Source organism: Microtus pennsylvanicus, chromosome 7, assembly GCF_037038515.1.
Source record: "Microtus pennsylvanicus isolate mMicPen1 chromosome 7, mMicPen1.hap1, whole genome shotgun sequence".
Taxonomy (NCBI): Eukaryota; Metazoa; Chordata; class Mammalia; order Rodentia; family Cricetidae; genus Microtus; species Microtus pennsylvanicus.
In genome coordinates, this window is record NC_134585.1 from 8,772,878 (window position 1) to 8,827,226 (window position 54,349).

Sequence of the window (54,349 nt, forward strand, 5' to 3'; positions counted from 1 at the left end):
GCTCCCTGGGATGACAGAGATAAAGGAGGTTCCCAGAGTCCTTACTGATGACCAGCATGCATTCTCAGAGCCACCTCCAACTCTCACGAAACACTGACACTTAGCTGCAATACAGAACTTGGATGAGGCCAGTGGCCAGGGCCTGCTGTGAGTAACACTACACCCATTGAGAAAACATGCTGTCAGATGATTTGGGCACAGAGAGGGGTGGAGGTCTTAGATTGTGGCATTCCCTGCGACTCTGTTGGCCTGACAGAAGGTTCCAGACAAGTCGAGTGGTCAGGACGAATGGAGACCTCACCCATTCTGGTGTGGTGGGAAGCATGCTGTGGTGTTGCACAAACTTGCTCCTGCCTCCAGGCCCCAGGAGACTCTTCATCTCCAGCCTCACCTCCATGCTGAGTTTGCAAAGTCAGGCAAGAGGCTATACCACAGCCCCATGCCAGAAGAGCACAGATGTGACTCCCCAGGTTACAGGTGTCATGTGACCGAACTGAGGTGGTCCAGAAAGTGCAGCCTCCTGTGGAGTTTCTATCTAGGCCTCTGTCAGCACTGGTCTCCCATCAAGGGACAGTCAGGGACAAACTGTAGCCTTGGCTGCTTCCTGTCCTGACCCTAGATAACTCCCAGAGTGCATACCAACTATGAACCCCCCACCCCGCTGCCGCCACTCCCACCCCAGGGCTCAGGCAGGAGACTGTCTTCTTTGATGTAGGTGGAGTGGGTCAGATCCAGGACCAGTGGACACAGGGAGAGGTCAGCCCTCCCGCACTTCTCTGTGGCAGCCAGATGTACATGTGTTCCTGCAAGGGGTTCCCAGACCAGTAATGGAGTTTCCCTGGGTGGGGAGAAAGTCAGCATGGAATCGCCAAGAGGAAACGGCAGTGGAGGAGAGGCATACCACTTTCTCTGAGGAGGAGGAAGAGGGGGAGGAGGAGGAGTCTCTGCTCCTAAGGCCCCTCCCACCTGCTCCTCTTTCAGGAGAACCCCCCTCCACCTAGCCCACCCCCACCATCCAGATCACGGATGTCCTAGTCCAGCCTCTGGGCAGTGGAGAGGGCCCTCGGCAGTAGCAGTCTGGATCATAGTGTTGGTGGGACCTGGGGGCTCTCCTTTCTTCTCCCTTTTTTTCTACCCCACAGATAATAGTATTCCCCGAATTCCTCCAGTTCCCTGAACCTTGTAGATGGCCAGCCATTTTTCTTATGCTCTGAGCCTCTTGATCTTGTAGAGACTAAGTGTGGGCATGGGGATCCCAGCTTCTCAGGGGATGAAGAGGAGGGGGACTTCATGGTAACTCTTAGCCGATCCCAATGAAAGCCCTCTTTCCAAACAGTCACCTTCCCAGCTCTGAGGACTGTCCAGGAGCACCTCCCAGCCTGCTGCAGGGGCACAGGGGCAGAGCCCAGGTGATGCTGCACCCTCCTGCTGGCTTCTTCCACACCTGTGAGTTCAAGCAGCATGTCTGCCACCTGGAGCCAATGGAGCCTGGAGTCTGAGCTCCTCAGGTAAGGGGATCCTCTCGCTGCCTGCCTCCCCAGGTCCATAGCCAGCTCTCAGGCTCCTGTAAACTTTCATGCTTCAAACAGCCCTGGCTCCCCTCCCTCACATTCCTATGGGGATGCACAGTGGTACCGGTGAGGTCTTCCAGAGCAAAGTAGGCGCCATTCTTACCAGATCGCCTGCGGCTGCCTGCAAGCTCCCTTCTCTGTAGGACTCATGATTGGTGCTGTTGCCTCATAGGAGGGGCTTAGGAGAGGCTTTTGACACTCCCCTGAGATTCCAGCTATTCAGCCCCAGCCAATTGTACATAAATCCTTGGCAGGTATAGACTTTCTGGTGTTCCTGCTTTGGGGTCACCTATGTTTTATAAGTAAGCTCCCCCCCCCCCAATCATTGATTCCTCATGGTGACTTTGATGGAATTGTACTTTATTTGGTGTTAGGAGCCTTATAAGGAAGGGGTAACTATTGTTTTGTTTTGTTTTGTTTTGTTTTGTTTTGTTTTGTTTTGTTTTGTTTTGTTTGAGACAGGGTGACTCTATGTAGCCCTGGCTATCCTAAAATTCACATTGTAGACTGGGCTGGGTTGGATTTCTTTGCCAGTTTCTTAACCAGACCACAATGGAAACCACTCAAGGGTTGGTGGTCTGGAAACCCCAGAGCCAGAACCGGGAGGAAAGCCCCAGAGCAGGTGGCCAGGAGAGGGAGCTGGGGAAGGAAGGACACAGAGGGACACAGCCAAGCATGTGGGGGAAGAGCTTCTTAGACAGCAAGGTTGGGGGCGAAGGAGGTGGCTGTGGGGGGCAGGAGGGCTCCTGGCAGTCCTACAGATGTTAAGCTGATTATTTGGTCATGGAACCATTTTCCTTTGAAAAGAATTCCTTCTTTCCTCTTCCCTCCCTCCCTCCCTCCTTCCTTCCCTCCCTCCTTTTCCTTGCCACATTCCAATGTACTAGTTTAAATTTGTATGTACGGCTGGGCGATGGTGGCGCACGCCTTTAATCCCAGCACTCGGGAGGCAGAGGCAGGCGGATCTCTGTGAGTTTGAGACCAGCCTGGTCTACAGAGCTAGTTTCAGGACAGGCTCCAAAAGCCACAGAGAAACCCTGTCTCGAAAAACCAAATAAATAAATAAATTTGTACGTATGTAAGTACACCTAGATGCACACACATCTACGCACATATGTGTGGAGGCAGGACAAACTCATGTGCCCTTCTTTTGATGACATCCACTTTTTTTTTATGAGACAGAGTCATGGGTCTGTAACTTGCCAGGGAGGTTAAGCTGGCTGGCTGGCTTTTGAGCCCCAGAGAGCTGCACGACTCTACTCGTCCCCACTGGTCCAGCACTGAGCCTGTACCTTCATGCCTGGGTCGAGGTCCTCATACTTGCCAGCTGCTATTCCTGCACACCCCTCCCAGGTCCCAGTGTACTTACTAACTGTAAATGAATAGCAGAACCCTAACCCTGTGCCCAGCATGGCCTTGGTGTGAGAGCCCACGGAACACCGTGGCCAGCAAGACAGAGAACACCCTAGCTCTGCTGACCATCCCTCTGCCAAGTTAGACTGTGTGCTCCCCAGTCCCAGCAGACCCACCCACCCTTCCTGCCCCGGTCCTTACTCTGAGTCACCTCCAGCCTGAAATAATCAATTCCGAGTTATCCTCCCAAGGAAGGAAGGTTCATAGTACAAAGTCTGAGAGGTCACAAAGCTGAGTGTGTTTTTTTTTTCTGTTGCCTAGACGACCGTAACACATTGGCCTTCCAGAACCATAAGTTTGGCTTTTGTGGGACTTCTGACCATCCTTGTGGCAGCTGCCACAGTTCATCCCCAGACACGGAGACTCATTGTGTTAGCTGCTTTTCTCACAGCTCTAACAATTACCTAACAAAAACAGGTTCCGGAGGGAGTTTACCTTTCAAGTATTGGTGCCTTTTGAGGGTGTAGTCTCTCTCGTTGAGAAGGTTTGGTAGCAGGAGAGGGAGGTGGCTGGTCATGTTTCCTTGAGTCATGAAGCGGAAAGGGAAATGCTGGTCTTTCACTCGCTTTTTCCTTTTTATTCAGACGGGAACTCCACTCTGTGGAATGGGGCACTTGTATTCAGAGTGGGTCTTCCCGCCTCTTTAGATGTTTCTAGAAAAGCCTTCACTGAGACACACACAGGTGTGCTTCCATGGTCAGCCTAAATCTTATTACGTCGACAATGAGATTGGTCCTCGTGACTCCACCTCTTGTCAATCAGACACCAAAACACATCACTTTAATTTTTATTTATTTTTTATAAATATGGGTGTTCTGACTGTGTACCTCATGTGTGCTGTGCCTGTGAAAGCCATGGGATTGGATTCCTTGCAACTGGAGTTAAAGACGGTTGTGAGCCCCATGTGGGTGGTGGGACCTGAACATTGGTCCTCTGTAAGAACAGCCAGTGGGCTTAGCCACTGAGCCATCTCACAAGCCCACTGTAGTCTTTAACAATTCCAACAGTGATCAAAAGTCCAAAGTCTCTTCTGTGAGGGCCTATTCAAAATATGCTTTAAAAGTTACAGACTTCCATATTCAATGGCACAAAAGAAATATTCCCATTGCAAAAGACAAGACTGGAGGCTGTGGTATGAAACGCTAGAACCAGATAAGGCCAGTGCCTGACAGGGGAGCTCCTCGTCTCCACAGCTGACTCTGCTCCTGATAGTATCGTGTGTGTGTGTGTGTGTGTGTGCGCGTGTGTGTGCGTATGTGTGTGTGTTATGCACATATGCACGAGCGCACGCTCGTGTGTTCAAAAGATGTTCTGAAGAGGCACCGCGCCCCTCCCTTTACTTCAGAGACAAAGACCCCAAGAAATGGAATTTCCCCAGGAATTTCACACTGGGGAAAGAAAACGCCAAAGCCCGGTGCCAGCCAGAAGGGAGTTTGTCTGCCAGGAAGAGGTTTCCCACCGTGCTGACAGTTTTTCAGATGGCCTTGCAGGAAGGGCTGGAGCCCAGACGATGCAGACGTCTACTGTGGGTAGGGCCGCACCTTGACCGAGACTGCTTAGCTGACTCTCCTTCTATTTGAACCTAAGGCTTATGCCAGGATCCTAAAGGTGGACTGGGGGGATAGGGTCAGTCACTGGACCTCTTTGTCCCCCTTCTCAATGTGGCCATACTGATCGCATCTCTTTTTATCTACTTTCCACTGTGAATTGTCTCTTTAATTGGCCTGTTGAGGTTGATTGCCCAGTGCTGGCTTATGAGGGACTGATGACCAATTTGGCAAGTTGTGGCTGGGAGAGAAGACTCATTCTGTCGGCAGGTTGACCCCAGGTAGACAGGAAAGATCGAAGAGTACCACACGGGAGTCACTTTATCGCGAGGGTGTTCCCCATCTCCCCACACTCTGCTTTGAGAAGGAGATGAGAATTTGGATTATGTTTTGGACTCTTGAGGAAGCTCTTGGTGAGCTCACAGCCAGCACACCTCCCAGTTTGCCTCCCGTCGGTCTGGGGCTTTTCATGATTAATTCAATGTTTTGAATTATCCATGATTGTGGCGGAGCATGGCTTGTAGGGGTTGCCCAAGCCCAGTACTTCCATATTCAATGGCACAAAAGAAATATTCCAGTAACACTTTGTGCTCTTTTTTGAGCCACTGTTAGTGATTGCCTTTGCTTCCTGACTTTGTCTTTCATAGTCTTGCTCAGCCATTTCTGGGCCTGTTGAGCCATTTGGGTTAATTCCACCATGGTATGATAGCCCTTGTCAATTTGGATGACTTTGCAGGCCTTTGAGCCCTTGGGGTACCGCTGAGCAATGAGTGTAGTTTATTTTCAATGTCTGCTGTGATTTATGGAACCCTGAGGAGTACTGTGTAGACTCTCTGGGTGCCTTTGATGCCCCACAGGACAATTCTAATTGAGCAGACCTTTTGTAAGGGGTTATGGCTGCTTCCCTAGGACATGACTCTGCCTAAGACAACCCCACCAGTGGGAAGTCAAGGCTCCATAGAATTTGACTTATTCAGGCCTCAGGTGGTTTTATAACTAGAATTTGATCTCCTTGATGAAGGACTCCGTGGACGATTACCAGCTAACTTACCTTAGCTTCTGTACAACTGCTTGCTTGTATAAACTTCCCCTGTGACTGCAGATAGTCCAAGATGTGGGTTTTGCCTTTAAAAAGTCCCTTGACGCCGGGCGGTGGTGGCGCACGCCTTTAATCCCAGCACTTGGGAGGCAGAGGCAGGAGGATCTCTGTGAGTTCGAGACCAGCCTGGTCTACAAAGGGAGTTCCAGGACAGGCTCCAAAGCTACAGAGAAACCCTGTCTCGAAAAACCAAAAAAAAAATTAAAAAAAAAAAAAAAAAAAGTCCCTTGAAGCCGGGCGGTGGTGGTGCACGCCTTTAATCCCAGCACTCGGGAGGCAGAGCCAGGCGGATCTCTGTGAGTTCGAGGCCAGCCTGGTCTAGAATAGCTAGTTCCTGGACAAGCACCAAAGCTACAGAGAAACCCTGTCTCGAAAAACCAAAAAAAAAAAAAAGTCCCTTGATCTAAATACTCAGGGCTACACTTGGATTCCCAACATCTTACTGTAGGCCCAGCTGGCTGTAATAAAGACTTTCAATTGGCTATAAACTGTATCCAAGTGGTCATCTCTGGTGGGCACCCAAAAATAGTTTGTAACAAAATATTGTATGACCCACGAGTAACCATCAGATTTAGCACAATGATGACACCATTAGGGGTGTCACTTCCTTTCATTTTCAATAAAGTGAGTATACAATGATTATATCTATAAGTGCCCTCCATGATGTAAGCAAGGATGCAGAGAAGCCACTGAACTGGCCAATCCCTGGGTGGGAAGAAGGTTTTTATTATAGATAAGCCTCTTGGGTTAAAGAAAAACCAGTAGCTTCAGTAGCTTCAGGGGGAGGGGATCCTGTGAATTGGAACAGCAAGGAAGTTTAAGGTCCTGGGGAAATGGGCTTGGGGGTGGGGGCAGGAGGGGCAGGCTGTGGGCTTATATACCATAGGTATATGTATGTCCACAGGGACCAGAGGAGCCTGGAGCCACAGGTACAACTCAATAGTGGTTTTGCCTGACAGAACCCCATTTCACAGGTCCCTGGGGAATGAGTGTCACCAGCAGTCCCGTAGTCCAACCCGAGCAGAGCCAAGCCTGCCCTCTGTTAGATTGCTAGGGGTTTCCCCTTTGGACCTAACAAATGACCTGTCTGGACTGTAAGGTATAAATATGTAAGACTTATATAAATATATAAGTGGAAAATAGATCTCACAAGAAAAGATTTCATGCAATGCACCTGACCGAAACTAAAATACTCTCTCAAGGGTTTTTATGGTTTATCTTCAAAGTGATTAAGTTCTCTGAAGAATTAGACAGGGCCATGGCCAGGTAATAAAGGTGGCGAATTGCCAAGACAGCTGTCTTCCTCATTCTTCTGACTTGAGACAAAAGTCTGATAGCATTAACAAAGGCCTTGTAGGCTTCCAGCTCCCACTAGCAGATCCCTGTTGACAGGCAGGCTCAACAAGTCCAAGGCTCAAGCAATGCGTGACACACAACAGTTCCGGGCCAATTAAACACCGTAACTCTCTTCAAACGGACTAACCCTACATGAGGGAGGAAATCTCTCCAGAGGCTTCAAAACCCCAGTCCTTGGGAAGAAATTGGGTTTGATGGCTTCCGAGCTCCCCCACTGCTGAGGTGGAGTGTGACAACCAGCCCTAACTGCCAGCACCGTGTTTTCGCCAGCCCAGAAACGAACTCCTCTATCCCAGTCATTAGAGCGTCAGACCTGGGTAATAACTCACACAGGTCCCCTGTGATGACTAAAGAGACTTTACACGGAGCCAGGTGTCCCTTCAGGGCTGTTGACCCTTTGCTCCGGAATGCCTGGGAGGTTCTTGTGGCCTGCAGGTGAGATAAGAATAGAGCCATCAACAGCTGTCTTCCTTCTGTAAAATCCGCTTATTGCTGGGGGAAAGTGACGAAATGTCTTTTTTATTACTATCTAGTGGGAAAGTAAGAACCAACTGAGGGAGTAGAGGTTTGCCGGCCCACCTGTGGGTTTCATGGGGAGTTGTAATACACACCTTTCTGGTGTCCCCTTTAGGACCCCATCTTATGCCCCACTTCCTCCAGGCTTGCTGTCCGGCTCTAAGGCTGCAGGAAGAATAGATTCATTTAATCTAAATCTGAATTGAGGCTACGTCTCTGGTTTTTCCCAGTGGATTCAGATGCCACAACACGGGGGGGAGGGGGGTCCTCTGTGCTCTGCTGTGTGTGTGTGTGTGTTTCTTATGCCCAAGAAATACCTTTGTTCACCTGCTGGTTCAGTCTATGGTGCCTGAGGTTTCTCTGCTGCCATTCGTTGCCCTCCAGATTCCCCTGCCTTTCTTTGACTGGCAGAGAAAATGGATCCTATCAAGACCCCCAGACTGCATTAGATATGCTTTCCGTGAAATAGGAAAGGGTCAACTTTGAAACACTAGAATTTAGCACCAGGTTTCTTGTTCCTTTTGTTTTGCCTTTAACAGAATCCGCACCATTTGAATGTCTGTGCAGGCTGCAGTCTGTTGATGACAGCTCTGTTTAAGGAGGGCTGTCACGCGTGTGGGATGCGCCGTGAGAACACGTGTGGAGTAACAGTTTCCTCCAAGATTAAAAACATTCCATCCCGCAGGAAATCTCCTTAAGGGGGAAGGTAAACAACTCAAGCTAGCTTCAGGAAGTCCCTGAAACTGAGCAGATCCACTAGGCCCCTCCCTGCCAGAGTAAGCAATAAAAGGAGAGTCACCCCCCCCCCCTCAGACAGAAGGAAACTGAGCTGCGAAGACTCTCACACAAGCAAAGATGTGAAGAGGACTGGGAGACCAGCTGCCTGGAAGAAGCAGAAACCCTCTGAGTTGCCTGGAAGAGGTTAAGACCAGAATCACTTGGACAGGACACTCTCCAACCCATTGAGCAGCCTGCAGGCTGTGCGGTGTGCTCCAGGTTTCCCAGCTCTGCAAGCTGTCACGGTGCTGGGGTGGACTTTGATGATGCAGCTGCCTTTGAGTCATATCTGCTTCTGTAGGTAACCCCTCACTCGCCCTACTGTAAGTAACCCAAATAAAACTCACTGGTTCACCGAGCTGGACTTTGGCGGTATCCATACTTCGGTCTGTCCCCATCCATCCTGTCTGGGGTGAGTAGGTATGTGTGTGTGTGTTGCTGTTCCCCAGAAAAGTTTTGTCACACTTTTTGTGATGGCCAAAACGTTCTGCCATCAGGACTTTCACCCCAAAAAGTTCCATGGCAATGGAACCCTTGTGGCTTGCCATGGGGGCAGAAGCATTGAAACAGCTGAGATACTCTACTCTGAGGCCCCTTAGGCGCTGTGCTCCTGGTGACTCTCATCCCCTGGGTGGGATCTCCTCGCGGATCCTCAGGCCAGCCATATGTGTAAGGGGTTCTGTCTCCTGAACAGCATAGCCTGATCCTCTCTGTCTCATTCACAGGGTTCCCTTGGTGTTGGTATCTTGCTCCTGCATCCCTCAGCAGACCGTGACTGAGGGTGACTTTGTGACACCTTCGACACTAGGAGAATCATTCTAATATTTTACTGAGAACGTTCGCAGCCAGAGTGTGCACTGAAGGGCACCTTAGAAGCCCCGGCTGGATAGGAGCCGTGTGAGCTGCTAGGAGCGGTGTGTCTAGAGAGAACTGGAGTGCTGCAGACCAAGAAACCCAAGCTCTCTAGTTGCTCAGGGGTCTGAGGCAGAAGTTTGAGGCCAGCTGAGAGCACACAGTGTCTCAAGACAAATTCAAAAAAATTTTTTTTTAAAAGAGCCAAGCTGCCTTGGGGCTCTCCCCAGGTTTTACAATAACTTAACCCTCAACACCTACCATCCTTGTAGCTGCCAGATAACAGCTAGGACTCCCGGAATGTATGCCAAGGCCAACAGGCTCCGGCCCAAGCCAACCCTTCAGTTAAGAATGCAGTAACAAGCCGGGCGATGGTGGCGCACGCCTTTAATCCCAGCACTCGGAAGGCAGAGGCAGGCGGATCTCTGTGAGTTCGAGACCAGCCTGGTCTACAGAGCTAGTTCCAGGACAGGCTCCAAAGCCACAGAGAAACCCTGTCTCGAAAAACCAAAAAAAAAAAAAAAAAAAGAATGCAGTAACATCCAAATCCTGCAGTGCACTTCTGCCCCGCGAAAGATAACATCCATCTTCTCGAGAACATTCTGCCTACATAATGACCCTCCTTGGTGTCCAGAGAACTCTGGCTTCCTTTCAAATCATGAAGACCCTGGATTTATAAGAAGGAAGAGTTTGTTCTGACGCATGGTTTTGGAAGGCTCATTCCACGGGCAGTTGGCCTGTGTCAAGGCAACATATCAGGGTGGGACAGAGCGGTAGAGTAAAATGGCTTACCTCATAACCAGGAAAGCCAAGAAAAGGAAGAGGCTGGGACCCTTCTGTGAACTCTGACCTCCTGCCAGGCTCCGCTTCTTAGTTCTATCACCTTCCATAGTGCCAAGCCTTCAACACTGCAGCAGAGGGTGTAGCCTTTACATAGATTTTACTATCAGAATTCAAAAGGAAGCTTTTTAATTCCTAGAAGCTTTTTAATGCCTAGAAGATTTCAAACAAGATGGAAATATCAATTGCAAAGGCAAAGGTCAGGTTGATGGTATAGCGTCGTTGGTAGAGCCCTTTCTGACTATGCACCAGATTCTGGAGTTAGTCCCCAGCGTTGTGTGAAAGTGGAGGTGGTGACTCAGACCTGTAATCCCAGCACTTGGGAAGCAGGGACCAGAGGACCAAGGTCATTCATTCCTGGCTGCACAGTTAGTTGGAAGCTAACCTGGTCTGCATGAGATCTGTATCTAAATGCATACATACATGTATAAGGGCTGAAAGTCCAGGGGTACAGTCTTTGGTCTTTGACCACCCCTGTGGATACTAGACTGCTCTAATGTTCCTGTCTTCATGAGTGCTGGTCTATCACTTCTGTCTCCTTCACGTTTCTTTGGGGTGGTCTCAGCCATCACTGCCAAGGTCTCAAGAGTCTGATGCTCCAAGCCTGAGTTAGACTAGGGGCTGGGCTCACCAGCTTCCTGTTAGACCAGGTGAGTCCTTAGTTGTCCTTCTGGGAAGGGTGACCTCACAGAGGGAGGAGGATGTGGTGATGGCTGCGGGTTAAGGGATCAGGGTGGTGTCTCGTCAGTTAGCTCAGCTTCCACTCACCGTGTCTGTATTATTAGGTGTGAAATTCAGTCAGAAAGGCCATAGCTTGCATGGCTCAACAAAAAGCTTGGTTCAGTGACAGCTCAGCTCTCATAATGGTGAAGGAAGCCTGAGCTGACAGCAGCTGGTCACATGGTCTCCACAGTCCAGAAGCGGAGTGCAGTGAATCAAAGCCTTGGATGGATCCCTAACTTACTAGCCTATGGGGAGCTGGCAGGAGTTTCAGAAGGCAGGGCCTGGTAGTAGGTCCTTGGGATGTGCTCTTGAGCAGAATTTGACCTGGGCCCTCTCTCTCCTTTCCCATCGCTCCCTTCCCTTCCCTTTCTCCCTCCTTCCCTTACCTGAGTTCATCCCCAGCACCCATGTGTAAAGCGGGGTACAGCAGCAAGCACAAAGGGGGGCTGAGACAGGAGGGTCCTGGGCCTAACTGATGTTCAGTGAGAGCCTGTCACAGATAACACGGAAGAGAGCAATCCAGGAAGTCACTAAGCATCAACCTCTGACCTCAGTGTGCATGGCATATTTATATAGATATGCACACACACACATACACACACACACACACACACACAAGAATGGTTTAAAGAAAATAACCCCACATTGTCAGAAGCCCTGGAACAGTCTTTGAAGACGTAAACACCTATGATCCTATAACTTGGAAGGCTGAGGCAGGACGATTGCTGCGAGTTCCAAGTCAGCCTGAGCTGCAGAGTGAGACCCTGTCTCCCATGCAGAATTCGTCTGCAGCTATGAGCAGCAGAGAGAAGGAGCAACGGCTCCAGTTTCCCAGTCAGGAAAAAAGCTTCCGGGCTGCATGACCTTGGAAGCACAAGCCAAACGCCTGATTCCAGTTAGGGAAAAATGCAGGGTTTGGAGACAGAAACTCGTTACAATTAACAACAGATGAGCAACATTTAAACAATCAGATACAATATTGGGAGCATGAGAACTGAGGCCCTTAAGGTTACAAAGGTAAAGGCCCGGCCTTAACATTGGAGGTTTGCAGATGGGTTTACAGGGAATGACAAGTGGGCTCTGTGGGGCCGGTTCAGCATGAGACCTGACCTTCCACACCCCAAAACCACGATTTCTCATCGAAGGATTCTCTGCCTTGGGCTTGAACCAGTTTCCTCTCACCATGTCTACACTGGCTGCTCCCCTTCTGCTGTTTTAATAGAATTTTAAGCCTGCCATCTTACCTGTTTTTGTTTTTTTTTCTCCACTATCCCGTGTCACTGGCTCAGAGGTGCAAATGCTGGTGTTAGCTACTGTCTGCAGGACTCCCTCACTCAGGGACAGTCACAGAGCCCTTGTGGCAGATGGAACTGTCCCTGTGGTGCTGAAGTTGTGGGCTGCTCATCTGTTTGCTGCTAGGCTCCTCTGTGAAATGTCTATGCCATAACTTCTTAAACACCCTCAGTCACAATAATAGCTTTTTTCTTTCTTTTCTTTTTTATTTTGACAGAGTGTGTATAACCCAGGCTGGCCTGGAACTGCTCTGTAGTCAAGAATGACCTTGAGTGTCTGAGTCTCTTGGCTCCCGGGTGCTGAGATTACAGGCGTGTCCTAGCGGCTAAACGTGGTTTACGTGAACCTGGGAATGGAGCCCAAGGTCTGTGTGCTAGGCCAACACTCTACCAACTGAGTCATGTCTCCAGCTCTGGTTTGGTTTTGTCACACACATTTTTATGACCCATATGGTCATCAGAGAAGTTATACCGCCACACACACACATTCTGGAATGTTCTCCAATTTATTGTTTGAGCCTAGCTCAGCTGGCTAGGCAAGTTCAGGGCCGTTGTCTCATAAACTCTGGGCTCTAGCTCGTTGCCTTTTTGCCAACTTCTTGTCAGTAGGCTTTTAATGGAAACTAACTTCGCTGTAGTGTTTTAAATTCTTTTTAAAATCTCTCAAGAATTCCGAATAGCTAAGAGGAAACATGGACCAAACAAATCATTCTCTTTGGACTCTCTAAGTGATCCTATAAACTACTTCAAGTTCATGTTGACATCCTAATGCAGCCTTCCAAACTTGAATTAGTTAGCCTCTTCCGCTCAAAGCCACAACAATAATAGATATGATAAACGATTCCTCGGCTTTGATTTAAGATAATGCAGAATGTTGGCATGTGTTCACAGTGAAGTTGCCTGCTTGCTTTAGTTGGCTTGTGCCAACTTTGTATGCCTATGAGATTTTTCTGTTGTTGTTGAAACTTTATTTTAAGTTGGGCAGCGGTGGTGCACACTTTTAATCCCAGCACTCAGGAAGCAGAGGCAGGTGAATCTCTGTGAGTTCAAGGCCAGCCTGGTCTAAAGATTTTTATTTTTTTATTTCTGTGCATATATATCTGTGTGTGTACACCCCTTGTGTGCCTAGTGCCTGCAGGGGCCAGAAGAGGACACCGGATCCCCTGGAACTGAAGTTAAAGACAGTTGTGAGCTGCCATTTGGGTGCTAGGAATCTAACCTGCATCCTTAGGAAGGATAGCCAATGTTCTTAACTGCTGAGCCATTTCTCTAGCTCTGCCTGTGAGAATTTAATATTTTATAATGGAAACATTACAAAATTATGCTTAGGCTATTTTGTTTCTTTGTTTTTGTTTTTCGAGACAGGGTTTCTCTGTGTAGCCTTGGCTGTCCTGAAACTTGTTCCATAGACCAGGCTGGCCTCGGAATTCAGAGATCTGCTTGCCTCTGCTTCCCAAGTGCTTGGATTAAAGGTGTGTGCCACTGTCCTGATATATGTATCAGGACAGGAACTTTACCATCTTAAAGCACACAGTCCAGTGGTATCAAACACATTCCCTGCACCACGCCATCTACCTCCCAAACTCCTCTCCTCTTCTTCCCTGAGGCCTCTCCCTTCAAAGCAGAAGGTTGTATTCCACCCCCCAGTCCTGGAAGCTGCCCCTCTCTCCGAATGTCCTACTCTAGGGGCTTCATGTGAGTGGAGTCACAGAATATTTATCCTCTGGCACCTGGCTTAAGTCTGGTTCATCTATACAAGTGGTTCTCAACCTGCATAACCCCGAAAGACCATCTGAAAACACATATAGTTACATTATGATTCATAACAGTAGCAAAATTACAGTTATGAAGTAGCAACAAAAGTAATTTTATGGTTGGGGATCACCATTACACGAGGAACTGTATTAAATAGCGGCAGCATTGGGAAGGCTGAGAACCACTGATCTGTGCCGTGGCGTGTCGGAATTCCCTTCCATTACTGACTGGCTGGTATTCAGCCTTCGTTCCGCATCATGTCTGCTCATTCACCCGTCAGCGGCACGGGGCTGCTTGCCAGCCTTCAGCTCCTAGGAACAGCGTTGCCGCAAACAAGGGCTACACGAGTCCATCTGAGCCCCTGTTTTCAATTGTTCTGGGTATGTACATAGAAGTGGAAGTGCTGGGTCACATGGGTCTATTTTTATGTTTTGAGGAACTCTCTGCTTCTCCGTGTCTGTACCGCTCACACTTCCACGGGGAATGGAGCTTCCCCTTGGCCCTGCCGATGCCTACTCTTGTTTTCGGTTTACTAGCTTCCGTCTGCCCCTGCCAGCGCTTGCTCTTGTTCTCAGTTTACTAATTACCATCCTGATGGTGTGTAGCCACACTCACTCACTGTGGCTTTGATTTGCATTTCCCAGTGACTCCCGACATGGGGCAGATGATCGTTCTGTAGCTGGCTATGTGTCTGTCACCTCTGGAGCTATTTTTCCTCAATTCCTCCACCAGTTTTGAAAGTTACACGCTACACACTAACTCTTTATCACAGACGTGATCCGCGAGCTTTCCCTCCATCCTGGGAGATGCTGTTTGACTCCGCGTGAGTTCCCTAACGAACAGGCATCTAGCCTTCCTGGCATCCAGTTTATCTCCTGGACGGCTTGTGCTTTCTGTATCTTATCCAGGAATCACTGCCAAGTCCAACTGCTTGGAGTTTTCCCTACGCCTTTCCCAGCTTCCCTTTTCCTCTATTTAAATGGTTGTTGTTTTTGTTCTATTCTAAAGGTTGGGGATGTTTTGGTTTGGCTTTTCACCCATGCTCCCATGTATCCCAGGCTGGCCCCAGTGCTCTGTGTAGCTAAGGATGGCCTTAATCTGAGTCTCCTGCTTTTACCTCCCAAGTGGTGGCATTCTTAGTGCGTGTCACCATGTTTTATTTATGTATTGTTGGGGTTTGCACTCAGAGTCTGTGCTTGCCAGCAAAGCCCCTGAGCTGTGTTCAAAGCCCTCCATCTAAGAGTTATACACTTTTGGCCCATACACAGACAAGTTAGGTCCATTTGCCCTCATTTCCGTGCATGCTGTGGTGCGGGTTCTGTTCCTTGTCTCTGGATACACGGAAGGGCTTGCTAAGTGGCAGAGTTAACCACGCCCTCGACCCCAGCCTTCCCCCAGAGACCTTTCTGTGTTGTTGTTTTGTTCTATCCCTGGTTGTGAGCTTCTGGCAAACTCTGGAGACAGGATCCAATGAGGGTTTTGAGTCTGTTTGTCTGAGCATGGCTTGGGTCTGCGAGTTAACTCACTTGGAGATGGCCAGAGCACTGGATGAATGCGTGCCAGGAGCAGTAAGCATCCCCACCAGATGGTCCTTATCTATCTCTCCAGCTCAACAGAGATGAGAAAAACGAGGAAACGTCAGCGGTTTGAGCTTTGCGGCCTTTTGTAGATTCCATCCATTCTCAGAAGTCTTAAGCCAGCTGGCTTCTTCTGCCTGGCCTCCTTCATTCTTATCTGGGCGGCTGGCAGCGCTGTCCTGTGTGTCGGGTTCTGTCACCGTGGTGGTCTTGTCATGTCTCTATGTGTGTCTTCATGGTTCCTGTCCCGGAAAGGAGCCAGGCATTCATGAACCTTTCCACTCCTGACATCTTTTATTATGAGTATAAATCGCTGGTGCAGGGAGGGGACAGAGGTGCAAGATGGAACCCCACGCCTGGAAACCCACACACACGCTGCACGGGTGGAAAACTATGAGGATCTAGAGGTGGTGGAACCTAGAGCCCCAAAGGCTTCCTAGAGCGAACAAGGTGGGCTAGACTGGCTAACTAAGAGACAGACCACTGATGGGTTCCTTAGAGATATCCTGAGCAGGTCACTGTGATGGTGTCTGGTGTCCTGTGCTGGTCACTGTGATGGATGCTGGTGTCCTGTGCTGGTCACTGTGATGGTGGCTGGTGTCCTGTGCTGGTCACTGTGATGGTGTCTGGTGTCCTGTGCAGGTCACTGTGATGGTGTCTGGTGTCCTGTGCTGGTCACTGTGATGGATGCTGGTGTCCTGTGCTGGTCACTGTGATGGTGGCTGGTGTCCTGTGCTGGTCACTGTGATGGATGCTGGTGTCCTGTGCTGGTCACTGTGATGGATGCTGGTGTCCTGTGCTGGTCACTGTGATGGATGCTGGTGTCCTGTGCTGGTCACTGTGATGGTGTCTGGTGTCCTGTGCTGGTCACTGTGATGGTGTCTGGTGTCCTGTGCTGGTCACTGTGATGGTGGCTGGTGTCCTGTGCTGGTCACTGTGATGGTGGCTGGTGTCCTGTGCTGGTCACTGTGATGGATGCTGGTGTCCTGTGCTGGTCACTGTGACGGTGGCTGGTGTCCTGTGCAGGTCACTGTGATGGTGTCTGGTGTCCTGTGCTGGTCACTGTGATGGTGGCTGGTGTCCTGTGCTGGTCACTGTGATGGTGTCTGGTGTCCTGTGCTGGTCACTGTGATGGTGGCTGGTGTCCTGTGCTGGTCACTGTGATGGATGCTGGTGTCCTGTGCTGGTCACTGTGATGGTGTCTGGTGTCCTGTGCTGGTCACTGTGATGGTGTCTGGTGTCCTGTGCTGGTCACTGTGATGGTGGCTGGTGTCCTGTGCTGGTCACTGTGATGGTGGCTGGTGTCCTGTGCTGGTCACTGTGATGGTGTCTGGTGTCCTGTGCTGGTCACTGTGATGGTGTCTGGTGTCCTGAGCAGGTCACTGTGATGGATGCTGGTGTCCTGTGCTGGTCACTGTGATGGTGGCTGGTGTCCTGTGCTGGTCACTGTGATGGATGCTGGTGTCCTGTGCTGGTCACTGTGATGGTGTCTGGTGTCCTGAGCAGGTCACTGTGATGGTGTCTGGTGTCCTGAGCAGGTCACTGTGATGGTGTCTGGTGTCCTGTGCTGGTCACTGTGACGGTGGCTGGTGTCCTGTGCTGGTCACTGTGATGGTGGCTGGTGTCCTGTGCTGGTCACTGTGATGGTGGCTGGTGTCCTGTGCTGGTCACTGTGATGGTGGCTGGTGTCCTGTGCTGGTCACTGTGATGGTGGCTGGTGTCCTGTGCTGGTCACTGTGATGGATGCTGGTGTCCTGTGCTGGTCACTGTGATGGTGGCTGGTGTCCTGTGCTGGTCACTGTGATGGTGTCTGGTGTCCTGTGCTGGTCACTGTGATGGTGTCTGGTGTCCTGTGCTGGTCACTGTGATGGTGTCTGGTGTCCTGTGCTGGTCACTGTGATGGTGTCTGGTGTCCTGTGCTGGTCACTGTGATGGTGTCTGGTGTCCTGTGCTGGTCACTGTGATGGATGCTGGTGTCCTGTGCTGGTCACTGTGATGGATGCTGGTGTCTTGTGCTGATCACTGTGCTGATGGCTGTTGCTCTTGGAGGCCAGAAGAGGATACTGGATCCCCTAGAGCTGTAGTTGCAGGTGGTTTTGAGCCAACATGATTGTTGGAACCAAATCCCAGTCCTCTAGAGGAGCCGCAAGCACTCTGAACTGGACTGCTGCCTCTCACCTTCGTATCATAAATGGAAATGAGAAAAGCTTTGTAGAAACAAAAGAACCGAACAACTGGAAATACGAAGCCCCTGAGGTTTGGGCTATCTACAGAAGTCACGTGAGGCTGTGACCACCACTGGAAGCTCCTGGCTTACAGAGGATCTTCTCTGCAAATGCATGCAATGATGATGGCTGGCTTTGCCTCTGGGATGCCAACTGGAAGGCTCTTCTAAGCTGTCTATCAGGAATTCCCTGTAAAGATAAAGGGACAGATGCCCCTGCTCCCAGATGGAATTCCAGCCTGTGCTGTCTACTCCAGCATGCTTGCTTCTCTGCTCAGTGCTTAGTACAAGGCCATCATTTCTCTATGCACCTCAAAAATTAAATATATATATATATATATACACATATGTGTGTATACATATACACATACATATATATGTATACACACACTTGTATATATTCATAGACTACAGGAAGCTGAAGATTTTTTTTTTGTGCTTGATAAAGAGAGCTTCACCATGTTGTCCCACAGGTGAGGGGACGCCTCCCATGTCGCTATGTTCAACTCACATGTCGTGGCAGAGACACCACAGATCTGCTTGCCCATTTGTGTCTGTCTACATGTGAACCCGAGCTTCCAGAAACATCACACTTTGTCCAGGTCTTGTAAACAGCCCAGCAGCGTGCAGGGCAAGCATGGCCTCCTCCTGCTACACTGCACACACGCACGCATGTGCACCTACACACACGCACACACATCCACCTGGCTGTAGACCCAGCCGGGGCAGCAGCAGGGGTATCTCACTTCATTTCCTTGGCTTTTAGTAATAAGAGCAGAGAACTCGTGATACTTTCTTCTGGATGCCAAAGGTACCCATACTTACAAGCACATACGTACGTATATGTACATAATTTAAAATAATCTTTTATGAGTGTGTGCGTACACACACTTGAGTTAGAGTTCCTACAGAGTCCAGAAGAGAGCAATCCCCTGGAGCTGGAGTTATAGGCAGTTGTGAGATGCCAAACTCGGGTTCTAGGAACCAAACTTGAGTCCTCTGCAAGAGCAACTGGCATTCTTAGTCCCTAACCCGTCTCTCTGGCCTCTACACTTATTTCTTTGTTTTTTCTAAAGGAATCTAAAGCACTTAGAGAGACTGTGTGCTCTTTTCCCTAGCTCCTACCATCACCCTGAACCAACACTGTCTGAGTGTTTATACGGGTCACCTCCGATGCTCTCGTTCTCACTCTCAGATGTCACTAAGAATCATGACTTCCAGGTGGCATGGGATTTATTTGCACCGGGTGAACCCACGGTCCACACCTTCACCCCACAGTCTGGGATCCTGCAGAAAAGGACGTTGTGGATTGGACCCCCTGGAGATTTGGGGGATGGATGTTAGCTGGGCAATCCAGGTGGTTGATGGCCTCACAGGAGGATGGCAGGGAGGCTCAGTGCCTGAAAAAAATACAGGGAGAAAGGAGCAGAGGATACTGGGATGCTGTCCTCGGAGGAGACAGAAAGGTCAGAGCCGTGGCACACAGGGGATCCCCGCATGCAGGCTGTAGAAGGCACAGCAGTGGCTGCCAGGTTGACTTTGGGCATCTGCCCTGGGAGCTGTTGAATGGTGGCCATTCATTACAGCTGCAGCTAGAAACTAAACTGTTGTCAAAGTTTCCACTAAATGCTCTTGGGGAGCCTGAAAAGGGTCATGACTACGGCATCATTAGACACGATACATCTGGTGCTCGGCTGACGACTTAATGCTTATGAATCCTCTCGACAAAACAGTGGCCTCCAGCCCAAGCTTGCAATCACGTTTAGCTGGCCACTTGAAAGGCTAAGAGGTTATCGCCATTGGCTAGCTGTAGAGGACCTTTGTGCATTGCGCTATTGACGGCTACTATCGAAATGTCTCTGGGAGGGCAGGCCTGGGAAGGCGTTCCTTTTTTGTAGTATGTCCCCTTGGTTCGATCACTGCTAAAGGACCTGGGAACAGGGTCCCACAGAGTTACAGACATATGCCATCCCGGGGGGGAAGGACCCGAGGTACCTCTGGGACTAGCTGAGTAGGTGGGCATGGGGGTCACATCCGAGACTCCCTCTGTAATCCTGAGGGGAGGGCCAGTCCCCAGCTCTCTGCAGATGCGCTGGACCCACTTGGCTGAGCAAACCGAAGTCCCGTGTTCTCCTTTCCGTGTACAGATTTCCTTGAATGGGGCAAACAAAGTCCCATGTTCTCCTTTCCGTGTACAGATTTCCTTGAATGGGGCAAACAAAGTCCCATGTTCTCCTTTCCGTGTACAGATTTCCTTGAATCGGGGTGAGTTCCGATTCATTTGTTACTATTCCTGAGGCTTTTTACCAGAAAACAAAAGTGAGGGATGGCAGCTTATAAATCATAGAAAAAAAACCCTCACACATGCCCTTGATAAACAACATCCCAGCCTGGACTGGAACAGTCACCACCCGTGACACCCTGCAGCACCGATGTGCCCAGATGTTTGTTTCCCAGGCAACACTAAGGATCCAGAGACACCCCCCCCACCGCCACCAAACACATATATCTGTATCATCCACAGAGTCTTCCAGTTTGCTGTGGTCATGGGGCAATGTTTCTATATGTGTTCCTTCCTCTTCCTTATAGGACACCAGCTGAAGAGATTCAGGGCCACCTCACCTCAGCCACTCTACTTTAGTGGGCTCCTTCAGCCTCAGCACTGCGTGTGTCCGACCCTTCAAGGCCTCTTCCCAGAGCCTTTGGTCCCCTCTTTGGAGAAGATGCTGTCTAGCTTACCTGTCCTGCCTCCTGTGGGCTTCAGGGCTCATGGCATTTGTGGTCCCCCTGGCTCTGCAGAAGCATGTCTTCAAGGGTCATGTAGGAGGGACATTTTTTCCAGTTTGCTCCTGGCTGTTCCAGGCCCAAATGGGCTCACATAGGGAAGACAATATGGTTGAAGAGGAGCCTTTCTTGGGGCATGAGAACTGCTCCAGCAGCCCCTGTCTGGTGAAAGTACCTCCTCTCTCCCCAACCCAAGCCTATGAATTGTTTCTCAGAGTCTCTCAGCCTCTCTCTGCTCTCCCTCGCTGTTCTGAAGTTCACAGCTGTGTCTGGTGGATTTTCATGGTGTTCCTCATTTTGGACTGTCTACCTGCCCCTCACCTGGAAACCCGAGGCCCCTGAGCTTCTAAACCCTCCCTGAACGGCTTTGCCAAGCCCCATGTGCATATCCTAGGCAGGCTTTACGCTAATGAAACACTGGGTGCTTGTGGCTGGGTGGCTCAGGCAGAGCGATTTCTTGTGGCTCCATTAGCTGGTGGCTGCTTTCTTGCTGACAGAGGCCCAAGGTGATGCAGAACATTGTGTGGTGAGAGACGGTGAGTGTGTGTGCATGCGTGCGTGTGTGCACACGTGTATGTGTGATCTCTCTGTCTCTCTGTCTCTCTCTCTCTCTCTCTCACACACACACACACACACACACACGAGACCCAGGTCTTTGATCCCCCTGGCCGCTGGAATTGCAGGCGTATGCCGCTGCCCCCAGTTCATGCAGAGCTGAGGATCCAACCAGGGGCTTCCTGCCAGCTAAGCAGACACCAGGCTAATGGAGCTACAACCCAGCCCTCTCCCTCTTCTCTTATGAAACCACTGGGATCCGATCCTGGACCTACCCTGATGTCACCTCCTCAGGCCCTGCCTTCCAATGAAGATGAAATTTCAACACACAAAGCTTTGGGAACACTCAAACCATGTCACACAGTCTCCACTCTGAATCCTCCTGCTTCTCTAGTTGGGATGCTTACATGGAAGCATCGGCCTCCCAGATGTGCCATCTGTCTTCCTTCTCCGCTGTCAGAAGGACTTGCTTTCTCTCATCATCTGTCCAATAGGCTTTCACGGCAATTGCGTTTAAATCTCCCTAAGTTCTTGTCCAGGCTTCTTCTTGTCTGTCCAGTGGCATCCTTTCCTCTTTACCCTGGCTTCTGCCTCCTCTACAAATCAAGGTGGCCACTGGCCCCTGCCCTTTGATGACCCTGCAGTAAGGACTGTTGGGTTCTGGAACTTTCTGATGGGGCTGGAAGTGGGGGAGGGGGTGTCTACATCCCTGAACAATGAGCTGCAATCCTGCTCATTAAAAGTACCTGCTGTTAGCCAGGTGGTGGTGGCACACGCCTTTAATCCCAGGACTCGGGAGGCAGAGGCAGGTGGATCTCTGTGAGTTCGAGGCCACCCTGGTCTACAAGACCTAGTTCCAAGACAGGCTTCAAAGCTATAGAGAAACCCTGTCTCAAAACAAAACAAAAACAAACAACAACAACAAATGTACCTGCTGTTACAGCCCAAATTTCTGTGTCCCCAAAATTCATATGTTCATATTTTTACGCCTAATGGGATAGTATTAGGAGGTAGGAGCCTCTTGAGTGATGAGGTCAGACGGGAGAAACCCTTTGGATAGAGAGTAAGTGACCTGATTCAAGATCAAGGGCACTTGTTTCTCTCTCTCATCTTTGCCATGAAAGGACACAATGACCCAATGGGCAATTCTTGCCAGACACTTGGCCTTGGCCTTTCAGTGTCCAGAGGTGCAAAATGATATTTGTACCCCAATCTATGTGGACTGAGACCCTTGTGGCTAGGCTAGGACTGTCACCTATTCAGCAACCTTTGGAGCATAGCAGAGCAGGGATCTAGGAAGGGAGACTCTGGTGAGCATGGAGGGAACCAGAGTCTTGGTCCAGAGCCTGATGCTGAGGCTTCCAACACATCGGGTCCAGTCACCTCCCCCGAAAGAAATGAGAGTATCTATGAGAAGGCAGGAAAGGATCCTAACCATTGTGGCTGTGTCTGAGGTGGAGACCCCACACCGGACATGGGTTTCTTTAACTTCGGGCACCACATACGCTGTGGTTGGCTTGATCTCCATCTCAGTCTTGTCTCTACAAGGAGATTCTGAGAATGCCTGACTGTCTGAGGCTTCAACAGGTTCTCAGTCCCTGGGAGGGGTCTACTTAGTTAGAGACAATGCCTGGAGACTCTAAGCCTTTCGGAGATCTTGGAATGGGGACATTGGCTATGACTGTAAGGGACTCAGATCCTTAAGCCTTGAATGGGATGACAAGGTGTCAGGGATGTTCAGACAACCACTCCCTGTGTGATTAGCGGGCCTGTCAGTGCACCTGTTACAGAGGCTGTTCCAAGATCCACCCAGAGTTCTGGTCTCTTCCACCCCTTGTCATCACTGGAGGCCAGAACATGGGTGGAGCCTTCGGAACTCTAGGACACTCAGGGGGAGGGAGCAGATGCATGAAGCCTTCCCACACAGGTGCTTCCCCTGCGCAGGACACTGTTTCCATTGTGAGGACAGAGAAGCCCACTCCCTTCTCCCGGAGCCAGTTCCCCACCACCTTCACAGAAGAGCTCCACCCTCACCCCACCCCACCCCACCCCCGCACCCTCCCACTTCCCATTGTTCTCACTGTGCCCCATCCTGAAGGCTCCTGTTCCAGTCTGGGCCATCCACGTCCCTCCTTACTCTACCATTTCCCACTGGCAGGCCATTAGTCTCCTCCAGGGAGCAGAGATGTGGAGCCCGGTTCTCAGGCCCTCTGGCCCTTGCATAACAGCCTATGCAAATGAGTCCTCGATGATGCAAGCTGTCCCGCTGGGCATCTGGACTGCTGGCGCAGTGTGAAGTGTTGGAACTTTTCCTGCTTATACTGGCACTGGACTTCCTCTCAGGACGTTGGGCTGGTTGTGGCCTCCCTGAGCCAGGCATTATAAACACCTGCCTCTTGGTCTGCCTGCCTAGCATGTAGTAGACGCTCAACAAATACTTGTGGATGGATGGCCAAAACAGATCTTTGCTGGGAGACTTCTGAGCTTGGTGAAGACCATACTGTGTGGGGCGAGGGGAAGGGTTTTCTGTTTTCTTTGTTGGGAGCCATGGTCACAAGGTCTTAACAGGCAGTAAAATCAAGAGTGCAAACTTGGAATGTCCTTTCTCTGGGAAACAAATCCTTGGCTCCAGGACAAGGGCTTCTAAGTTTAGGGAAGATCAGTTGCTTTCACAACCCTTACGGTCCTAAGATGTCCTCTGAGCTGCTGGCCCTCGTCAGCCTGCGGTCCTGAATGACCGAGCCACACCCTGGGTCACACCCATGCTGATGAAACTCTGCGGAGCCCTTGAGCACAACAAAGGAGTGAGACTTAAGGTAGGAGCATCAGAGAAGGGATCTGGATGCTCTCTGCTGTCCACTGAGCCCAGAAGAGGTTACTTCAAGGCTACACTTGCTTCCTGACATAGGCTAGCTATAGTCAGGGGTTCCAGCCTCCAGGATCTGTCACCTGCATTGCCTGGACTCTGGTTTCCCAACCAATGGGACAGAAGGTGCGTGTATTAGTTGCTTTTCTCATTGCTATGGCAACATACCTGATAAGAAGTAACTTAAAGCAGGAGGGGTTAGTTCTGACTCACAGTTTGAGGTGACACAGTCCATCATGGAGGGATGGGTACAGTGGCAGGAGCATAAAGCCACTGGCCACTGGGCGATGGTGGCACACGCCTTTAATCCCAGCACTCGGGAGGCAGAGGCAGGCGGATCTCTGTGAGTTCGAGACCAGCCTGGTCTACAGAGCTAGTTCCAGGACAGACTCCAAAGCCACAGAGAAACCCTGTCTCGAAAAACCAAAAAAAAAAACAAAACATAAAGCCACTGGCCACATTATAGCTGCAGTCAGGAAGCAGAGAGGGTTGAATGCTGGCTCTTGGTTTACTTTCTTCTTCTTATGAAGTCAGGACTCTCCCCCACACACATACATCAACACACACATACACCCCTGTAGGATGGTGCCACTTATGGTTAGGGCAGGACTTCCTACTCCACTAGCCTAATCTAGAAAATCCCTCACAGACATTCTCCAAGGCTCCCCAGCACGGTTGTCACACAGCCCCAGGGCCAGTGGACCAGGGCCACTGACCACATCTGCCTGGTAGCTGCTGCAGCACTGCCCACGCCACCCAACCATGCTCTTTCTGCTTCCAGGTCTCTCACAACCACAGTGCTTCCTGTTCAACCTCTTCTACTTTGAGCCATTCAAGCTCGGGGCCATCCCATTCCCTCCTCCTCCTTCTCCTCCTCTTCCTCTTCACCCAGTAGCCTTCCATCAGATGTGGGAAGGAGGCTGGCTCTGGGCTCCAGACACCTTCAACCAGAGGTCCATAAAAATGGGTTAGCCAACAGGGCTGAGGCCAGTAGGTCTGCCTGCAGGGACACAGTGGGCTTCGGAGAGTGGCCCATCCACCAAAGCCCTGTGGACAATAGTGGCTGCAGGGGGGTGCAGAGTAAATGGGACAGAGTCCCAGCGAGCACAGGACAGGGTGGTTGGGAATGTCCCCAGAGAATCGGAAGCCTTCCCAGCTGATGCAGGAGATGGCCAGCAGGGAGAGATCATCTCTGCCTAGCTCTAAGCCGGTGTCTCTCAACCTTCCTAATGCTGCGACCCTTTAATACAGTTCTTCATGTTGTGGTGACCCACATAAAACTATTCTGCTGCTACTTCATAACTGTAATTTTGCTACTGTTAGGAATCATAATGTAGATATCTGGTATGCAGGATGCCTGATATGTGATCCCTGTGGGAGTCACAACCCACGGCTTGAGAGCCACTGCTCTAAGCAGTACCCGTGTTCCTGCATTTCTTGTGAACTGCTTTTTCCACATCTCTGGCCAGGTCCCTCCCAAAAAATGAGGCAAGGGAAGTCTTTCCCACAGAAGCATTCCTTGACTGTCTGTATGACAGTCATGATCCACTTTCTTCAAGGGTTATCGTTTAGTGCAAATAACTTAGGGTGGTTAAGTGGGAACTCCTGGGTCCACACGAAATGGTTAATATTATCAACTCAACAGAATCTAGTGCCTAAGAGACAAACTTCTGGGCTTGTCTGTTGGGAATCTTCTAGACTGGGTTAGTTGAGGTGGGAAGATAGACTCTAAGTGTGGGGGACACAGTTCCACAGGCTGAGGTCCTGAATTGAATGAAAAGGAGAAAGCGAGGGAGCACAAGCATTCATCACTGACCAGCTGCCTCACATTCTGGCTGCCTTCCCTTTGCTGCCACAGTGAACTTGAGCTATAAAGCAAAGGCCCCTTTCTAAAAAGTATAAACCGCCGGGCAGTGGTGGTGCACGCCTTTAATCACAGCACTCGGGAGGCAGAGGCAGGCAGATCTCTGTGACTTTGAGGTCGGCCTGGTCTACAAGAACTAGTTCCAGGACAGGCTCCAAAGCTACAGAGAAACCCTGTCTCAAAACAACAACAACAAAAATAAATAAAAAACAAAACAACCACCCTTTTTTGTTTTTAAGTTGCTTTTCCCAGTCATTTTGTCATATCCATCCGGAGGCAACTAATACATCACGCTGACCTCCCCAACGCGTGATGTAAGAGTTGGTGAAACCAGTGTGCTCACAGGAAGTGTGGTTCCCATGGGACACATCAGCATTCAAACCGAAAGAGACACGGTCTTGTGAGCAAGTTGGTTCATGTCTGGGGAAGCCCCCGGATGTACGACCTCGGAGGAGACATGCACGAGTAACCCCAGGAAACAGCGGTGACAGGCATGACCAGGTGTCAGCGTGGACAGATAGGGTCACTCTTAACGTGGGTGGCTCTGTGTCCCCACAGGTAACCCATCAGATTCAGTACACTCTGCCCGGGGCCTGCCATTTGGCGGTTGGCCCTGGGTAGTGACCAGCAGAGACTCTGACCACTATGACCCTCACGAGGTCTTCACCATGTGTTCATTAGCAGACGGACAGCCCCCTGTCCTCGGATATCCAGGATGCGGCCCTTCCTTTCAGGAGGCTCACTGCGTTCCAGGCCTTCTAACTTGCTGCCTCGCCTCATCTCCGCACACACTCTCCGCAGGTCATTCCCTTTCACCAGGCCTCCTCGAGCCTTGGTCAGAAATGGACTGGCCACCCGCTCCCCTGCTCCCCTGCTGTTGGAGCTATGAGCCAGCATCCCTTGGGAGGTTGCCCCCGCGTCTTCCTGGCCACCCACATGCAGATACGCCACAGCTGTTTTCTGTTTCCTCTTGAGTGCTTGGTGGCACCTGCGCCGTATGGGCTCCTTTGCTCAAGGTGGGAGGAGGCCTCTGGGGTGAAGAGCCCGAGGCAGATTCGCCCATTGTCCTCAAGGAACCTGCCATCTGGGGACCCTCATCACCCATGTGCTCTTTCTTTCCTGTGCTCATCCTGATGCCATCTGGAATTCAGGGCAGACAGGGCAGCTGGCCACACACAGAGCAGCCACCACCTGCGGGATGACTGGGTGACTGAGACGGGGACAGAGGTTCTTCCCCTTCCCCTAGAGCAGCGGTTCTTTGCTTCCTGCTCCACCCCCATCTTCCTGCCCTTCCCCTGATGCTCAGGTCTGCTCCAGGAGCAGAAGGCCAAACTTTAGATCATAAAACACCATGTCCACAGGGCCAGCCGCCCCACTACATTGACTAGTGTCTCATCCCTAAAGCCATGAAGAACACCAGACCTGGGTGGCTCACTAGGCCTAAGCCTCCAGCAAGTGGGGTCTGTCACCTCATCATCTGTGTTGCAAAGCTGGAGCCACAGTGAGTGTTTCCCAAGGGCCTTCAGGCCTGAGAGAGTTGGGTAGGTCCCTACTGGAAGAGAGTCTCAGAGCAGATGAAGGAAAAACACGTCAAAGTTTGAGGGGAAGGCTTCTCTGAGGGGAGGGGAAGGAGTGGTAGACACTGGTCACCTGCACCACCCTGACACACTGCCCTTGCCCTGAGGGGGATGGGCTACTGTGAATTTAGGACGGGAGCTTGAAGAAGGCAGGATGTGTGAATGTGAGGTGACAGTGGCAGACAGAAAATGTGGCTCCTCGAGGCTGGGATGTGTGGTACAAGGGTGGTCACATGAAAAATGCCCACTGGTGACATGCCCTCCTGTAGAATACTTACTTCCATGCCTTGACAGATGCCCACCTGCGTGGATGCTGACCTCACAGATGCCCACCTGCAGGATACCCTTGCATAGGCACCCACCTGAAAAGTGACCCACATATACAGTCACCCACCTGCATGGTGCCCACTTACACAGTTGCTCATCTGCAGGACACCCACTTATATAGACACCCACCTGCAGGATGCCCACCTGCACAGACGCCCACTACAGGATGCCCACCTGCACAGACGCCCACTACAGCATGCCCACCTGCACAGACGCCCACTACAGCATGCCCACCTGCACAGACACCCAGCTACACAATGCCCGCCTGCACAGACACCCACCTACACAATGCCCACCTGCACAGATGCCCAGCTACACGATGCCCACCTGCACAGACGCCCAGCTACACAATGCCCACCTGCACAGACGCCCACTACAGGATGCCCACCTGCACAGACACCCAGCTACGCAATGCCCGCCTGCACAGACGCCCACTACAGCATGCCCACCTGCACAGACACCCACCTACACGATGCCCACCTGCACAGACGCCCAGCTACACAATGCCCACCTGCACAGACGCCCACTACAGGATGCCCACCTCACAGACGCTCACTACACGATGCCCACCTGCATAGATGCCCACCTATAGGATGCCCGCCTGCACAGATGCCCACTACAGGATGCCCACCTGCACAGACACCCTCCTACACAATGCCCACCTACACAGACGCCCACAACAGGATGCCCACCTGCACAGATACCCACCTGCTCAGGCACATAGTCTCATACCTGTGGCACTAGCAGGTAGTTTCCAAGCCTTGCCACATCATCAAGAGTCAACAGATTTGGGGAAATTCCCGGGCCCCCATCTGTTCTCTAGGGGAAAATAGTGTTTGGCTTGGAGCCCACCACCACCCACCATGGTATAGATCAGTACAGTCCTCAGGTGGGTACAAGTAATCTGAGATTTTGTTATCTGACCCTTTCCATCAGCTGGGTGTGGTGACTTGAGAAGGAACCCAGGGCTGCTGCTCCCAGCGCTTCCAGTACCTGGGCAGTGCCCTTCCAGAGCATAGTGCCCATTCCAGAATGCTTGGGAATATGGAGCCTGTAGTGGTGGCAAAACCACAAAGAACCACCAGTCATTAAAGGGATGAAGTGCATACAGTACACCCAGAGTCAAGAAGCTGGCACCACCGTGGCTGAGAAGCCAGCAAAATAATACCTGATCCAGGGACACGGGCAGGAAAAGAGCAAGGGGTCCTTGGTGGGCAGACATCCCCACCAAGTTAGGAATAGTAGGCATTTTACAGTATGCCCTCAGAAGGAGAGCTCCATGCCATGCCTGGGGTGTGGTTGATGGAGCACATCCATCTGCATAGCTGAGGCTTCCGCCAGGGTAACCCTGCCCCACCCCAGCATGTCTCCACAGCTCCCTGCAGAAACCCTCTCTCCAGCCTCTCCACCGTGCCTGGCCAGCCCTCTGGGAGTCTGTTGGCGATCTCTAGCCAAGCATCCGCCCAAGCAGAGGGCATGAATGCCAGGCTCCTAGTTGTTCTCATCCCCAGGACAGGAGCTGGTGAACGAAGTTTCGAGCAACATCATCTCTCAGAAACCCCCGCAGAAAACAGTAATGTTCCAGCTTGGCCTGTCACCTCTTTTTGTTCATCAGGTGCTGCCCTGATGTCCCTGGGTTACCTCATACTTTCTGGCTGGTCTGACCTCTCTTTGTTCTACATCTCCAATATCTAGAACAACACTGCTGAATGAATGATGCAGGAGGCAGAGTGCTGAATGAGCGAATGAACTGGGGTGGTGAATGAATGGATGGGATGGGAATGGATATTTCATGAGAGAATGACGGCCGGATGGACTAATAGCTCATCAGTTAATGAGGGCGGTGTGAGTGAGTGCTGGAGGGATGAGTGGATGGACAGAAGAGAAAGAGCCTGGATCTTGGGCTCTCAAGAACACCCTTGGGGCCCACAGTGGAACTGTCAATAGAAACTGTCAAAACCCAAAAGGGTTGGGCGCTTTTGTTTGGTTGGTTGGTGTTTTAATTATTTTGTGTTACATGTATGGGTGTATTGTTTGCAGGTTTGTGTGTATGTGTGTTACTGACAGCTGCCATGTAGCCGCTGGGAATCAAGCCCAGCTCCTCTGGAAGAGCAGCTGGTGCTCTTAACTGCTGAGTCATCTCCAGCCCCACAAAAAGGTTTCTTTGATTTTTGTTTTGTTTTGTTTTAACCAAACTGATGAATATTCTCTTTATCAAGTGAGGTGCTGTCATCCAAGCCACTGAGTTTGCATGTCCAGGGCCTAGAGCTGTTCCCCGAGAAAACAATAGGGTTTAGGGACTTCATCCAAGCAAGTGGCCCCTTGTGAAAGAACATGGGCACACGATGTTCAGGGTGCTTGGGGCTTTTGGAATTTTTTGGAACCATTTTTAAAAACTCATTCATGGATATAACCTACAGTCCTAAGTCGAGGGCTGTGACTTAGGAAGACGCCCTGCCCAACTATGTATGAGGGATCTGACAGGTGGAGCCTCACAGGCAAATGGATGCTGGAGTCCTAGATGCATAGCCGGGGAGGTTCCTGGGCCCTGATGGACCTCAGAGACCAGGGAGCTGGGTGAGCTGGGAAAACTGCTCTCCAAGCCAGACTAAAGAGAACATAGCCTGGTTTGCTGTGTCTGTCAACTGTTGTGGCAGAACTTGGCACACTCTTAGAGGGCACCTGAGAGTTGCCAAGTCCTGTAGCTACTATTGCCATGAAGTGCTGGGAGGGGCAGGGCTGATGCAGGCAGGCCCAGGGCTATCCTGAGCATCTCTGTGTTGTGTGCTCCCTGCGCCCTGGATGACTCTACTCTCACTTCTCCTCGGCCCTTCTTAAGGACCATTGTGCCAGGGAGCAATGCGCCGTGATCAGGCCCTGGGCAGTGGCAGCCATTGCATCCTAGGTAAGACGAGAGAATCTGCACTGGGGTCAAGTGCGAAGGTCGAGGATCTCCAGATTCAGCCCTGCTCACTTTCGCCTGTTTGTTTGGGGTGATAAATTTGGTCGGAACAACCCATTCCCTTCTCTGTAGCATCAAGGTGGGACCACTCATGAAAAGCCAGTGTGTGCTGTCATTGTCCTTGGGATGCTGCAGGGTCCAGCACGGTGTGGGTTCCTGGGATTTAGGTTCCTGGGAAGATACCTGGCCTTCATGAGGAGCTTCGTTCTAACACTGGTCCCTCCCAAGTCCTCCTATAGCTGCCAGGGAATGGAGCGACTGTAGCCTTCTAAGGCTATGCTGCTGGATATGCTCACCCAGGCTGGCACACGCACGGCACGGTGTGTTCCAAAGTGCTGCTGAATGCCCCAGTCAGGTGGCCTTTGGCCCCAAGCACCTGTGCTCTGCAGGGCTCTGGGAGGGCCTGGAAGAGCCTGGGTACTTTCCTGACTTATGTGTCTCACTTTCTGGTTGGGTATCTTGTCACTTTTTGTCACCTGAGGGGCTCTGTTCAGTGGATGCAGGAATGGCAAGTGATGAGAAGTTCATCCATCTTCGCATGCCAACACCTTTAGAGCCTCTCCAGGACTCACCTTGAGCCCTGTGGGATGGAGTTGGTCCCAGGTAGCAATAGGTACCATTGTTCCCAGGACCCTCAGGGGATTTCTACTCTGTAGACCTTCCTCCAGGGCCTCAGGGCCCAAGGTGGGGGCTGTCTTATCCCACAGAGGAAGAGCCCTTGTAACTCCCATCCACAAGTGTTCGACATGTCTGTAGACTTTTCCTCATGGCTTTCCAGAGAGAATGAACTTTCTGGCCCAGCCTGAACCAGTGCTCTGATGCAAACTGAGCCTTTGATCACTTCCCAAGCACAAGGATCCCCTAGCTAGGCAAATGGGCTTCTGGGGTACCTAGCCCCTTGCTATGTTCAGAACCTTCAGACTTTTGCAGGAAATGAAACTTAGGAAATGGTGCCCACTCCAGCAGCATGGGCAGCCTTTGAGACCTCAGGAGAAAGATCCCGTCCTGCACAGATCCTGGGCTGGTGAAAGTGCCAGTTCCTCTTTCAGACCTTAGAAGCAGACAGGAACTGAGCATCTACCGCACTCCCTCCTGAGTGACAGGCCCGGCCCTCCCCTCCCAGTAGTCAAGTCCCTCGTGGGGTGCCTCGTGGATCCCAGACTTGCTGGTTCTGTTCTCTTGTCCTGAGTTCTCAAAGAAGAAGACAATTCCAGCCGACTCCTTCCACAGTGTGAAGGGACTGTAGCCGAGGCTTACCCAGCCAGGGTTGCGCACACAGCAGTTCCTCCGTGTGCCCTTACTGCCTCACATGGCCCTTGTCTTTCCTGGAGACCTCGGTGTGTAATGGGAGCTAGCCCATGTTTGGCTTATCCTGTGCCAAGAGGACCATCCCAGGCTGCAGGAGCCCAGACTGACAGTTTCCTCCTGGTCTCTGCCCAGCGGACTGTGAAGTGCTCTAAAACTGAAGATGGACACAAACCCTTCCGGAACAGTTCACACTGACTCAGAGGAAGCTTTTTTTCCCCCTCTTTTAAATTAGTATATGAATGGAGAAGCCAACCAGTTATGGAAACAAAAGCAAAGCGTTCTTCAGGACAGGCACCCAGGTCTAATCTGAACTGTCTCTAAAAGAGTGAAGTGTTCAATTCCTACAGCAACACAGTCCTTCTGCCACTCAACGCTTGGAAAGTCCCTCTGGGTCTCAGATGCTGGTTTTCAGGCCAGACCTCAGCAACAGCAACCGACCCCTGGAGCCTTCTGAACCACAGCCCAGGTCCAGAGTCCTCTGCCTCATGGTGGTGGCTACAGCCTCTGGTGTGGAGTGGAGAAGGTGGATCACCATTGACCAGTGTCAGTTTGTCCCTGGAAGTTCACGTCAGAGACGCCAGCAAATCTAGGCCCCCACGAGACTATCACAGAACCTCCCTCGCCCCAGTTCCTCAAAGCGTGTAAATTGTCTCAAAGCCTGGGGCGGAGGAGGGGCAGTGCTTGTCAACCCTGGCTGCACTGCCTTAAACCCCAGTACAGCCAGGCGGTGGTGGAGTAGCCTTTAATCCCAGCACTTGGGAGGCGGAGGCAGGCAGCTCTGTGAGTTCAAGGCCACAGTGCTCTACGGGGCTAGTTGCAAAGAGCAAGGTTATGCAAAGAAACCCCGTCTAGAAAACAAACAAACAAGCAAAAAGCCCCGGTACAACTGCCCACAGCCCTCAGAGCCCTCCAACACCCAATGACTATACTTTCATAGCCTGCTTCCAATTCACTTCCAAGGCAAGGTAGGGACGGCTCAAACTCAAGGCCTCAAGAGTCAACAAATACACATTGCATTTGAAGGAGAGTTAGAGACCTAGGTAGACAAGGAAAGCTAATGCAGGCTTCCCAAGATGGTGGCCTCTTATTCCTGGAAGACACTGTGAGGAGAAACAGCAGGAAGGCATGGGGGTGGGTGGGCATCTAAATAGGACTAGCAGGGGGATGGGGAGAGGGGGAGGAAAGGGTGGGGAGGTGTCATCAGTCAGGGTCCCAGTCCCTTCTACCCCAGGGGATAAAGCAGTTCCTTTCTCAAGCTCCAGGGTAGGTGTTTGTCTTTTCTAGAATATCAACTTCTTTTTCCATCCCAAACACGCCTCCAACACTAAGATGGAGAGACCTGGAAAGCTTGTGCCAGGGGCTCGGCCAGCTGCTGCCAATGACAACAGAAATCCAAAGAACAGCAGCCTGCAAGGGTAGATGCTGGAGAAGTGGGGAGGCTGGAGATGAGGGCTCTACAGGTCTTCGGACCTGCCTTCTGTTCAGCACCTTAGCCGGATTTTCTCTATTTAACTCCTTCCTGCCTGCTCTTGTTTCTGCCCCATCGTGCTCTGAGCCTTTGTTTTTACTTTCCATTCCCTGTGACCTCGTCAGGCTGAGGGAAAAGAGCAGATTTTAGGGTGGGGTGGGATGGTGAAAATTAAAGGGAACATTACCCCGGAGGTTGTCTCTGTTTTGTTTTGAGTCAGAGTTTCTCTGTGTAGTCCTAGCTGTTCTGAAACTTGCTCTGTAGACCAGGCTGGCCTGGAACTCACAGAGACCCACCTGCCTCTGCCACCGGGTTCAAGCAGTGCTGGTGCACTCCTTTATCTCCCACACCTGGAAAGCAGAGGCAGCAAGATCTCTGAGTTAGAGGCCAGCCTCGTCTACGGAGAGAGTTCCAGGACAGCCAGGGCTACACAGAGAAGCCCTGTCTCGAGAAAAAAAGCAAAAAGGGAAAAAGAAAAAAAAAAGACTTCAAACAATCCAAACAGGCTTCCTGTCTTTCATGGCTGCTGATGAGGAAGGAAGGGATGCAAATGCTCACACCCCAGTCAGCAAAGAAGCTAAGTCTGCAGAGGATGCTCTGCAGGGAGACAGAAGGGCAGTTGTCTGCAGAGACTCCCCAAGACTCTCCTTACTCACTGGGATCTCTTCGATGACCCACAGACCTTAAGAAAGGAATGTTTGCTATCTTTCTGTACATGGGCCTGGCCTGCACATAGACTGGAGGACTCAGAAAGTGTCTTCGAGTGAGAAATATCAGTATGCAATAAAACACCAGGATAGGATGTCTCTGTAGCCGTGAGCAGATCTTGGTGTGGGTTGCGAGCTAGAAGGACCAGTTTCTGGCTGGGTGAAGCTTAAGAGGCTGTAGCATGCCCCTGGTGTTTCCTAAGCACCTCACAACTGCAGAGTGTTGTGAATAGAGGAGGCGCCTTCAGGGAAGCCTCTGGAAGCAACAGAGGGGCATCTTCGATGTAGCAGAAACCATTCACCCTTGCAGGGCCAAGAGAACAAAATGGGGTACATGCAGGGGCTCTGAAGTCAGGCTGGTTGCCATGTTTGGAGCACCTGGGGGTGGTTTTTTCTTCAGATTCTAGCTTCCCCTGGTGAACAGAGAGTAGAGTGTCCTTGCCACCTTACTCTCAGAGTTGCTTTACGACATCAGATAACACCCCTTTGGCCTGGCCCTAGCTTGGCCATTAAGGGCAGGAGATCTCCAGAGGTCAGAGGATATTCTTATCCTAGTGGCCAAGAGAGTCCTTGTGGATGTCCACTATTGGCGCCGTGGACCCTTCTGTTCTGATGATTTCTGTAGGAAAAGTGAGGCAGACTAGAGACAGACTGTGGAGCTCAATGGGCTGAGACCAGTTATTGGAAAGGCAAGAGGCCTCAACCTTTCTGAGATACAAAGGTTTGGGGGATATAGCGGGCCTGAGGGACACACACACATGTGAGTGTACGTGCGCACATACACACACACACACACACACACACACATATATATATATACACTATATACATATACCTGTATCTGTATATATATGTGTGTGTGTGTGTATATATATATATATATATATATATATATATATATATATATATATACACATGTATATGTGTGTGTATTGATAGATATGTATACACACATATATGTGGCCACCAGGAAGTTACAGCTATTTTTGTGGTTTGGCTGGGAGGAGGCTGAGTTGTTTTTGAAACCACGTATTGTTTTTGAGCTGAATGGTCAAGCTAGGGTTATACAGTTCTTCACAGCTTGAATCCATCACTCAATACAGCCTGACTCATTTCTCATAACCTGAGGCTATTTCCCAACATCCCTCCTAATTAGATATCCTTCCCCACTAGGGATGGCTGTAGACTGCTTGGTTGAGGATCAGCCTTCTCTGTGACTGCTTTCTACCTTAAACCTTGGCCTCACTGGCCAGTGGAGGTGCACGCCTTTAATCCCAGCACTCAGGAGACAGAGGCAGGAGGATCTCTGTGAGTTTGAGGCCAGCCTGGTTTACAGAGCGAGTTCTAGGACAGGCTCCAAAGTTACACAGAGAAATCCTGTCTCAAAAAACAAAAACAAACAAAAATCTTGGCCTCATGGTTGCGAGATGAACTAGAATAGGAAAGAGTAGCAATGCATTGATAAAAACATCTCTATGGCTGGGCGGTGGTGGCGCACGCCTTTAATCCCAGCACTCGGGAGGCAGAGGCAGGCGGATCTCTGTGAGTTTGAGGCCAGCCTGGTCTACAAGAGCTAGTTCCAGGACAGGCACCAAAGCTACAGAGGACCACTGTCTCAAATAAATATATATATACTTCTTTTTGCTCCTTGTTTTTTGGAGATAGGACCAGCCTTCAGCAGCTCAGGGATTAAGGGAAATCCAAAAAGTTGGCGAACTAACCACTCGACTTGACTTTTCTTAATTCTCTGGGACTGGCAAGGGGGGCAAAATTTAACTTTCTGGGGCCTGCAGGGAGAGAGAGAGAGAGAGAGAGAGAGAGAGAGAGACCGACCCACACACCTATAGGGTCTCTCTGTCATCTTCTTTCTCTGCTCTTTCTTTTCTTACCTCTATCCAGGTGTATCCTTTCTGTCTCTCTTGATGTCTTCCTTCTAACTAACTTTATTTTTTCTCTTACAGCTTATATATCCCAGTAAAAACTTTCAAACAGTATAAAAGTTACAATGTGGTTACATTTTATTATTTTAGTGAATAATTACAATGAACACAAATAAAAACCAGCATGTTTTCCATCTCCCTTACATGAGTAAACATGTATTTACATGAGTATTACAGGTGAAAAACAAATTGTCCCAAGAACCACATACATTCATACCCAAGCAACTTGTTACGGATTAACAGTGTATAGGCGAGCAAGGTGTTTTTCTCAGCCAGTTCTTTGACTGGTGGGCTGCATTTTGCGGTTACAGCAAAAGGATCAACCACTTTATTATCTCAAAAGGTAATCTTGTCGGGCGGTGGTGGCGCACGCCTTTAATCCCAGCACTCGGGAGGCAGAGGCAGGTGGATCCCTGTGAGTTCGAGGCCAGCCTGGTCTACAAGAGCTAGTTCCAGGACAGGAACCAAAAAGCTGCGGAGAAACCCTGTCTCGAAAATTTAAAAAAAAAAAAAAAAAAAAAGGTAATCTTATGAGAAATCTTAGAAGAATCACAAATCTAAACTTTTATATATGAAAAACAGCCAGTCATCTCTATTTTAAGTCTTTAGGGTACAAACTCATTCTTCAACAGTTTTTTATATCAGGAAGTTAAGAGCAGAAATGGGTACAAGGAATTAATCATCACCTTTGGTCACCAACCAGTCCTAGCAAGAGAGGCACATCAGCCAGCAGCAGCCAGGCTACCGCTGCTCCAGCTCCCGAACCTCAGTGAGTCCCTCACTCAGTTATTACAAAGTGTATGCCTTCAAATTGTTTTCCAAGACTTTCTACCTCAAAGCCATTAACAAAAGCATCTTAACCTAACCTTAGGTCATATTTAAAGCTTTGTTTTAGCTATGAGGTACACTGAAACCCGTGAACACATCTCTCAACATTAGATTAAAAGGACTTGAGCTAACTTAGCTTCTGGGACACAATGATTCTTCTTAATCATTAACCTAAGTCACAGTCTATATGGTTCCTCAAGCGAAACCAGCTGTGTGACATTTCCTCATTCTTATTTTCTATATGCAGCCCTTGCTTTCTCGGGAGCGGGGGCAACACCGTATCTTGCTTTTACCTCTATTTTCCTGCTAAACTAACCTCTATCATAATCCCTTACTATGTTTATTAAAGACCCTCAATCATTAAAATCCTATTTAATCTAGCACCATTATTGTATAAAATCATTGCTTCAGTTAAACAGTACATTTTGGGAGGAAATAATCTTCATAATAACCCACAGATAAAAATGCCCAGTAGAAGGGGATATTTCCACAAGATAATCATACCACATTAGAGGCTGTAGAGATCTCCCTACACCCACTCACACCATGACAGACACCAGAGAAAGGTGGCAACGGCAAAAATATAAGGGTACACCAGTCTCTCTAGGGGATTTGCCAATCCAAGATTCACCCATCAGAGCTTTGCTTCCTGGGCCGACCTCTAGAACTCAATTGCCACCTGTTGCTCTTCTGACATGTCCACAGGTAGGGTTTCTCTGAATAGCCAGGCTGTCCTGGAAATAGTTCTGTAGACTACTAGGCTGGCCTCAAACTCAGAGATCCACCTGCCTCTGCCTCCTGAGTGCTGGCATTAAGTGCACCACCACCACCACCCAGCTGACGTCTCTTATATTCTATGACACTGGAATTCTTACTGGACTTTATAACCAGAGTTAATAATATACCTTGAGGTCACTTAAGATGGCTCTTCTACTGTGTACTCAGTCTGAGATTTAACCTCTAAGAGAACAATGTAACAACCAGCCCTTCCTTGCCTAGGGTTTCCCATATAATCCACCTTTACAACCTAAGCTAATGCATACCTGTAATCTTACATTATGTTCTCCCTCAGTGCGCCTCACTCAGAGAGCAATGTGTGTGCTGAAAACAGCAAAACTAGAGGTTGAAAACAATTTTATAAAATGAACATCCACCATAAATGTTGCATCCAACAACCTTTGGATATCGGTTGACAAAACAATGTTTGTAGTACTCTTTGTTGTCTGGGTCACTTGGGGTCAGTCGGAGTCAGTGACTTAATCCTTTGTAAAATTCTGTTAGATTTCTGTAAAGTGCCCCTCATTCCTTCCCTGTGTGATGCTTTCTGTGCCGTTTAATAAATACAGAACAAGGTGTTGGAGAGATGACTCAGCTGTTAAGAGCACTACCTGCTCTTTCAGAGGACCCAGGTTCAATTCCTAGCACCCACATGGCAGCTCACAACTGTCTATAATTCTAGTTCCAGGGGATCTGACACCCTCACACAGACATATATGCAGGCAAAATACCAATGCACATAAAATAAATAAATCTATAAAAAATAAAGTAAAAAAAAAAACAAAGAACAAATAAATAATAAAGCCCTCTGTAAGAGAGAGCTACGGCCACAGGTTCAGACTCATACAAGAGAGGATGTAAGCCACGGGGAGACTAAAGCAGAGAATTCAAATCTGGACGCACTCTTGGCGAAATGACACCAGGGGGAAGTGGCTTTGATGCTGACATATTACTAGTGACTCAGAGTTGAGCATTAACGTTGTAAAGCTGACCACAGAGCAGGTGGACAGGAATAGCCAGTTCCTACTGAAAAATGGGCAGGGTAGTGATCAAATAGCAAAGCTCTGCAACCTGGCTGGTCAATATGAAAAGCCGCTGGATCTCAGCAGTCTCAGGGCCAAGCCACAGGTGTGATGCTTGTACAACCATAAGCTGTCTCCCCAAAACACCCCCAGCCTGCTCATCTGAGAACCAGACAGGATGCTGCAGAACACCACCAGTGAGGGAGGGCCAATCCTGCCCATCAGCTGGGCATGATCATGGGCTGAGGATTCTAAATTCTAATTGTTTCTCTGGGATTTCTGCAAATGACTAACACTAGGAGAATTTCTGAATTGGTGGGTAGATGGTGTCCCAGGATGAGGCAGGACCCAGATTCTAGAATTCTTAGACTCTATTCGTGGTGAATCTACCTTCTAGGATCTCCCCAGTAGAGCCTCAAATGTCTGTGCAACGGGCTATTGGGCTAGAGCCTGCATGCATCCTTTCTGCCTCTGGCTTGGTGTCTAGCTCTGTGAACCTGGATAGGTTAGTGGTCCAGTGGGAAAGGTCTTAACCTGGGCTTTGGGGAATCCTGTGAGGCTGGAGCAGAGCCCACCCGTCACATAGGCTGTGCTCAGGAGACGCAGTGAATACGACTTCCAGCATCTCTCTGAGCTCTTGTGGTCTAAACAGATATAGACAGCAGCTTTTATGGCAAATCAACTGTTTTGAAAAATGGTAGCATCAAGTATCTAGGATACAGAGGGTCCCTAGAGAGGCCCTGGGCCCAAGTGTCTGTTGTGGTATATATTTGGTCGCCCTGTGAAATTCTGAGACTTAATAAAATTAACCTTGGGCGGTTAACAGAGGGCAGAGTCAGTGAGTAGTTGACAGGAATTAATTAGTCATAGAGAATATGGAGGAGCCAGGGATACAGATAGAGAGACATACAGGAAGGAGTAGGGAGGGACTTACATATTTGCTGTCTTTTTTGGTTTGGGATGGAAGGAGAGACGCTCTCTTGCTGGGTCTCTGGTCAAAAAGAAAGGTCAACTTGTTGTTTCTCGGCTTCTCTGATCTAGCAGGTTTACACCCCAATATCTGACTCCCAGGTCTTCATTGGTAAATAGGACAACTTATATGAAAACAAGTGTCTGTAGGAAGAAATAAAAGGGCAACATTGCCTGAAGAGAGACCAAAGAAACAGCGATGGCAGGACACTGAGCCATGGGCAAGTGCAAAAACCCCACAGCTTAACCTGGCCTCTTCCCTCTGCAGACTTCACTAGATGACCCAGATGGACTAGGGAATTGTGGGTAGAGAAAGGTAACCCTGACCCAAAACTAACTGCAGATGGGACAAACTGGTTCCAAGATCCCTCTGAAGTGACTACTAGTTTGCTTTCTCAAACCCTGGGCAGAATTCGACTTTTAGACGTTTAAATAATAATAAAAAAAAAACCACGCTGATTTTTGGGCTGGAGAGATGGCTCAGTGGTCAAAAGCACTGACTGCTCTTCCAGAAGACCTGGGTTCAACTCCCAACACCCATATGGCAGCTCACGACTGTCTTTAACTCCAATTCCTGGGGACCCAAAACCAATGGTAATAACACTAATGCACACAAAATAAAACAAAGCAAAAACAAAACCCTGTGATGTGGGATGCCCTTCTGTATGCTATGAATATGTTTTATTACCATTGGTTAATAAAGAATCTGATTTGGCCAATAGCCAGGCAGATTAGAGCCAGGCAGGAAATCCAGAGATACAGGGAGAAAAAGGGTGGAGTCCAAGAGACACTAGCAAGGAGTATGTGCCAGAGCATACCGGTAAACCATGGGGCACATGGCGATACATGGATTATTAGAGATGGATTAATTTATAGGTAGAGTCAACCAGTAAAAATCCTGAGCTATTGGTTGAGCAGTTTGTAATTAATATTAAACCTCAGAGTGGTTTTTTGGAAACTGACAGGTGGGAGAGAAACCTCCAGTTACAACCCTGATTTCCTTTTGCCAGGAAGCTTGGCTCCAGTATCCTCTGGGATATTTTCTTTGGGGGTGATGGTGGGAGAATTCTGACCCCCTACTACATTCATGGAGCCTTCTTGTTAGAGAAATCCAAAGAAACACAGAGGATGTTAAGTGTTCAGGCTGTCTACCACCATTTGCAGGCAAACACAAACTTGATTGTGGCTACAGGTCACCCCAAGTCTAGCTAGAGAGGGTCAGCTCCACCTTCCTCTATCATGGGCGCTCGCTGCCACTTATCCATGAACTTAAAAAGTCTAAAGAAAAACTTGTCTCTGGGCATGGTAGCACACACCTTTAATTCCAGCACTCGGGAGGCAGAGCCAGGGGGAATCTCTGTGAGTTTGAGGCCAGCCTGGTCTACAAAGAGAGTTCCAGGATAGCCAGGGCTATTACACAAAGAAACCCTGTCTTGAACCTCTCACACACAAACAAACACACAAACAACAAAAACTTGTCAATCTCTGTTCCCAAGGCATGATCCAATTGGTGATAAGGCTCCCCTGGACAAATATATACTGTTTATAAGGAGGCCTGCCTGGTGCCTTGGGTCCAGCCAGTAGTCACTGGTCTAAGCGACAAAGTTCCTGTCCAGTGGGTTCGGGTTTACAGATGAACAAATGCCTTTTGTGAAAACTGTGCTGTTTAAGCTCACTGACTGGCTGTTTCTGGAGATGGGATTTGACCATCCCAATTCAGACCCAAGCATGTTTGTCTCCAAATGGCCTCCAAAACCTTCTTCCCGAGTTAGGCTGGCTCCTGATTCAGCAACGGTGAGAAGGAGAACGAGAAAATGGACAAGGAGTGAGGGCATTGTGGCTGTTACTTATCTCATGATCTAAAGAAAAGCGGGCAATGGGGAAAAGATCCCAGCACCAGAGTGTTCTACATCCATTTAGAACCAAAAGCATGGTTATGATGGCTTACTCTATGTTCTGTGTTTTCTGGAAGGTTTATGTGGGAACTTACTGCACCCCGTCAATGAACAGTATGTATACAAGTAGTATTAATTTATTACGTGTATAGTTTGGATTCAACATTCTTTTTTTTTTTTGGTTTTTCAAGACTGGGTTTCTCTGTAGCTTTGGAGCCTGTCCCAGAACAAGCTCTTGTAGACCAGGCTGGTCTCAAACTCACAGAGATCCACCTGCCTCTGCCCCCTGAGTTCTGGGACTAAAGACGTGTGCCACCATCACCTGGCTGGATTCAACATTCTTTATAGTAAGGTGACGTCACACAGCACCGTTCCAGGCAAACAACTGTCATGACGCCAGCTGTGCCCACGTGCAGATCATCACAGCTAGGCTTGTTGATTGCTGATGCCTCCCACGGTGTCTGGGTGTTTTTCAAGAATGAACAAGACAGAAAACGCCAGTAAGTTACAAACACATGAGCTAGTTCTTTAAGAAGCCATCTGGGAGGAACCTCACAGTGTGATTCTAGTCACTCCATGCCAATCTTGAATCGCATACTTAGGGATGATGCTGGAGGGAAAAGGCACAGCCTAAACTCTGTTTTAATTTTATGTTTTGTTTGCTTGCTTGCTTGGTTTTTGTTTTTCTAGAAAGGGTTTCTCTGTGTAACAGTCCTAGCTGTCTTGGAACTCGCTCTGTAGACCAGGTTGGCTGACCTCCAACTAACAGAGATTCACCTGCCTCCTGAGTGCTGGGATTAATGATATGTGCCACCACCACCCACAGCCTGAACTTTGAATGGTCCCAGTGCAGGATCTCAGGATGCCCTTCAAGATCTGGGACCGCAGTCCCTTGGACTGACCCCAGGAGCCTGCCTCATAAGAGTCCCCTCTTTCTTGGAGAGATATTGCGCTAAACTCTATCCCGTCAGCATGAAGCAGCTAGAGCGGTCATTGCCCCATTCCCCCACAGTTGTTGGTGTCTATTTCTTGAGGGATTGGCTGAAGGCAGGTTAGAGGGATATAGATAGACAGGGAAAGCAAAAGAGGGCTCCCTGAGGCGGTGGCTGCTTTTTACCCAGAAGACATTAGGAGGAAAAACAGCAGGAAGGTACAGGGTAGGTATCCAAACAGAACCAACAGCGGAAAGGGAAGGACCTAGGGGTGAGATAAAATACCCAAACACCAGAAAGAAGAGTTCATTTCCAAAGGGGTAAAGCTGTTACTTTGTTACTCTCTGCTTATCTGCTGTATTTCCTAATCATTTAGTTCAATCCTTTGTTGCGCCCAGCAACCCTCAGGATCAGCAGCATGGTTACAAAGTGATCTTTTTAAACTAACTTCCCCTTTGAGTTATAAAGCAGCCTAGTAGACTGTCTCCATGTTTGTGTCTGAGGTCTTAGTTAGCAAATTTTCCCTCTGGGTCCTGGGAGATCATAACCTGTCCCTCCTCCTTGCCCCACTGCATACGTCTTCTGTGTCACACTTTGGTGTCACCAACAGCTCCCACAGTCTGCACTCTCTATGGCTTCCCCCAGAATCTTGGTGGCCATATCCATCCTCCCTGAGGACAGATGCCACACCTTTATTGGGGCTGTGGGAACCTGACCATGTCTTCAGTGTTTATCTGTAGTTGAGGCTGCTGAATACACCCTGAACGAGTCTGACCCAGTGTGTGTTCCTGGTGTTAGGGACTGGCTAAGGAGGCATCACAGGGCAGATGAAGCACAGGGCTGCTGGATAACAAAGCTCTGGGTTTTATCCTTATGCAGTACAAAGAGAGGCTGGGAATGGTGCTGGGTATAGAACAACACCAGGATATGTGTGCATAAGTGATTATCCAACCCCATTGCTAAAAGTGAAGGTTTGTGTCCTTATCCCAGCCTGCAGCTTCCCAACTGAATGGCTGCCTCAGAGCATTGCGTGGGGGGGGGGATGTTGGGGGGGGACAGCATCCCGGGTCTTTGAGAAAAGGATTCCCACAGCCTGTGTCCTACCCACAGTAGCTAGCTTAGAAGGAATAGGCCCTCCAACGACACAGCACACTGAAATAACACCCTCAGAGGATGGGTGGAGGCTCTGGGAAGAGCTCCAAGGTCAGGGGCCTGGAAAGGGAGATCAGGGGAGGGGGAGGAGGGACTGTTTAGCTCCCATTTGTCAAGGGGAGGTGGGGACAAGCAGTGTGTGGTTAGCACATGTGACTAAAGGCCTACTGGAAAGGCAGAGAGGAGGTGGTGAAGTCAGGAGCCTGCTCCGTTCTGGGCTTGGACTGTGCTTATTAAGCCAAGAACCCACTAGTCCCTAGGAGGACATCGTGGGAATGTCTTATGTAATGTCAGGGATGCTGGGGAGGGAACTGCCTAGAAAGAGATCAGCATTAAGGCTTCTCTGCTTTGGGATAGGAGGGATTCCCTACCAATGATTAGTCCTGGGTGGGGAGTTCGGGGATTTCTAACTTCAGAAACCTCAGGGTGGGCAAGGAAGCTTTAGCTAGAGCCGCCACAAAGTCTACACCTCCTTGGGCTCCTGGCATCCTCTGAGCTGTGGGTGGGACAAAGGGCTTCGATGGATGAAATCATTCTCAGATTGCCCCAGCAGCTGCCTCCCCGTTAGCTGGAGGGAGATATAGTGATCAAGCTGGTGCTGGACCCGGGATGGACACCCTGTGAGAGCGCAGGTGGAAGCATCCTCAGACCCATCACAGGGTCGACCAGGCAGCAGCAGAGAGGAGCCACCTTCTCCTGAGGGTGACCATTCCAGAGCCACAGCTGCCACATCCCAGCACACTCTCTATTGGGAATATCTGGACTGAACAGACCGATAGACAGACTCCATCTCCAGGACACAGTGATGAGATGAGCTAATCAAGCCAGGGGCCACCCGCCCTGTCCACCTATCAGAAGGTGACCGCTGAGGTCAGGTCTTTTCCTCTTGGGACCCTTTCTGGGTTTTATGGGATGCTGAAAGGTGCCTCTGGCTTTTGCATCAGGATTTTAACAAGCCCCAAGAGTGACTGCCCATGTCCCCTAAGGGATAGAGCCACCTGACGTTGTGACAGTACGTGTGACAGCCGGACTGATGGAGCCAGACTCACCACACTGACACAAGCCACCAGACACAAGGCTCAAGGCACATCTTGCATTTATTCCCTTGTCAGAGTTCTGGAAATTACTAGGAGAACATTGAAATCCAGCCCCATCTACAACCCAGATAAAGGGCACCAGCAGGCTTCTGGGCTGAAGGAGGCAGAGGTTACAGGGCAGGTCTCCCAAATGCTGATGCGCTGGGGTGGAGAAGGGGGTTCTCCCAGGGGTCCATGGGAAGGTGAGGCCTGCTGGAATCACCCAGCAATGGTGACCATAGAGTGAGCAACCAAAGGTCTAGGCACAGTTGGTGAGGGTCCCCACTGTCTACAGAAGCAGTGGGAATGGTGTTTGTGGTGCCCGAGGCATCTAGACTGCAGGGCTGATCACTTTCTGACCCGAAACTCCCTTCTGACAGAAAAGTGGAAGTAGGTGAGCGAATGTCCCTGCTGGGCAGCCACATGCCACCCCACCCAGACCCCTGGGCATGGCTGTGTCCTGGGACTTGGGGAGGCACTCATTCCCAAACTACTCTCCTTGGGGCTCTGCACCCCAGGACCTCCTTGTCCTTCCTTGCGGTAGCTGCCAACTCAGGACCCATAACAATTGCTATTTTACAGATACGTAATGCTTGCAGGAAGACGTGGGTCTCAATGCTCATTCTATAAAGAAGTCCATGTGAAGGAGAGTCTGTGGGCAGCAAAGCAGACAGATCCGCATAATATTGATCTCCTTGAGCCTGACCCCAGGGTTCTCACTTCTGCTCCATCCAGGCCTGAGATATCTCACAGGCCCTTACCGTCCAGGACTTTGAAGCCTCTGGGTAGGAAAGGGTAAAGGTGCTTGCTCACAAATAGGGTCAGATGTCGTGTCCCACTGGGGCGTCCATGTCCTGACTGCATGTCCCTGGAGCTTGTGCACACCTAGGTGGCCCAGCAGCCAACTTTACAGAACCATCTAGAACCAGAGTCACTCGTTCTATTCTGGCCAACACCATAAAGACCCTGAAGGCTGTGGCCACGTGGCAGGGGTCTTCATAGGTCTTCCTGGGCTGCTGAGGCCGGGGGAGGGGAGCTGTGTTCCCCCAGCTTTGTGGGCAGTCTGGAAGAGCTAGAGGTTTGCAGGAAGCTTCTATATCCACAGGATAGTCAGATTCTTGGGCCCTCGATTATGAGCAAGAAGCACCCGTGGGTGGCGCATAGGCCATGTTTTGCTTTGAGGTCTGTCCCTTTGACTTTGCAAAGCCATGGACTCCAAACCTCTGAGCCCAGTCATTATCACCAACAGCAGGTTTTCTGTAGACAAAAGCCCACACAGCCTCTACGAGGCCCAAATAGGCCAAAATAAATAAGGTCAGACTTTCTCCCCTCCTGAAAGTTCTGTAGGGAAATGGTCTCCAGTGGATTTTGTAGGTGCTTTCAGAGTGGCTCAAATGCCCTTTTTTGAAGAACTTGGGAATAAGTCACGTGCTCTGGGGCTCCAGCTGGGGAAGGACCTCCCCACAAGTGCTTCCTCTCTGTGTTGGATGGGAGCTGCTTGCGGGTGGGCTCCGTATTCTGATGTCACTGCTGTCCACTGGAAAGGTCTCCCTCGCGGTTTCTGGGATCAATCCTAGGTGCCTCTCAAGGCCGGGGACTCCTGTCCTCCATCACAGAGCATAAGCGGATAGCCCACTGTCCCCTCTGCCACCAGGCCCGTGGGATTCAGTTCTGAAGCCGAGCCCAACATCCACTGGTGGCATCTCACAGAAGCCCAGTTTACATCCTGGGGTCAGGCATGGTCTTAGAAGGAAGAAGAAAGAGGAAGGTGAAGGCTGCCCCACCTCCTCATGCCCACCAGGCAAGCACTTTCTACTGAGCAATCCATCCTCAGTGTTTTAATTTTGGAGACAATGAAATGATCCTTCCTAGGACTCAGGGGGAAAGGGGATAAAAATTAGAAGCAGCTGGCTAGAGGAGTCACATGATTGGGTGAGGAACAAGTGGCCCAGCCCTTTAAGTTTGTTCCAAAGTGGTCTGACACTAGCTTGTCCAGCCTGGAATGGGAGGTGTCAGCCATCGAAGCCTGCTCACCTAAGGTAGGCGAACCAGCCCCATCCCAGCACTGATGGGACCACACATCCTCAAGTTCAGGGAGGTACAGTCACTTTGGAGGTGGCAAAGGCCTTAAAGCCTGGTGGTCACCAACACTGTGTGTGGATGTCTCTCTAATACTGGGATATGAATCCACACCTCTGGGGACTATGAAGGTCCACCTGCCACTGTTCTCAGGGCTATAGGAGGCACACCTCCACCAAAAAAGATTGAGTTGCTAGAATCAGAGATTTGATGGGTCCCACAGAGCAGAGGCAGGAGGGGCCCAGGGACCTATGACAGGGCTATCTGCTGTGCGGGGCCTAGAAATTTCCATCACAGGACAGGGTTTCTCCATCTATGGAATCATCAGGTATTTCAAACCACCAACTGAAGGTGTGAAGGGCCATGACAACTTAGTCAACCTGCCAAATCACACTCACCTGTGTGCTCCCGTGAGACAGTCCAGGGACCTGCGGGTCAAAGCAGAGAGGTTCAGGCTTTGTGGGAGGGTAGCATCACCCCTTCTGCCCACCAGCTCCCCAAGGCTTCTACTCTGGGCAGGAGAGGACTCCCACACGGGCTCCCCAGACAATCTTGCTTTTAAGGGAAGATGGATTTTTAAGGAACAAATGGACAGAAACATTTAAGTTACTTTATGTCAGGGCTGGAAAGATGGCTCAGTGGTTAAGAGCACTTACTGCTCTTGCAGAGGACCTGGGTTCAATTCCCGGCACCCACATGGTGGATCACAACCACCTATAACTTTATATTCATGCCTTCTTCTGACCTCTGTTGGCTTCTGCACATAGATAGTACACACACATATATACACACACATACACCAGGTACACACACATACAAAATAAAATTTTATACATATGTGTGTATATATATGTGTACACATACATATATGTGTGTGTATATATGTATATATACATATTTTTTTAAGTGGTGCTTTGTGTCCCCAGCTCAGGGGCTCTGTCCAGATCAGTAGGGGGCCATGGGCCAGGGGAGCAGCTCAGACATTGCTGGTATTGGCCACAAACTGAGAACTAGTGGCTTCTTGCCACTAGTATGGTTCTATTGGAAACAAAGGGTCTAAGCCTCCTCTGGGAGGCATCAGGCTCTTGCTAAGCATGCCTATGCTTTTTTAAAGTGGATCTTAAATGCAATCTTCTCCAAGAGTGTAGGAATCTGTAAAACCCAAAGCCTTCACAGCAGCAGAGTAAATAGATGGTCAGTGAGTCTCAAACAAACCTTTATAGCGTCTGTGGGCACACTTGGCTCTGCAAACCCAGGCAACAATGGCACCCGCGACCACCAGGAGCAAGGGAAGGATGATGAAAATAGCATTCTGGCTGCGGTGCTCCTGTAGATTGCCTGTGAAGCTGTCATTGTTTCCAGTGGATTTTTCTGCAGGAAAGGGAATGTGTCTCAGTGGGTACAGTGCTTGCTTAGCAGACATTAAACCCTGGGTGCCATCTCAGGACCACATAAACTGGGTGTGGCAGAACACACCTGTCACCCCAGCACTCCAGAGGTGGGGACAGAGAATCAATACAAGTTCACCTTGGCTACACAGAGTTTGAGGCCAGCCTAGGCTACAGGAGACCCTGTCTAAGGAAAGAAAATGTGGTCAGGTGGTAGTGGCTTACACCTTTAATCCCAGCAATGGGAGGCAGGGGCCAGCCTGGCCTACAGAGAGAGTTCTAGGATGGCCAGGGCTGCACAGAGAAACCCTGTTTCAAACCCCTCTTCTCCACACCCCCCATCAAAAAAGAAGAAGAAGAAGAAGAAGAAGAAGAAGAAGAAGAAGAAGAAGAAGAAGAAGAAGAAGAAGAAGAAGAAGAAGAAGAAGAAGAAAGGAAATGGGAAAATGATCAAGACTTAAAGGACCTTGATGAGGAGGCCTTTTCCCTGGGAAGAAAGGGGCAGAAGATTTTCAAGAGGTTCCCTGCCATCTCTGCACGTGTTTTAAAATCTCGGGCTGGTATACATGTGCTCTTTCAGGCCCTGAAGCACCATTAATAAAAACCAGAGACAGATATTGGGGTTTATCCTGAAGACCAGAAAAGCAAAGCAGCCAGCCACTGGCTCTTACCTCGACCTCAGTCTAAAATGATGACCCTGCCTCCAGGAAAGCTCAGAGTAAGACTGCTGAGGCGTCTCCTCCTGTCTTATAATTAAAGGTGAGCACCACTGCCGCCTGGTTTCTATGGCAATCTATTATGGCTTCTTGGATTAAAGGTGTGTGTCACTATGGCTATTGGGATTAAGGTGTGTGTCACCACTGCCTGGTCTGTAGGGCTGACCAGTGTGGCTGTTTTTACTCTCTGGTCTTCAAGCAAGCTTTATTTATTAAAATACAAATGAAATATTTATCCCTGGGCTTGCAAGGGCGGGTTATAAAAGAAATACAATCTCTCCTTTGACATTTGCACAATACATAGGTACCCACTCTGTGTCAATTCAACAGCACTGATGATGCCAATGTAGTACCACCACTGACCCCAAAGAAGGTAGTCCTCCTCACCCCACTGCTCCCCAGCTTCTGGCCTCTTCTCACCTGTCTTCTCCCTCCATGGGCCACTTAATTGCGACACTTCCTATGAACAGAATCACTCTTCTGATATCTGGGGACTGCCTTGGTTCTAGACTGGGATGGCTAGGGTCTCTGGGGAGGGTCATTCATGTCTTTGTGGTTTATAGAGGATGCAGTCAGCAGCTAAGCCCAACTGAATGCCCTGAGGGGGGCACATGTTCAAAGGCAGAGAATGTGGGGGAGTGCCCCGGTATGGCCCTCCATCCTGGTCAAGATCTCTGGCTCCTGAGGTGCACCAGGTCCTGCACAGCCTCACTGGCTAAAGAGCACAAGAAACATCTGCTATGGGTGATAGCCATGCTAATCATTTGCCTGAACAGTGAGTAAAGGTTACTATGACAACCCCGAGAAGGACTCTCTAGCCCTGCCTGCAGAAAGCAAGAGCCCCTCATTGCCACTCTCTGTAAAGAGTCTGTTCATGACTGGGCCTCTCCTATCCCATGACCTGGATGCCCGCTGAGTCCCTGTACCCCAGCCTGGGCCTCACCTGCCTGGCTGATGCTAGTGAGGTTCTGGTGGAGAACCACATTCTCTATAGAACAGCTAACGTTCACACGAGCCACCCATGGGACCGTCAAGGTGCTGATGACATCATATAGACCCCACTCGTTCAAGGAGACGGTGTTATTCTGCAGAGCCTCGTCTATCAGGCTGTTGTCCGTCAGGTTGATCCAGTACAGGTTGGGCTTGGGGTAGCCATTCCTGGATATGCAGGTGAGGGTGAGTCCCTCCTGGTCTGGGGTAACGGGACCAGAGGTGCTGATGACGGGTGTGCTGAAGTTCGCTGCAGGGAAAGGAGGCAGTGGTGAAGAAGGCTCAGACCAGTGGGGATGCCTGACCAGAGCAAAGCCAAAGAAGCTCCTACTGCCCACAGGGCTGACTGCCCCATAGACATAGACGGCTAAATCTTCACCGCCATTTGACTGGACCGAAACCACCTGCTCTTAGATGAACCTCTAGTCACGTCTATGAGGGGGTCCAGAAGGTTAACTGGATTAACTCCCACCATACACTGACTTGAGGGACGGTTCAGAGCACTGACTGCTCTTCCAGAGGACTCTTCCGGAGGATTCCTAACACCTAGCTCACAACCATCTCTAACTCTAAAGATTTGATTCCCTCTGTGGCCACCAGACATACATGCAGACAAAACACCCATACACATAAATATGGGTGTTGAAGAGAAGAAGAGTCACTGTCTAGCCTGCCCTTTCCTCTGCATCCTGGTCTGTTGTGTGCTGAACAGTCTCTGCCACATGTTCCTGCCGCCACCTGCACTGCCCTGTCACGGTGCCTCTCCCTCTAGGAAGGCCCCAAACCTGAAACTATGGGACATCTCTGTCAACATTTCTTTGTTGTCTAGATTAAACATTTTGGTCACAGTGCCTCCATAAGGGATCAGGAGTTTGGTGTGGGAGCCTAGTTTTCCTCACTAGAGACCTACTGCCTCCCCACCAAGGGTCCCCAAATCCTTGTGGAGTAAGTTTTCCCTTAAAGTCTACCTCATTTAGATTTCCAGTGCTCCTTACTCCTTGTGTATGCATGTATGTGAGAACATATTGGGGCTGTGCAGGAGCTTTGTGCGCATGTGTGTAGGAGTGCACGAAGTCAGAGTACAGCATCTAGTGTTCCATAGGAGCTGTCCACTTTGTATTTTTAGGGGGAAGAAGCTGGCCCAAAGCTCAGAGGGCTAGGTTGGTTAGCCAGTGAGCCAAGGATTCAGCTATCTCTGCCTCCCTGCTACAACCAAATGCATGCCACTCGGTCTGACTTTATATGGGTACTGGGATTGAACTAAGGTCCTCAAGTTTGTATGGTAAACACTCTACTGATTGGGCTATCACCCCACCCACTACTAACTCAGTTTTTAGTATCTACTTTGAGTTGAATTGGGCAGTTAAAGACAGAGATGGCCAAATAGACAGTTCTCTGAAATCTGGGGCTCTTGAGTTATGGACTCTGCTCAGATCAGAGCTGCACAAGTAAACAGAAGGCCACCACAGAGACAGGCTGGACTGTGTTCAAGAGCATCAGGCTGAGTAAAGCCAATTCTCCCTTTGGAGGGTCTTACCTGCCACGTGCAGCCTGACTGTCTCATGTAAGACTTTTTCGGCATTATTAAATATCAGGCATGTGAACTCCTGGTTGTCCTGGGGAGTGACATTCTGCAGGTGCAGAGAGAAGTCACCCTGCTTCATGCGTTCCAGTGACAGATGGGCCCGGTTCTTGTATCGGTCATCTTCATACACTCCTGTAGACTCATTGGACAGGTAGTAGGCCACCACAGTTTGGGGGTTTTCAATTTGCCAATAGACAAACACCTGATCATTCAAGCTGAAATGGTTTCTGTCGGGGTAAAGGCAGCCGAACTCCACATCGCTGCCCACCATCACGTGGATTTCTTTGACTTCGCTCTCTGCAGAGATTCAAAAGTGGCCCAGTTTATTACTCAAGATCCAAACATTAATCCTACCCCAACCCACCAAGGCAAGAAAGGGATTGATCAGTGAGGTTCATGAGGAGGGTGGGTGAGAGTCTTTGTATCGACTTAGGTGTGAGGTACAAGCGTCCACTTAGTGCCAATGCTGGTCCATCCCTGGTTTTGGCAGTGTCCGACCCCCAGTTCTTTCCAAAGGTGGCTTTTATGGCTCACCATGCAAAGAGACCAGGAGGGACATTCTACTGACCCCAAGCAAGAGATGCAGTCAAGAGTACAGAGCTTAGAAAAGCACTTCCCTTTATGACCTCCAACCCTGTATATCATCCTAGGGGTGGGGACCCAGCTCTCTCCAGTGGACCTCTGGAGAGGTCAAAGGGGCTGTGTCCAGGGTTTCCCTAATGCCCTGCCTACATCTACGTTTTGCACAGCATGAAGCATCCCAACTTACCAGCGTGCAGGCTGCTGAGGAGCAGCAGGAGCAGACCCAGACTGGAAAAGAACCCTCCTGAAAGAAGACGGGGCTTCTTCCACACAGGCTGGCTGGTTCCCAAGGACGGGAGATAGTGGCACCTGTCAGAGACATGAAGTCCCCTGTAGCCGGACCCTTGGCTGCTGTTCCTCAGAGACATCAGAGAGTCTACCAGGACCAGACACCTCCCTTTCCTCCACCCACGGCAGGTCCCCAGGGTCTGAGAGCCTCCAAACTCTGAAAGACAGTTGATTTGTGTGATGTAAAGGGGCACTGAGAATCACTGCTGAGGCCTGTGCCCCTTCCCTGTCACCTAGCCTTCCTGAAGAGGAACACAAGACTATAAGAAGCTGCATCTGAGGTGCTAAGGGCATGGAGACACCTGATGGCCCCAAGGGAGGCAAGCTTGGGTGAGAGACAGAACCATCTGAAACCAGACTTGGAGGGATTCCACGTTCCAGACCCTTGGCGGCTGGAATGTGTCTCCCAGAACTCACAGGAGATTTGGTGTCCTGTGCCCCTCAGCCTTTCCATCTCCTCTCCCAAGCCACACAGGAGGTCTTGCCAGGTGGTGGGTAGGGGGTGGGTGAATGAGGGAGTGGAGAAGGGGGAAGCACCTCACCCTAAAGAGACCTGGAATACTTTAGCCATTCCCCAAAACCATCTATTCACACAGACTCTCTGCTTGGGGTAGGACCCTGCCGGGGGCATACATGCTTTTCAACTGTCCGTGCAACTTCGACGTCTGAAACTTCACTCTCCCTCAACAGCAGTCCTGAAAGTCTCAGAAAATTGTCATCATGCCTCAGGTCTAGGGATCCCACACACAAACTCAAGCCAGCCACTGGTCATCAGGGACTCTATAGCCTGCAGGTGCTCCCCTTTTCTCTCCCTGGAGACTCTATAGGTAGGACATCTGTGGACAGGGGGTCTCACTAAGCAGCCAAGGGGGACGGGGTGTCCACTGAACAAGTGCCTGGGGGGATAGTTTAGGGAAAAGCCAAAGTGCAAACACTCTCTCTCCCTCCCTCCTTCCCTCCCTCCCTCCCTCTCCTCCCCTCCTCCCCACTTTCCCCTAGGCACGCTGGATCTGTAGGATGCCAAGTATACGGAGGGGGCGCCCTGTCCGCAAGCAGTGGGTATGAACCGGGCTTTGAGGTAGCGCACATCCTTCCTTCTGGGAAATCAGCAGGGACAAGGGCAGCGGCGGGTAAGTGCTGGGGGCTGGTGTGCGTCTTCACCTTCAGCCTCGGCCTTTGCCCTTCCTCCTCCCACGAGCCACTCGCCCACGCGCCAGGGTCTGGACGGCGGTGCAGCGGGTTGGCCCCGCGCCGCCCCCTGCCGTTCATGCAGGCAGGTCCAGGTGAGCGGTGGGGGACAGACGGCCGCGCCTCTGTTGAGCCGCAGCCAGAATTACTGTCGGGCGCTCTCAGCCACGATTCCAGGTGGGTCCCCGGCTCCAGCCCACGGCTCCCCTACACCCATCCCACTCCCGGGACACGACCGCAAACGGACTCACTTCAGCAGCATGGTGGGCGCGTAAAGGTGCAGGACCTCGGGATGCGTTGGGCTGCAGCTGCGGGAGTTTCAAAGTCCTCGGGGGCCACGGAGAACTGGGGCTGCCAGGACTTGGGGCGCGGAGATCTGGGGCTGCGGAAACTTCGCCGGCAACTGTAACTGCGCTCGCTAGTGCTGTGCGTCGCGCGCGCCGGTCGGCTTGGGTACAGCCCAGATCCCCGCCCTCGGCCCGTCCCTCCCGTCACAGCACCGGGGGCGGGAGGAGGCAGGAGCGGAAGGTCTCACTCGACTCCTGTGAGCAGCCCAGTCCACTGCTGGCAGGGACAGAGCCCGTTTGTCAGCAGGCGGGGACTTGGGCCTGGGTTACAGGTGCGAGGGTGTGGGGTGATTTATAGATCCCGTCGAGCACAAAAGGACGGCCGGCACCTGTGCGCCGTCCATCGGTCCAGGGCTGAGGTGTGCGAGTGGGAAGACACAGCACTCAGCCGCTGGCCCCCAGCGTTGCCCAGATGGTGCTGGACCAAGCCGCGGTCTCCTTCCTCTAGAGTTGGATCGGGCCCTGTCTTGCACAGGATGAACCTGGGTTCAGAGCCCTGACCTGGAACTGGCCAAGCACCGGAGATGATCAGAGAACCTAAAGATTAGGCATTAATGAGTAGAAGGCAGGCAGGTGGGAGGGAAGTGGGGGCCAGCAGGAGAGGAAGCTGGTCCAGCCCTCCCATTACCCAACTA

General features: G+C 50.4%; 1 protein-coding gene across 3 annotated transcripts; it reads right to left on the reverse strand.

Annotated features, from left to right (window-relative positions):
• Positions 1–44,554: 44,554 nt before the first annotated feature.
• Positions 44,555–53,795, reverse strand: Icoslg (inducible T cell costimulator ligand). Of its 3 annotated transcripts, none has more exons than XM_075979818.1 (7): positions 53,619–53,795; positions 52,079–52,200; positions 51,262–51,606; positions 49,678–49,974; positions 47,846–48,001; positions 47,029–47,058; positions 44,555–46,419 (listed from the first exon to the last, which is right to left on the reverse strand). In XM_075979818.1, the coding sequence occupies exons 1-7, from the start codon at positions 53,627–53,629 to the stop codon at positions 46,382–46,384; spliced, it is 999 nt and encodes a 332-aa protein (XP_075835933.1). In that variant the 5' UTR covers positions 53,630–53,795; the 3' UTR covers positions 44,555–46,381. The 3 variants fall into 3 exon arrangements, with proteins under 3 accessions (XP_075835933.1, XP_075835934.1, XP_075835932.1); XM_075979819.1 differs by having other exon boundaries at positions 44,555–46,294; positions 53,619–53,790; XM_075979817.1 differs by having other exon boundaries at positions 44,555–46,425; positions 53,619–53,790.
• Positions 53,796–54,349: the final 554 nt, after the last annotated feature.

Excerpts from the sequence above, each read along its gene's own strand:
- Icoslg (XM_075979817.1), bottom strand. Across the intron at positions 49,975-51,261 it reads AGTCAGGCTGCACGTGGCAG|CGAACTTCAGCACACCCGTC; the intron begins GTAAGACCCTCC and ends CTTTCCCTGCAG. Across the intron at positions 47,059-47,845 it reads TGCCCACAGACGCTATAAAG|GTCCCTGGACTGTCTCACGG; the intron begins GTTTGTTTGAGA and ends TTTGACCCGCAG.